General features: G+C 46.2%; 2 protein-coding genes and 1 long non-coding RNA gene across 5 annotated transcripts; 1 reads left to right on the forward strand and 2 right to left on the reverse strand.

Moving 5' to 3' along the window:
* Window positions 1-7181: 7181 nt before the first annotated feature.
* Window positions 7182-15925, reverse strand: LOC139582223 (uncharacterized). 2 transcript variants are annotated; one of them, XM_071412190.1, is made up of 6 exons: window positions 15729-15925; window positions 15092-15398; window positions 14531-14860; window positions 14147-14425; window positions 8077-8205; window positions 7182-7764 (listed from the first exon to the last, which is right to left on the reverse strand). In XM_071412190.1, exons 2-6 carry the CDS (start codon window positions 15348-15350, stop codon window positions 7727-7729), a joined length of 1035 nt encoding a protein of 344 aa, XP_071268291.1. In that variant the 5' UTR covers window positions 15351-15398; window positions 15729-15925; the 3' UTR covers window positions 7182-7726. The 2 variants fall into 2 exon arrangements, with proteins under 2 accessions (XP_071268291.1, XP_071268290.1); XM_071412189.1 differs by having other exon boundaries at window positions 7189-7767; window positions 15729-15916.
* Window positions 15926-21997: 6072 nt separating this feature from the next.
* LOC139582229 (uncharacterized) lies at window positions 21998-23712 on the forward strand. The gene is made up of 2 exons (XR_011676318.1): window positions 21998-22311; window positions 23125-23712. It is a non-coding gene; the product is annotated as an uncharacterized lncRNA (long non-coding RNA).
* A 48-nt stretch (window positions 23713-23760) lies between these two features.
* Window positions 23761-58235, reverse strand: LOC139582220 (uncharacterized). 2 transcript variants are annotated; one of them, XR_011676315.1, is made up of 9 exons: window positions 57864-58235; window positions 57303-57632; window positions 56919-57197; window positions 30223-30354; window positions 30078-30106; window positions 29905-29952; window positions 29697-29768; window positions 24060-29598; window positions 23761-23957 (listed from the first exon to the last, which is right to left on the reverse strand). XR_011676315.1 is itself a non-coding variant. In XM_071412186.1 (8 exons), the coding sequence occupies exons 1-8, from the start codon at window positions 57988-57990 to the stop codon at window positions 29488-29490; spliced, it is 1128 nt and encodes a 375-aa protein (XP_071268287.1). In that variant the 5' UTR covers window positions 57991-58235; the 3' UTR covers window positions 23761-29487. The 2 variants fall into 2 exon arrangements, 1 of the variants encoding a protein (XP_071268287.1); XM_071412186.1 differs by having other exon boundaries at window positions 23761-29598.
* Window positions 58236-69186: the final 10951 nt, after the last annotated feature.

Genomic DNA, 69186 nt, shown 5'->3' on the forward strand with positions numbered 1-69186 from the left:
GCTCAGGGTATAAAACTGTCACTAATCACTTCTCTCTCTCTCTCTCTGCTCCTCCAGGTATGCTCATGTTTTGTTTGTTCCTTTGTAGTTTTGCATAGTTTTCACTCAGTCATGTTCACACACACATATTCACGCATCCATGCACTTTACCTACACCTTACATTATGATACTTCCACACCTCATTCCTTTTTCTTAGTTTAAAGTTAATAGTTTGTTTATAATAAAGAACACTTTTAATTGGCCTATACCTGTTGTTTGTGTCCCCTCATTTTTGTCACAGGCTATGAGCCGGCTTGTGACAAGTGGGGACTCATCCGGGATAGTAGTTAACTTGGGTTCGTTTAGTTTGCCCAATTTTTTTTTTTGAGGGTATGTTTTGGTTGGGCCAATTTTGTTGAAGAGAGCGTTGAGAGCCATGTGTTCTTTTGGTTCAGTTAGCTTGGTAGCTAAGCAATTCACTCTGTGTTTTTCTGGGTTTTGTTCAGGTGGGAGTCCTCTCCTGTTCAGGCTTATCAGCGAGTGTCAATAGGAGGCTTGTGGTGTTTTTGTTTTAGGTGGCAGTGAACGTGGGTAGAGCATCCCTTTCCCTTTTCCCCTACATCGGCTCGGGAGCACCTCCGTGGTTATGGGAGGGCCGCCAGTTTCTGGTTGTCTTTTCCACTCCACTGGTTTTGTGTGCATAAAACCCCACCACATGTGACTGCACGAAGACCAGGGCCAGTTAGTTAGTAGTTTTTGGAGGTTAGTGGGGTGTGGCTCCTGTCCTTGAACCCAGACTGACAGCAGGTGAGTTGTGTGTTTTTTTGAGCATTTGTAAGAGTATTATTGGTTGAGGAAAATGTCTTCCATTTTGAGTAGTTTTGTTCAAGCTCCTTCAGAGTTAGCCTTAGAGTTGTGTACTAAGGATCAGTTAATTGAAATTGCTGAACATTATCAGATTGAGATTGTTGATAAAAAAATTAAAGAGACTGTTAAAACTAGCGTAAAGCAGGGTCTTAGGGAAATGGGTGTTTTTGACGGTCAGTCTGCTAGTAGTGAGGGTGCAAGTTTTCAGTCTAGTCCTTTAACTTTTGAGCAGCAGAGGGAACTGTTGCAAATGCAGTTAGAGATAGAGCGATTGAGAAATGCTAATAGACCAGAAAGACTACCACAGTTTGATGTTTCACAGAATCTTCGTTTGTTGCCTAAATTTGATGAGTCAGATCCAGACACATACTTTGCTTTATTTGAGCGTATTGCGGAGGCTAGAGCTTGGTCAGATTTGGACATGACTATGTTGTTGCAATGTGTACTTACAGGTAAAGCACTTGAGGCTTTTGCAGCACTGAGTATAGCTGACAGTAAAGTTTTTGCTAAAGTTAAATCAGCAGTTCTGAAGGTCTACGAGCTTGTACCAGAGGCATATTGTCAACGTTTTCGTTACAGGAAAAAGTTAGATTCACAAACCTATTCTGAGTTTGTTCGTGATTTGACTTCTGCATTTAATCGTTGGTGTACAGCTTCTGAAGTTAGTACTTTTGAGGGTCTGTCTAATTTGATTGTGTTAGAACAGTTCAAAAATTCTGTGTCTGACCAGGTTGCTACATATATGAATGAACGTAAAGTTAAGTCTCCAAGTGATGCAGCAATCCTTGCAGATGAGTACAGGCTAACACATAAAAGCCATTTTGAGTCAAACAGTGACATGTACCATAAAACTAACTTTACTCCTAGGAATAGTAAGTCACCTTTTTTGGGGGCTTCTTTCCAAAGGCCTCAGCAGACGTTTGGGTCTGGAGGACTTAAAGCACCGGTTAATGCTAATACCTGTCGCTACTGTTTAGTTGAAGGACATTGGAAGAAAAATTGTCCTCTGCTTAAATCAAAACAGTCAGGTCAAGTTAAACCTGCTGTGATGGCAAGTCCTGTTACAGCCTCTGACCACCAGGGTGAGCTGTTTCAGCCAGTAGTTGAGTTTGATTCTCAGTCTTCCCGTTGTGATTTTTCAGCCTTTATTTCAGATGGTGTAGTGTCCCTGGTAGATGGCAACCGTAATGTTAAAATCAAGATCCTAAGAGACACTGGAGCTTTAGATTCTTTTATTCTGGAATCTGTTTTGCCGTTCTCTAAAGAGTCTGATACTGGCCGTTGTGTAATGGTATGTGGTATGGGTTTAGTTCCATTCTCTTGTCCTTTACATGAAGTTACCCTAAAATGTGGTCTAGTAGAGGGTGATGTAGATGTTGGGGTTAGACCCCAGTTGCCAGTAGAGGGAGTCCACATGATTTTGGGGAATGACTTGGCAGGTAGTAAGGTGTGGGCAGATGGCAAACTAAACATCTGTAAGAAGCAACCTTCAGTGTCACCTGCAAGGGAATCTCCGGATCAAAATTGTGTGTCTCCTGAGATATTTCCAGTCTGTGCGGTTACCCGCGCAGCCTCTCGTAAGGAGATTGAGAGTAAGCCAGAAAGTCTTGAGTTGCCAGTCAAACTCCAGACAGAACAGTTGACTAGTTCTAGAGATTCATTGATGACTGAGCAAAAGGCCGATACTACTTTAGCTGATCTGTTTGATAAAGTGGTTCCTGATTCAGTGGTGAGGAATAGTGCTCAGTGTTATTTTCTTCTTGATGGGCTGTTGGTCAGGAAATGGGTTCCACACTATGATCAGGGTTTAGGAGAACCAGTCTTTCAAATAGTTGTACCTACTAGTTTGCGAAAGAAAGTGTTGCAAACTTCACATGGTGATGTGGCAGGTCATATGGGTGTTCGTAAAACTTATGATCGCATACTTCGTTATTTTTTCTGGCCACATTTAAAGCGGGATGTAGCTCAGTTTATTAAAACTTGTGATACGTGTCAGCGCACAAGCAAGCCAAATCAGGTTGTAAAGCCTGCACCGTTGTATCCAATACCAGCCGTAGGGCAACCTTTTGAGCATCTTATTATCGATTGTGTTGGGCCATTACCAAGGTCCAAGTCAGGTCATAGCTACTTATTAACTGTTATGTGTCAAGCAACCAGATATCCGGCAGCTTTTTCCTTGCGTACCATAACTTCAAAATCAGTAGTTAAAGCGTTAACTCAATTTATTTCAACATTTGGGATTCCAAAAACCATCCAGTCAGATCAGGGGTCTAACTTTACCTCCCATTTATTTGCTCAGGTTCTCAAACAGCTTAAAATCAAACACAACAAGTCTACTGCGTTCCATGCCCAGAGCCAGGGAGCTTTGGAACGTTTTCATCAAACATTAAAATCTTTGCTTCGTGCATACTGTCTGCAGATTGGGAGGAGGGGTTACCTTGGCTGTTACTAGCTGCTCGTGAAGTAGTGCAGGAAAGCACAGGGTTTAGCCCAAATGACTTAGTGTTTGGTCATAAGGTGCGTGGACCTTTAGCAGTGTTGCAGGATGGTTGTTTGCCTGAGGAACCACCTCGGAATCTTATTGACTATGTAAATGGTTTTAGGTTGAAGTTGTATAGGGCTGGTGAACTAGCGAAAGAGAAACTAAAATGTTCTCAACGGAAAATGAAACTGAAATATGACGGACAGGCTGAGCTGCGTGAGTTTAGTCCCGGTGATCGTGTACTTGCTCTTCTGCCTCTTGTAAGTTCACCTTTTCAGGCAAAATACTGTGGTCCTTTCACTGTGTTGCGTAAAGTGTCAGATTTGAACTATCTTATTGAAACCCCTAGTCATAGGAAGTCCTCTAAATTATGCCATGTGAACTTGTTAAAATCTTATCACTCCCGTGATCTAAGCACAGTTGAAGGCACTCCAGCGGTGAGGTCAGCGTTAACTGCTGCTCCAGTCACTGCATCTTATGGCTTTAATTTGGTGGAGGGGGGAGAAGAGGAGGAAGTTAAAGTTTCGGATGAGGTCTTACAAGGTCGGTTGAAAAACTCCCAGACTTTGCAAAACCTTGGGGTTTTGGTAGACCATTTAGACTCTGAGAAACGTGATGAATTGGTAGCTCTTATTAGAAACTATCCTGTTTTGTAATATCATTGCTGATGCTCTGTCCCGTGCTCCTTTAACCTAGCTTGTACCTTTTCTCTGCTGACCCTACGGGCTGTCTGCGCCTCTTTTCTCTTAAATTGCTCCCCAGGTACCAGGGCTGCTGAGTTTGAGGGGAGGACAGTCAGCTGGGGGACACGGGGCTACTGCTAGGAGCCGGGATTGGTATTATTATTATTTTTTTGTTTATTTGTTTTTGGGGAAATTTGAATTATTTTGAATATGTTGGAGGAAGTTGGGTTGAGGGTGGGACCCTCATTTTAAGGAGGGGGGTGTCACGGCTCCTCCTCTGCAGTGCAGGGGGCGGTTCCTCCTGCAGGCAGAGGAGGGTCGTTAGTGATTGGAGCCACCTGGGCTCAGGGTATAAAACTGTCACTAATCACTTCTCTCTCTCTCTCTGCTCCTCCAGGTATGCTCATGTTTTGTTTGTTCCTTTGTAGTTTTGCATAGTTTTCACTCAGTCATGTAAACACACACACATTCACGCATCCATGCACTTTACCTACACCTTACATTATGATACTTCCATACCTCATTCCTTTTTCTTAGTTTAAAGTTAATAGTTTGTTTATAATAAAGAACACTTTTAATTGGCCTATACCTGTTGTTTGTGTCCCCTCATTTTTGTCACAGGCTATGAGCCGGCTTGTGACAGAACTGAACGCGCTAACAAAAGGAGGTATTTGGACATAAAGATTAACTTTATCAAACAATTCAAACTTTTATTGTGGAACTGGGATTCCTAGGAATGTCATCTGATGAAGATCATCAAAGGTTAGTGATTAATTCTATCTCTATTTCAGGTTTTTGTGACTCGTCTCTGGCTGGAAAAATGGCTGTGTTTTTCTGTGACTTGGCTCTGACCTAACATAATCGTTTGTGGTGCTTTCGTCGTAAAGCCTATTTGAAATCGGACACTGTGGTGGGATTAAAAAGAAGTGTATCTTTAAAATGGTGTGAAATACTTGTATGCTTGAGGAATTTTATTTATGAGATTTCTGTTATTTGAATTTGGCGCCCTGCACTTTCACTGGCTGTCATATCGATCCCGTTAGCGGGATCTCAGCCCAAAGAGGTTTTTAACACCCGCCAGTTTAAGTCGGAAGCCAGCCACACCAATGTCTTGGAGGAAACACTGTTTAACGACCGGGGTCAGCCTGCAGGCACCCAGCCAGCCACAAACATTATAGATTTTTTAATCCATTTTGAATTCAGGCTTTATCACAACAAAATATGGAATAAGTCAAGGGGTATGAACACTTACTGAAGGCACTGTACATGTAGTCTACCATTCATGTTAACATTTTGTACTTCAGACTTCTCTCTTTCTTTGTACATTTCTGCTTGTCTGGGTAACGCTGACATATTTTCTGCTAAACAATGTGAGTAAACAAACACTCTGCATCCCCTCTCTGGTCCTGTCAGGTCCCCAACTAAACCAGATCCCATCCCATCTCTGGTCCTGTCAGGTCCCCAACTAAACCATCTCTCCATTTCCTGTCTGGTCCTGTCAGGATCACCACCAAACCAGATCATCCATCCCCTCTCTGGTCCTGGCTGGTTCTCCTCCACTAACCAGACCCCCATCCTCTCTCTGGTCCTGGCTGGTTCTCCTCCACTAACCAGACCCCATCCTCTCTCTGGTCCTGGCTGGTTCTCCTCCACTAATCAGACCCCCGTCCTCTATTTGGTCCTGGCTGGGTCTCCTCCACTAAACGAGACACCATCATCTCTCTGGTCCTGGCTGGTTCTCTTCCACTAAACTAGACCCCATCCTCTCTCTGGCCCTAGCTGGTTCCCCTCCACTAAACAAGCCCTCCATCCCCTCTCTGGTCCTGTCAGGTCCCCCACTAAACCAGATCCTCCATCCCTTCTCTGATCCTGTCAGGTCTCCCACTAAACCAGATCCTCCATCCCCTCTCTGGTCCCGTCAGGTCCCCCACTAAACCAGCTCTCCATCCCCTCTGGTCCTGTCAGGTCCCCCACTAAACCAGCCTCCATCCCCTCTCTGGTCCTGTCAGGTCCCCCACTAAACCAGCCCTCCATCCCCTCTGGTCCTGTCAAGGTTAGTGCATCAATATCCTAATGGAATTTGAAACATGTTTGAGTAGAGTCAACCTGCTGACAGAATCACCTATGCCTCCATTGACCACTTCAATCAAAATCCTCCTCAGAGAGTTGATGTAAGTGAAGCTATACTGAACATATTGTAATGGTATCACTCTCCCTCCTATACACTGTTTACAGCCTTTACTTTGGTGTGACCTTGTGCGTCTTGTCTCTGTTGGTCCAAGGTGAAGATGCGATGACCTATGCCTCTGTTATTTTCTTTTAGTATGTAGCACAATAGCAGCTTCTTAGAAAAACATATTTTAGCTTTGCTGATAACAGTTTTTTTCCTTCATTACTCATGTTGAAAATGATTTTGACTAAAGTAAGTCAGAACTGATTAACTCCTTTCAAAGAGGTCCATAACATTGTATTACCTGTTGGGGTTTAATTCAGTAATTTACTGTCTTCGCCAGTAGGAGGCAGTATAATTCTCAACTGTGAGATATACTCCCTGTGTCACGTTTACTCCCGCTCCCCCTCTCCGGCGCTCGTTGTTGCCAGTGTGGTGATTATTGCGCACACCTGTCACCATCGTTACTTCTTGCTTCTCGTCTCCCAGCGTCTGTGTTACACCCTGCTAGCTAAGCTATAGCCTAGTTCTCTCTTTCCGTATTGAATATCTTTTCATTTTGTTCCACTAAGAGGCAGCTGCCACAATGAAGCAGAATATTTATTCTGAAACTAAATGAAAATCAAAGATTGTGTTTCAATGTCTTGCCAAGGCTGCACTGTAGCATCTTCTCACAGACGCTAAACCACTGATGGACAGGGGCTTTGACCTGCTTCATTTCTGACCTGGGCCGGTGCACCCCTCCTTAGACAACCTGGTGGTCATACCGATACCAAACTTGATGTGGACACCTGTTTAACGTAGCGTGATACAGCCTCCAGATGTTTGGATTACAGGCAGCACCACTACGCCTGGCAAGAAACTCTGCTGCAGGTAAAGGTGATAAATGGAGTAGTCTGTGACTAGGCTAAAGTCATTTGCAACGTAGGCTAAAGTCATTTGCAATGTCAACGGGAAGAACTGGTGGCTATGGTAAGCAAGGCCTTCAAGTGCTTAAAATTCTTTATTTTGTCATATAAATTCTGAGTAGGCTTTCAGAAAGAGGACAGACACATCTATCTTTGCTGCTGACTAGAAGAAGGTTGTAAATGAAATAAGGTCAATGTATTCATGTTTTACCTGACATTGTGGAAGGGTAGCCTGAAAAACACCTGTAGCAGTTTGAAATACTGTATTTTTATCAGTTTATTTAAAAACAGGTTTAGTAATTAATATACATTTTAGAAGAAGCATTGTACTCATTTTAAGTCTGCTTAGGACACAAATGATTAATTAAACAATACCAAGGAATTTCTCCATGCTGATGTCATTAACAATGGACAGAAAAAATTAAACACATCAGCCAAGGTTTGCTGATATTTGAATCCCTACTACATAAAGGTGTATAAAAAGATACTATAAAAAAGATACATCTTCCACTCTATGCACTAAAATATATAAACATCAACTATAAAAACATGTATACTGTCCTCTGTTACTGAATCAATAAAGCTCCAGACAGTTTGAAAGTCTTAGTCCAGCACAGGGAGAAGAGGAACAAGGGATCATTCCTCCAGGACATGGACCTCAATACCAGAGGCTTCTTCTATACAGAGAACAAAACAACATGTGTCACCATTCATTCTATAGCAGACCATAAAGATGAACTAGTTAATAGGATTAGAGGAACAAGATGAGAATATTCAATGACTATTTATGACCTGATTCCGTTTCAGTTCACACATCTGAAGATCAGAATGTGAATGTAATGTGTTGTTTGTTCCATGTGTTCTATAGATTGATGGAACCATTCATAATGTTTAGGTCTATACAGTCCTATCAGATCTGTGAACTCTGATGTTGTGGGAGGAGTTAGGAACCTAAATGGAACTGGACCAATGCCTGTGAGTCTCACCTGTTTGTGGGGGCAGAGCCTTGGGTGGGCGGTTCCTCCTTGTGTGAATAGTGACTATGGCAGCCATGATGGTCAGTGTCACAAAGAGCATGATGTGACTGATGGGCAACTTAACAACATTACTGGTACCTGGACAATGAGACAGACAGTGATTAAAAGCCAAGTTATAAAATGTGTAGTAACCTGGTATATTTATGTTTACCAATAGATGGCAGTATTGACTCAAGACGGGTTTGCTTTCCGCTATCCGTAGCTATTTCCTATGTCTGCCTATATTACCATGATTAAGAAAGCTTCAGGTAGTTTAAGCCAGGTGCATAAGATAATGTAAAATCTAAGTTACAATTAAAGACTAAACCGTACGTAAGTCTCATGAGTCGTAATTCTAAGAAGCCTTTAAGGATACTACATATTTGGCGATGAGGATAACTATGGAGAACTGCGTTGGATTTTTTTTGCCACGAAGTTAACGGAGTGTTTGGCGTGCGACGCGGGAGGTGAGACTCAAGTGAACGGTGGAAGATTCTGAAGGCTTGATTCCCTGGATACGGGTAGGACAAATTATTGACTGTGTGAGGGGAGAAACAATCGGAAAAGATGGCTTTGGCAACAATAGGCTCGCTACCACCATTTGATCCTAAAAATCAGGAATGGGAGGAGTACTGTGAAATAATGGAACATTTCTTTGCTGCTAATGAAATAACTGATGCCGCTAAACAGAAATCCATACTCATAAGCGTTGTCGGTGCACAGACGTACAGCTTAATGAGAAACCTGTTGAGCCCAGATAAACCAGGAGAAAAGTCATTCATAGATTTAGTCGAACTATTAAAAAATCACTTCAACCCCAAACCCAGTGAGATAGTACAAAGATTCAAGTTTGATTCACGCATGAGAAAACCTACCGAATCAGTGGGGGAATATGTGGCTGAGTTGAGAAAACTAGCATTGGACTGTAACTATGGGAATACATTATCGCAAATGCTACGCGATCGGCTGGTGTGTGGGATTAATGATGACAGGATACAAATACGATTGTTATCAGAGCCTAATCTCACGTTTGAGAATGCACTCAAACTGGCCCAGGCCATGGAGTCCGCAAATAGAAATGCACTGGATTTGCAGACAAGGGGCGCAACTGCGTGCCATACAGTAAAAGAGAGCAGCGCTGAGCGCGTAGAATTTCAAAGAACAGAAAGCCGTGGTGCAGCAGCCAATAGAGACTGTTATCGTTGCAAAGGCAAACACGCAGCGTTTGACTGTAAATTCAAACACGAAAAGTGTTATGCATGTGGGATAATAGGCCACATTGCGAGGGCGTGCCGCAATAAAAAAAAGCCACGGGCTGCAGAAAAGAGGACGGACAGAAAACCGAATACCTCCAGACGCTCTAGCTACCGCTCTAATCAAGTGAGAGAAAGTGAAAGTGAGTGCGCAGACGCAGAGCAAGCATTCTCAATGTACAGTGTACAGGGGGCGAATATGAAGAAGGTGGAGCCTTTCATTGTGGAAATGGGAATAAATGGATTGAAGGTACCGTTTGAACTAGACACAGGATGTAGTGTCACTCTGATGAACAGGTCCCAATTCTATAGGAAGTGGAAAACCGTTGAAGTGCCTAAACTGAGAGACACCCCCATTAAACTCAAAACGTACACAGGGGAGAAGATCACTGTGATTGGAGTTGCGGATGTTCAAGTGGAATATCATGGACAAAAGAAAAATCTGCCTCTCTTAGTAGTGGAAGGTACTGGCCCCAGCTTACTAGGAAGAGGGTGGTTGGAGGAAATAAAATTGAACTGGGATGAAATCAAACATGTCACCACAGAGACATTGACACTACAGCAGGTGCTTTCAAAGCATGAGTGTGTTTTCAAAGAAGAGCTAGGGACATTAAAAGGGGTCCAAGCTACCATTCATGTTGCTGCTGATGCTACTCCCAGATTCTATAGGCCAAGATCAGTTCCATATGCCATGAAGCCTAAAGTGGATGTGGAAATTGACAGACTCTTAGCAGAGGATATAATTGTACCTGTCAAGTTTTCTGAGTGGGCAGCACCAGTTGTTCCCATACTAAAACCAGATGGTTCAATCAGATTATGCGGTGACTATAAGCTGACTGTAAATAGAGTTTCTTCTCTGGAGCAGTACCCAATACCCAAAGTGGAGGATTTGCTTTCAACGTTAACCGGAGGGCAACAGTTTACAAAACTGGACATGAGTCACGCATATCAGCAAGTGCTAATGGATAAAGCTTCACAGAAGTACCTGACCATAAACACCCACAGAGGGATGTTTACCTATAAACGCTTACCTTTCGGGGTGTCTTCTGCACCAGCTATCTTCCAAAGAACTATGGAGGGAATTCTGCAGGGGATACCCAAGGTAGCAGTTTACCTCGACGACATTCTTGTCACGGGAGTCACGAAGGAGGAACATCTCAGAAACTTAGGTGAAGTTTTGAGGAGGATGGAGGACGCCGGTCTCCGGCTGAAGAGGAGCAAGTGTACACTGTTAGCTGATGAAGTGCAGTACCTGGGTCACAAGGTGGATGCCAAGGGGGTACACACTGTCAAAGCTAAAGTGAGGGCTGTTGTGGAAGCTCCAGCTCCGACAAACGTTACAGAGCTGAAAGCCTATCTAGGCTTACTGAATTATTATAATCGCTTCCTCCCGAACCTCTCTACCCTCTTAGCTCCTCTACATCAACTGTTAAGGAAGGATGTGGCCTGGAAATGGTCAGAAAGACAGGAAGAAGCTTTTGCAAAGTCAAAGGTGTTACTGCAATCAGCTGAAGTGCTAGTCCACTACTCAGCAGACAGAGATCTTATCTTATCGTGTGATGCCTCAGCGTATGGTGTGGGGGCGGTGCTATCCCACCGGATGGAGAATGGTGCCGAGAAACCTATCGGGTTCATGTCAAGAACGTTGTCGCCAGCGGAGAAAAAGTACTCTCAGCTGGACAAGGAAGGACTGGCTGTCATATTCGGAATACAGAGATTCCACAAGTACTTGTACGGGAGAACATTCACTATTGTGACGGATCATAAACCTCTGATCTCTCTGTTCCATGAACAAAAGCCAGTACCACAAATGGTCTCTCCAAGAGTTCAACGTTGGAATGTGTGGCTCAGGGCCTACGAGTACAGAATAATTTACAAACCAGGTAGATACCATGGGAATGCTGATGCTCTGAGTAGGCTGCCTGTTCCAGAAATCATCAGTCAGGAAGAAGAAAATGACCAGGTTTTGATGATCGACGTGTTGGATGATGCACCAGTGAACACAGCACAAATCAGGCAATGGACTTCAAAGGATGTGACGTTATCACAAGTGCATGAATTTATCCTGAAAGGATGGCCTACAGTGACAGAGCCTCAGATCATGCCTTACTACACTCGCCGCTTGGCATTGAGTGTTCGAGATGGATGTGTTCTGTGGGGTTCAAGAGTAGTTATTCCACCACAAGGGCGGGGGTTGCTACTGAAGTTGTTGCATCAGTCGCATCCAGGTATGTCGAGAATGAAAGGCCTAGCGAGGTCATATGTCTGGTGGCCAAAGATGGACCACGATGTGGAAAATGAGGTTAGCCGGTGTGAAGATTGTCAGAGTAACAGGAAGTCACCACCCACCGCGCCATTACATCCATGGGAATGGCCAGAAAAACCATGGACACGACTACATGTGGACTACGCTGGACCTTTCCTAGGAAAAATGTTCCTTGTGCTGATTGATTCTCATTCAAAGTGGATGGATGTTTACCCCATGAACACGTCAACATCGTACGCTACGATTGAGAAGTTGAGACAAAGCTTCAGTGTTATGGGATTGCCTCAAATGTTGGTTAGTGACAATGCTACTTGTTTTACAAGCACTGATTTCACAAGTTTCATGAAACAAAATGGAATTCAGCATGTAACGTCGGCCCCTTTTCACCCATCTTCAAACGGATTAGCAGAACGTGCGGTTCAGACCTTGAAGGAGGGGATGAGGAAGATGCAAGGGCCCAGCATTGAAACAAAGGTGTCAAGATTCTTGTTTAGCTACAGGATTACTCCTCAAGCTACGACTGGGTTGTCACCTGCAGAGATGTTGATGTCAAGGAGGTTAAGGTCGACCTTGGATCTCATCAGACCAGACCTGAAAATGAAAATACAACAAAAGCAATGGAATCAAAAATGGAATCATGATACCCGAGCCAAACTCAGAAGTTTCTCAACTGGAGATGATGTCTATACAAGAAACTATGGGTTTGGTCCTAAATGGATTCCAGCTACCATTGAGGATTGCTCAGGACCAGTATCTTATACTGTGATCATCGGAAGTGGACAAAGACTAAGGAGACACGTGGATCAGATCCGAGCTCGAATTCCAGTTCCATCCGGAGATCTGGATCAATTCTTAAACGAGCAGGACAGGACATTGGAACGTTCCCCAGAGTTGCAGTTGGACAAACCACCTGAGACCAACAAGGCTCAACTTCCTGAGACCACCAGTCCGGGACGACCTCCTCCTGTGAAGTCTCCACAAAAGGACTTTGTTTCACCATCAAGGGGTGAAGATCTGGTGGCACCAGCTACACCACCTCTGAGACGCTCTATTAGAGAGAGACGTCCGCCAGACTTTTTCAGATCCTAAAGGAGATCATTTTTGAAAAAATGTAAATAAGAATATAGCATAGCTCAGAAAGGAATTAAATTGGGTTATTAGCTTTAAAGGGGGGGAATGTAGTAACCTGGTATATTTATGTTTACCAATAGATGGCAGTATTGACTCAAGACGGGTTTGCTTTCCGCTATCCGTAGCTATTTCCTATGTCTGCCTATATTACCATGATTAAGAAAGCTTCAGGTAGTTTAAGCCAGGTGCATAAGATAATGTAAAATCTAAGTTACAATTAAAGACTAAACCGTACGTAAGTCTCATGAGTCGTAATTCTAAGAAGCCTTTAAGGATACTACAAAATGGAACATGAAAGTTTAGTTTCATGTACAAATGCCTGCTTTGTGTTGACCAAGGTAGTACATCTGACTTTGTCCCCATGCTGTACCACTCATACTGTCTACCATAGAACTGAGAAGGGAAACAGTATTAAATACAATACCAGCAGAAGATGGGGTTGACAAGGCTGTACATCCTGGATAGTAGTGTGGTGGACAGACATATTTCAATAGTGTATATACAGTATATTATATATACATCAAACGCAACTTGTAATAAGACCATGAAATTAGCATATTAAAATGTATATCTGACTCCACATGATAAAAAGTAATATGCAAGAGAATATGGTTGAACCATGTGCAACAATTATTAGTCGTTTAGCTGACTAAGATGAAATAGTTGTCATGAGATTGGAATTCTAAATACAAGTAACGGTTTCACGAGAGAGAGAGAACTGTCACTTTGGGGTGTGGGTCGTCCTACAGTAGTGGAACACAGAGTGACCACTTGTCATTGGTGAATAATGGTGACATCACAGTACAGTATGGATCCACTGACTCTGTGTTGCCTATAGAGTTGTTTACTGCAATCTGTTACATCTTTCTCTACTCCATTCTCTAGAGCACTAGACAAGCAGTACTTCCTATCAATATGTTTGGGGCTGTTTTTACATGACCAGTCTTATACTGTTGTGGAGTACTGCTGGTTGTCTTGATGGGAATTAGAGTAGTTACATCAAAACTGTCTGGAAACATCAAATCAAGTGTCTTTCTGGACCCAGTCTCAAACCCTGACACAGCATGGGAAAACCAAGTACCCAGGACCCAGTTCACACATCATACAGATGGGACTATTTAACCTGGGACACTAGAGATGACATCATCACTATCAGTGCTCTTGTCTTTAATATCTAATTCAGTAGGAGAAGAACATCCTCTTTTAGTGTATTTAAATAACCCATCATCATCATCATCATCATCAGACACAGCAGTAGGTTTCATATCAAATTAATCATTAATCACTAATATTATATCAGGAGAATGAATCATGTTTAATATTCAACTTTAATATCATCACAGATCTTGTGAACTTATTCATATTTTAGGAGCATAACAAGAACACATACCTGAGAATGTGGAGGTGAAGTCAGTGGAGATCTTCACGTTTCCCTTTTCAGTCAGCGTGCACGTCCACTTCCTGTTGTTGTCCTCCCTCTTGAGTGTCACAGTCAGAGTGATGTCACAGGGAGAATGCTGTGTGACCTGGACATTAGTACCTGTTTCAGGCACCCAGCTGAGACTAACTCCTGAGTTGTACCTTTCATGTCCCATATAGGTGAGCAGAGAACACCGTAACGTCATATCTACATTAGGCTTCAGATCTGTCACTGGTGGGGTAGAGGAGACTGAGAAAGAGACAAAGGTATACAGTACTTGTTGGCTGTTTTCACATAGCATATGATTATTAACACCACACTTGTACACAGTGACATTTAAACAGTAATACTCACTAGTTAGAACAGACAGACGAACAGGAGCATCCTCTCTTTGTCGTGGTCCAGTCTCTGTAAGGAACTGTCGACAAGTGTAGAGTCCAGCATCCTCAGCTCTGACATCACTAACACGTAGAGAACAGTCAGACCCCAAACTCAGTCTGTCTGCTCTCTCTGTCTTCTCAACTTTGATCTTCCCAAATTCAACTACTTCAATAATACCAGTAGATACATCTCTGTTGTAGAGCCATGTAGTTGAGGAACAGTCTGGATTAACCACATTGTTACACGGCAGACTGACATCATCTCCCTCTCTGGAGAACATAGAGAGAGTTTCTCCACTGACACCTGACAAGAACATAATATCAGGTCATTATTTTGAATACAGATTAGAATAGAGATGGCGACCATTAATATACTTAAAAGGTATGCTTTTTACATAAATGGAGTCACCATATCCACCGAATGTCACAACTAAAATGTTTACTCAACCAAAGAAATTCTACAATATGAATATATATATTGTTTTCTGAGATGGATAGTTTGCATGTTATTCTCTAAATATCGCACTGATCTCACCTGTTAGCAGATATAAAAGGGACCCAAGCAGTCCCAAAACAGCCATTTTAACCATTGTCCTCTCCCTCACTCTCTCCTTTGCTTCTCTCTCTGTCAGAGTGTCTCTGCACAACAAGTTTCTCACCATACAGTACTCACTGGGCACATACGTCAATTCAATGTCTATTCCACATTGGTTCAACGCAATTTTGTTGAAATATTGTGGAAACAATGTTGATTCATCCAGTGTGTGCCAAGAGGGAAGTTTCTCTATCACCATAGCGTAATTTCCTTGTGGTGATGTGGGGGACAGTTTCTCCACTGACACCTGACAAGAACATAATATCAGGTCATTATTTTCACTCTGGAGAACATAGTTTCTCCACTGACACCTGGAAGGAGTATGACATCAGATAATTATTAACTGGTAATACAGATTACATTATATTTCATAGGTATTCTTATTGATATTCTTCAGTGTGAATAATAGTGTAATATACTGTTTATTATACAATAGTGAAGACAAGAGTAAACAGATACACAACAGAAATGTCATCATTATATTAGTAAAATGTAAACTGAACTAGTTTGGCCGTGTGAAATAAATGTGTTTTATGATCTCTAATGACATATTCTTACTCTCTCTCCTCTGTCTTACCTGTTAGCAGGTACAAAACGGTCACAAGCAGTCCCCAAAATGAATGATGGACGTCAGCCATGATCCTCTCTCTCTCTCTCTCCTCTGTTTCTGTCTCTCCTCTGTCAGAGTGTCTCAGCACTACAAGTTTCTCCTCTGTCAGAGTGTCTCAGCGCTACAAGTTTCTCCTCTGTCAGAGTGTCTCAGCACTACTAGTTTCTCCTCTGTCAGAGTGTCTCAGCACTACAAGTTTCTCCTCTGTCAGAGTGTCTCAGCACTACTAGTTTCTCCTCTGTCAGAGTGTCTCAGCACTACAAGTTTCTCCTCTGTCAGAGTGTCTCAGCACTACAAGTTTCTCCTCTGTCAGAGTGTCTCAGCACTATGAGTTTCTCACCATACAGCAGCATTTCTACTCACCACTAGAGCATCACTTCCTCAACGTGGTCATGTTCTTTATCTAGTTTCTGACACCTTGGTGAGAATCCTCCAGCTCACCAGCAGTTGAAGGCCTTCTTCACATGTATGAGAGTCTGTATTAGTGATGCAGGGATATGACATTAATGTGCTCATATTCAAGTGGTGATCGGTGCCGTTTACTTGGATGACTGTCATTCATATTCCAGTCACCCAGCTCAGTGTAACATTGATACGTTTAGGCTACTACATGATACTAGAATGAATAAACCCCTGATCGCATGCAAATACAGGTCAATTTCCTCGTAGCCATAAACAAACAGCATGATCACTTTGCTTGTTAATTCCTTCTCACATCAACACTCTCCTCCTCTCACCTTTTCCCTTCGCTTGTGGGATCCAGTGCAGAACACATCAGCTGTCTGTTACCAGGCAACTAAACCTTTCCAAGCCAAACCTTCATATCATAACCGCTAACCGCTACACACAGCCTACATCGTTGTCACCATATTAGCTAAGGTCAAACAATATAGCTACTAGAACTAACGCGCTAATAAACCCTCTACAATAATGCAGTAGAGTGTACAGTTAGCTTTTGCTTTCAGTACTAGATTCATTCTCTGATCCCCAATTGGCTATGTGTCCTATGAAACACAACCCTACCAAGCCACACTGCTTCTTGACACAATGTTCACCAATGTGTCGGAGAAATCACTGTACACATGGCGACCGTGTCAGCGTGCATTGCTCCCGGCTCGCCACAGGAGTAGCAAGAGTGAGATGAGACAAGGACAACCAGACAAACCAAACCCTCCCCTAACCCGGACGACGCTGGGCCAATTGTGTGCCGCCTCATGGGTCTCTCGGGTGTAGCCGGCTGCGACACAGCCTGGTATCGAACCGGGATCTGTAGTGACGCAGCTAGCACTTTGATGCAGTGCCTTAGACCGCTGCGCAACTCGGGAAGCCCCCATTTTCTGATCTTTTGATTGGGTGGACAATTTGTCAGTTAATGCTGCAAGAGTCCTCTGAACAAGTGTCTAACCCCGACACAGAGACCGTATGATCTGAGTTCAATGTAACAAGCTGTACCACAACCAGTCCTACAATGTGATTTTCTGGATTTTCTTTTCTCATTTTGTCTATGATGAAAATTACAGGCCTCTCTCATCTATTTAAGTGGGAGAACTTGCACAATTGGTGGCTGACTAAATACTTTTTTGCCCCACTGTATGTATGTCTGCAACTGGTTCTCTTTGTGGTTATTTCAGCTCAGACCACTTCTGTTTTTCTGTTGCTGAGCAGAGAGAGAAATAGAGAAGGAGAGAGGAGAAGAGAGCAGGGCAGATGAGAAGAGAGTACAGTAGAGAGGAGAGGAAAGAGGAGAGGAGAGAGGAGAGTAGAACAGAGTAGAGGAGAGAGGAGGAGAGAGGAGAAAATAGTAGAGGAGAGATAAGAGAAGAGGAGAGAGAAGAGTAGAGAGGAGAAGAGAAAAGAAGAGAAGAGGGGAGACAAAACGAGAGGAGAGAGAAGAGTAGAGCAGGAGGGAGGAGAGCAGAGGAGAATAGAGTAGAGGAGAGAGGAGCGTAGAGGAGAGAGGAGCGTAGAGGAGAGAGGAGCGTAGAGGAGAGAGGAGAGGAGAGTAGAGGGGAGGAGAGAGATGAGGAGAGTAGAGCAAAAAGGATAGGAGGAGAGGAGAGGAGAGGAGAGGAAAAGAGGGGAGAGAGGAGAGTAGGAGAGTGGAGGAAAGAGGAGTATATAGTAGAGGAGAGTAGAGGAGAGAGGAGAGGAGTGGAGAGTAGAGGAGAGAGGAGAGGAGATGGGCGAGTAGAGTGGAGAAGAGAGGAGAGAGGAGAGTGGAGAGGAGGAGAATAGAGGAGAGGAGAGGGGAGAGTAGAGGAGAGGAGAGGAGAGGAGAGAGGAGAGGAGAGTAGTGGAGAGGAAAGGAGAGGAAAGGAGAGTAGAGGAGAGGAGAGTGGTGAAGAGAGAAGAGGAGAGTGGAGAGTAGAGGAGACAGGAAAGAAGCGAAGAGGAGAGGAGAGGAGAGTAGAGGAGAGGAGAGGAGAGGAGAGGAGAGTTGAAGAGAGAGATGAGAGGAGAGTACAGGAGAGTACAGGAAAGTTGAGGAGAGAGATGAGGGGAGAGTAGAGGAGAGAGGAGAGTGAAGGAGAGAGGAGAGCAGAGGAGAGCAGAGGATAGGGGAGAGGAGAGAGGAGAGTAGAGGAAAGAGGAGGAGAGAGAGGAGAGTAGAGGAAAGCAGAGGAGAGGAGAGAAGAAGGGAGGGGAGAATAGAGAGGAGAATGGAGGAGAGTAGAGGAGAGGAGAGGAGAGGAGAGGAGAGGAGAGGAGAGGAGAGGAGAGGAGAGGAGAGGAGAGGAGAGGAGAGGAGAGGAGAGGAGAGTATGACTCCGGTAGTCCAGGCTGTACATGTGAAGTGAACCGCTGGATCTCACAGGCCACTGAGATGTGTTTTTAATGATGATTACTAGATGGATAAGGTAGTGTGTACATAGAGCACAATAGGAATATATTTTAGCTTTGCTCATAAAACATATTTGTTATTGACAGTTGTGGCTGCTTTGCGTGATGTATTGTTGTCTCTACCTTGCCCTTTGTGCTGTTGTCTGTGCACAAAAATGCTTATACCATGTTTTGTACTGCTACCATGTTGTGTTGCTACCATGTTGTCATGTTGTGTTGCCACCATGTTGTCATGTTGTGTTGCCACCATGTTGTCATGTTGTGTTGCCACCATGTTGTTTTGCTACCATGTTGTCATGTTGTGTTGCTACCATGTTGTCATGTTGTGTTGCTACCATGCCGTCTTGTCATATGTTGCTGCCTTGCTATGTAGTTTTGTCCTTATATATTTATTACTTATATATTTATTTCTTATATATTTATTTCTTAATTTTTTCATCCCAGCCCGTCCGCACAGGAGGTCTTCTGCCTTTTGGTAGGCCGTCATTGTAAGTAAGAATTTATTCCTAACTGACTTGCCTAGTTAAATAAAGGTTAAATAAAATAAATATTCCTATACCAGCTTATAGGAGCAGCACAGCTGTGTTTGTAGCTACAAGGTCTAAAAAGGAAAGATCTGAGAATGGTTGTCACGACTTCCACCGAAGTCGGCTCCTCTCCTTGATTCGGGCGACGTTCGGCGGTCGACTTCACCGGCCTTCTAGCCATCGCCGCTCCATTTTTCATTGTTCCATTTGTTTTGTCTTGTTCCCCGCACACCTGGTTTACATTCCCTAATTACATTGTGTATATATATTCCTCTGTTCCCCCCATGTTCTTGTGTGGAATTGTTTGTTTGTTACGTGTAGTTGGCATCAGGCTGGTTTGCGCCGGGTCTGTGTTTGGCCCGTGTGTTTTGTTTATTTGTACCGTTCGTGTACTTTGGCCGTTATTTGCTGTTTTCATTGGGTATGAATAAAGAGCACCTATTATCACCCATCTGTGCTCTCCTGCACCTGACTTGCCTTCAACCAGTAGCGCACATCGTGACAATGGTTATGCGTTTACAAACTAAATATGCACACCATTTCCTCTAAAGGCTGATATCCCACCTTGGTAATGGAGGGGATTTCAATTGTTAGAGAGGTCAATGTAACTGAAACCGAACATGTACAGTGGGGCAAAAAAGTATTTAGTCAGTCACCAATTGTGCAAGTTCTCCCACTTAAAAAGATGAGAGAGGCCTGTAATTTTCATCATAGGTACACTTCAACTATGACAGACAAAATGAGAAAAAAATATCCAGAAAATCACATTTGAGGATTTTTAATGAATTTATTGTCCCAGGTCGGAAACGAAGCAGGCCAAAGCCCTGGGGTCCTCCAGTAGTGGGATAGTGCCTATGAGTAGATGCTGAAATCCAGCCTTTGCAAGACATCGCAATCTATTTGTGAGCCATGACCAGCCTTTCAAAGTACTTCATGGCTACCGGCATGAGTGCTACAGGGCGGTAATCATTTAGGCAGTTACCTTTGCTTCCTTGGTCACAGGAACTATGGTGGTCTGCTTGAAACATGTTAGTATTACAGACTCAGTCAAGGAGAGGTTGAATATGTCAGTGAAGACACTTGCCAGACGGTCAGCGCATGCTTTGAGTACACGTCCTGGTAATATGTCTGGCCCCGCGGCTTTGTGAATGTTGACCTGTTTAAAGGGGTTGTTTACATCGGCTACCAAGAGTTGTTATCATACAGTTGTCCGGAATTCTGGTGCTCTTATGCATGCTTCAGTGTTGCTTGCCTCGAACTGAGCATAAAAGGCATTTGGCTCGTCTGCTAGGCTCACGTCATTAGACAGCTCACAGCTGGGTTTCCCTTCGTAGTCCGTAATAGTTTTCAGACGAGCGTCAGAGCCGGTGTAGTAGGATTCAATCTTAATCCTGTATGGATGCTTTTCCTGTTTGATGGTTCGTCTCAGGGCGTAGCGGGATTTCTTATAAGTGTCCGGATTGGTGTCCCGCTCCTTGAAAGCGACAGCTCTGGCCTTGAGCTCGATGCGGATTTTGCCTGTAATCCATGGCTTCTGGTTGGGATATGTACGCACGGTCACTGTGGGGACGACGTCGTCGATGCACTTATTGATGAAGACGATAACTGAAGTGGTATACTCCTCAATGCCATTGGATGAATCCCGGAACATATTCCAGTCTGTGCTAGCAAAACAGTCCTGTAGCATAGCATTCGCGTCATCTGACCACTTCCATATTGAGCGAATCACTGATAATTCCTGCTTTAGTTTAGCTTGTAAGTAGGAACCAGGAGGATAGAATTATGGTCAGATTTGCCAAATGGAGGACGAGGGAGAGCTTTGTATGCGTCTCTGTGTGTGGAGTAAAGGTGGTCTAGAGTTTATTTTCCTCTGGTTGCACATGTGACATGCTGCAAGAAATGAGGTAAAACAGATTTAAGTTTGTCTGCATTAAAGTCCCTGGCCACTAGAAGCGCCTTTTCTTGATTAGCATTTTCTTGTTTGTTTATAGCCTTATACAGCTGGTTGAGTGCCGTATTAGTAAAGCATCGGTTTGTGGTGCTAAATAGATGGCAATGAATAATCTTGGTAGATAGTGTGGTCTAGAGCTTATCATGAGTTACTCTACCTCAGGTGAGCAATACCTCGAGACTTCTTTAATATTAGACATCGCACACCAGCTGTTATTGACAAATAGACACACACCCCGCCCCTCGTCTTACCAGAAGTAGCTTCTCTGTCCTGCCGATGCATGGAAATCCCGCCAGCTGTATATTGTCCGTGTGGTCGTTCAGCCACGACTCGGTGAAACATAAAATATTAGTTTTTAATATCCCGTTGGTAGGATAATCTTGATCGTAGATCATCCATTTTGTTTTCCAATGATTACACGTTGGCCAATATAACGGATGGCAGTGGGGGTTTACTGACTCACCTATGAATTCTCAGAAGGCAGCCTGACCTCCGCCCCATTTTTCTCTGTCTTTTCTTCACGCAAATGACAAGTTTGGGCCCGTTCCCGATAAAGCAGTATATCCTTCGCGTCGGTCTCGTTAAAGAAAAAATCTTTGTCCTGTTCGAGTTGAGTAATCACTGCTCTGATGTCCAGAAGTTTTCGCTCATAAGAGACGGGACAAGCAACATTATGTACAAAATAAGGAAATAAAGAAGGTACAAACAAAGCGAAAAAAACAAACTAAATAACACAGTTGGTTAGGAGCACATAAAACAGCAGGCTTCCCCTCCGGCGACATTGTTCAAATATTGAGATGCATTTGCATTTTGCAACTCAACAACATAGAAAGTAGAATATATTAAGCTTGGTATATATGATGTATTTGTAACAGTAAAATTGAAATATCTCCTTGTCTTTCACAGTCTCCCTGTCCACAACAGTGACAGATCTAAAGCCTGATGGAACAGTGACAGATCTAAAGCCTGATGGAACAGTGACATTAAGGTGCTCTCTACTCACTTTTGACGGAAGGTGTAACTCACACATCATTAGTGGTGTTACACTGAGCTGGTGGATGAGACAAGTACTGATCTGCAGGAAGACTCCAGATATCAGGTCACACAACATTCTCTGTGTCATCACTGTGACAATCCAGAGGGAGGACAACAACAGGAAGTGGACACGTCAGCTGACTGAAGGAGGAAAAGTGAAGACCTCCATTGACTTCACCTCCATGTTCTCAGGAAGGTATGTATTCTTGTTATAATTTGGAAATAAAGTTAACAAGATTTGTAATGACATTAAAGTGAATGTCAAACCTGATCCTTTCTCCTGATATCAGTGATTAGTGAACAAACATACTGCTCTCTACTGTATGTGTCTGATGATGATGAGTTATTTAAAAATTACCTTAGAGAATATTCTTCTCCTAGTATCAGTCTACTCTTAGTATATGGCTACATTTCATTCCAATTTTTTTTCTTCCTTTCCTTCTTCCCTTATTCACTCCCCTTCATAGATCTCAGACGGGTGGTAGTAAGGAGTTGTTCCACATAGTTTTCAGCCATATTTCACATATCCAATCCTACCAGAGTTAAAGAGGCAAAAGGGAGGGAACATTCACATCCCACAGGAATGAAACACAGGCTTTACCTTTGTTGGAACTTCAAATGCTGTCAGCAGTAAACTGGTGATTTATCATGGGTGACTGAGGTGTAAAACCCTGCTTCATTTCTACCATAACCCCTGACCTCTGACCCCTGGGTTAACCCGACAGTACCCCATGCCAGAGAGCAGGATCCACAACTACATGTATCAGCTCTGCAGGTCTCTGGACCACATACACAAGTAATCACAGATGAGCATTAGGAGAGCAGGCTCCCTTCTGTGTGTGTGTGTGTGTGTGTGTGTGTGTGTGTGTGTGTGTGTGTGTGTGTGTGTGTGTGTGTGTGTGTGTGTGTGTGTGTGTGTGTGTGTGTGTGTGTGTGTGTGTGTGTGTGTGTGTCAAGGTCAAGGGTCAGTTCAGTACATTTTTCTGACATGTAACTTCTCTCCCCACAGTCATGGTCTCTTCCACCGGGACGTCAAACCAGAGAACATTCTGATTAAGGTGAGACAGATTCCCATAGACAGATGTATTGAGTTTGGAGGATAACTCTACTGAACCTACCATGGTGGCACTAAGAATGCCATGACAAACACTCACAGTGACATTACTACTATACTTTGTATTCAGTCACTGTTTTATGAAAATGGATGTTCAGTGAAATGTTTCTTTATCATTTAAAAGCCACACATTCCAGCCTTCATCAGCAAGCTGTCACATACTGTCTCAGGGAAGCTCATCTGCGTGCTCGTTGTCCTCACCAGCAAATGCTCACCTTCGATGGCCGCTGGCACACTGGAGAAGTGTGCTCTTCACGGATTAATCCCGGGTTCAACTGTACCGGGCAGATGGCAGACAGTGCATGTGGTGTCGTGTGGGCGGGTGGTTTGCTGACAGCAATGTTGTGAACCATGAGTTCCCCATGGTGGCGGTGGGATTATGGTATGGGCAAGCATAAGGTATGGACAATGAAAACAATTTCATTTTATCGACTGAAGAATGGAGTAAATTAAATAAATAAAACCCCAATGGGCATTACAATGTTTTTGATCTCGGTCAAATTCTGGAGTGAATCAAAATGAAACATTCAGTAAAGATTTATTTTTGTTTTATTAAGTATATCACTTTAGTCAATATAATTTGAAACAAGAGAAATGCAGGAAAACACTTCCATGAGTTTATCAGCAAAGCTAAATGTTTGGCAAAGAAGCTACTATCATCCTAACAGAAAACGTAACACCCGTGTTCCACCTCATCCATCTAGTAATTAGAAACATATTTTAGTGGCCTGTGAGGTCCAGTGGTTCACTTGTGTGGTCCACCTGTGTGGTCCAGTGGTTCACTTGTGTGGTCCACCTGTGTGGTCCAGTGGTTCACTTGTGTGGTCCACCTGTGTGGTCCAGTGGTTCACTTGTGTGGTCCACCTGTGTGGTCCAGTGGTTCACTTGTATACAGTGCATTTGGAAAGTATTCAGACCCCTTGAATTTTCTTATTTTGTTACGTTACAGGCTTATTTGAAAATGGATTCAATAAAACTTTTTCATCAATCTATACACAATACCTGTCACGCCCTGACCTTAGAGATCCTTTTTATGTCTCTATTTGGTTTGGTCAGAGTGTGATTTGAGGTGGGTATTCTATGTTCTTTCGTTCTATTATTTGTATTTCTATGTTTTGGCGGGGTAGGGTTCTCAATCAGGGACAGCTGTCTATCGTTGTCTCTGATTGAGAACCATACTTAGGTAGCCCTTTTCCCACCTGTGTTTGTGGGAAGTTGTCTTTGTTTGTTGGCACTATAGCCTTTAGCTTCACGGTTGTTTTGGATGGTTGTTTTTGTTGGCGTCATATGAAATAAAGGAATATGTACGCTCACCACGCTGCACCTTGGTCCAGTTCATTTGACGGCCATGACAATACCCCAAAATGACAAAGCAAAAATAGGTATTTCGATTTTTTTTCTCACATTTATTATTATTTTTTAACAGAAATACCTTATTCACATAACTATTCAGACCCTTTGCTATGCGACTCGAAATTGAGCTCAGGTGCATCCTGTTTCCATTGATCATCCTTGAGATGTTTCTACAACTTGATTGGAGTGCACCTGTGGGAAATTCAATTGATTGGACATCATTTGGAAAGGCACACACCTGTCTATAAAAGGTCTCACAGTTGACAGTGCATGTCAGAGCAAAAACCAAGCGATGAGGTTGAAGGAATTGTCCGTAGAGCTCAGACAGGATTGTGTCGAGGCACAGATCTGGGGAAGGGTACTAAAAAATGTCTGCAGCATTGAAGTGCCCCAAGAACAGTGGCCTCCATCATTCTTAAATGGAAGAAGTTTGGAACCACCAAGACTCTTCCTAGAGCTGGCTGCCCGGCCAAACTGAGCAATCGAGGGAGAAGGGCCTTGGTCAGGGAGGTGACCAAGAACCAGATAGTCACTGACTGAGCTCCAGAGTTCTTCTGTTCTTCTCAGGCCTTTATGGTAGAGTGGCCAGACGGAAGCCACTCCTCAGTAAAAGGCACATGACAGCCTGCTTGGAGTTTGCCAAAAGGCACCTGAAGGACTCTGAAAATGGGAAACAATATTCTCTTGTCTGATGAAACCAAGTTTGAACTATTAGGACTGAATTACAAGTGTCACGTCTGGAGGAAACCTGGCATAATCCCTTCCGTTGACACATGGTGGTGGCAGCAGCATGCTGTGGGGATGTTATTCAGCCCAGGGACTGGGAGACTAGTCAGGATCGAGAAAAGATGAACGTAGCAAGGTACAGAGAGATCCTTGATGAAAACCTGCTCCAGAGCGCTCAGGACCTCAGACTTGAGCGAAGGTTCTCCTTTCAACAGGACAACGACCTCAAGCACACAGCCAAGACAACTCAGGAGTGACTTCGGGACAAGTCTCTGAATGTCCTTGAGTGGCCCAGCCAGAGCCCAGACTTGAACCCGATCGAACATCTCTGAAGAGACCTGAAAATAGCATTGAAGCAATGCTCCCCATCCAACTTGACAGAGCTTGAGAGGATCTGCAGAGTAGAATGGGAGAAACAGGTGTGCCAAGCTTGTAGTGCCATACACAAGAAGACTGAAGGCTGTAAATGCTGCCAAAGGTGCTTCAACAAAGTACTGACTAAAGGGTCTGAATTTACTTATGTAAATGTGAATTTCCATACTTTTTTTATTCACTCAGCAAAAAATGAAACCTACCTTTTAAAAGGACCCTGTCTTTCAAAGATAATTCGTAAAAATCCAAATAACTTCACAGAACTTAAAACCTGTTATGGCTGCAAGCCCGACACCGGTACACTTATGACAACATCCAGCTCAAGTGCAGGGCGCGAAATTCAAAATCTTTTTTTTTTTTAATATTTAACTTTCACACATTAACAAGTCCAATACAGCATTTGAAAGATAAACATCTTGTGAATCCAGCCAACATGTCCGATTTTTAAAATGTTTTACAGCGAAAACACCACGTATATTTATGTTAGCTCACCACCAAATACAAAAGACAGACAGACATTTTTCACAGCAACGGTAGCATGCAGGTAGCATGCACAAAGCCAACCTAACTAACCTAGAACCAACCTAAATAACCTAGAAAAAACTCCCTCAGATGACAGTCCTATAACATGTTACACAATAAATCTATGTTTTGTTCGAAAAATGTGCATATTTGAGCTATAAATCAGTTTTACCTTACTGCTACCATCATAGCTACCATCATAGCTACAGTCAGAAATCGCACGGGAGTAGCCAGAGTAAATACAGACACCAACGTCAACTACCTAATTACTCATCATAAAACATTTCAGAAAAATATATGGTGGATAGCTAATGAAAGACAAAGATCTTGTGAATACAGCCAATATTTCTGATTTTTTAAGTGTTTTACAGCGAAAACACAATATATCGTTATATTAGCTTACTACAATAGCTAACACACAGCAGCATTGATTCAGGGCAAACGGTAGCGATAGCACAGTTCGACAGATATATGAAATAGCATCCCAAATTGGGTCCTTATCTTTGTTGATCTTCCATCAGAATGTTGTATAAGGGGTCCTTTGTTCAGAAACGTCTTTATTTCGATCCAGAACGAACAATTTCCTTCTTGAATTAGCAAGCACACTGGCCGTGCGGCGCTAACCTCTCCTTCTTGAACAAATTCTTGCAACGCATCACGTCTAAAGTCCCGAATAAATTTCAATAATATAATTAAACTATATTGAAAAAACATACTTTAGGATGATATTGTGACATGTATCAAATAAAATCGAAGCCGGAGATCATATTCACCTATAACGATGGTTTTCCAGGAGGCGATTCCAGATCCAACTTCGCGCCTTCGAAAAAAAAATAATGGCGGACCTCTCACTCCAAGAGGGTGTATTCAATCCCAGAACAAGATAATCAAGTCATTTCTGCTCTCACTTCCGCTTGACACCCAGGGGAAGGTGTATGACGTGTTTCTATAGTCCCAAGTGACATGCCCTTTTATAGACAAGCTCTTGAAGAGAGACCTCGCTTTTGGAAATCTCACTTCCGGATAGGAAATGGGCTGTAAAAAGAGTTCTGTTTCACTTAGAGAAATAATTCAAACGGTTTTAGAAACTAGAGAGTGTTTTCTATCCAATAGTAATAATAATATGCATATTGTACGAGCAAGAATTGAGTACGAGGCCGTTTGAAAATGGTCACCTCTTTCCAGTTACTCAATACGCCCCCTGCAGCCATAACAAGTTAATTGTAAAGGGTTGTAAAGGGTTTAAACACTGTTTCCCTTGCTTGTTCAATGGACCATAAACAATTAATGAACATGCACCTGTGGAATGGTCTAACAGCTTAGGCAATCAAGTTCACAGTTGTGAAAATGTAGGATACTAAAGAGGCCTTTCGACTGACTCTGAAAAACACCAAAAGAAAGATGCCCGAGTCCTTTCTTATCTGCGTGAACGTGCCTTAGGCATGCTGCAAGGAGGCATGAGGACTGCAAATGTGGCCAGGGCAATAAATTGCAATGGCCGTACTGTGAGACGCCTAAGACAGCGCTACAGGGAGACAGGACGGACAGCTGATTGTCCTTGCAGTGGCAGACCTTGTGTAACAACACCTGCACAGGATCGGTACATACGAACATCACACCTGCAGGACAGGTACAAGATGGCAACAACAACTGCCGGAGTTACACCAGGAATACACAATCCCTCCATCAGTGCTCAGACTGTCCGCAATAGGCTGAGAGGCGCTGGACTGAGGGCTTGTAGGCCTGTTGTAAGGCATGTCCTCACCAGACATCACCGGCAACAACGTCGCCTATGGGCACAAACTCACTGTTACTGGACCAGACAGGACTGGCAAAAAGTGCTCTTCACAGACGAGTCCCGGTTTTGTCTCACCAGGGGTGATGGTCGGATTCGTGTTTATCGTCGAAGGAATGAGCGTTACACCGAGGCCTGTACTCTGGAGCGGGATCGATTTGGAGGTGGAGGGTCTGTCATGATCTGGGGCGGTATGTCACAGCATCATCGGACTGAGCTTGTTGTCATTGCAGGCAATCTCAGCGCTGTGCGTTACAGGGAAGACATCCTCCTCCATCATGTGGTACCCTTCCTGTAGGTTCATCCTGACATGACCCTCCAGCATGACAATGCCACCAGAGATACTGCTCGTTCTGTGTGTGATTTCCTGCAAGACAGGAATGTTGGTGTTCTGCCATGGCCAGCGAAGAGCCCGGATCTGAATCGCATTGAGCAAGAACTGGCAAATCTGGTGCAGTCCATGAGGAGGAGATACACTGCAGTACTTAATGCAGCTGGTGGCCACACCAGATACTGACTGTTACTTTTGATTTTGACCTCCCCTTTGTTCAGGGACACATTATTCAATTTCTGTTAGTCACATGTCTGTGGAACTGGTTCAGTTTGTCTGTTGTTGAATCTTGTTATGTTCATACAAATATTTTACACATGTTAAGTTTGCTGAAAATAAACGCAGTTGACAGCTTTTCTATTTTTGCTGAGTTTATAAAAACCTGTTTCTTCTTCGTCATTATGGGGTATTGTGTGTGGATTGATGAGGAAAAAACTATTTAATATATTTTAGAATAAGGCTGTAACTTAACAAAATGTGGAACAGGTCAAGGGGTCTGAATACTTTCCCGAATAAACTTTACAGCCTAGGCTACCAGAGTCAGCATGAGTCTGAATCTGAAACATGCCCTTCTGACTCTCGAACTCTTCCACTTTTCCTGTCTCCTATCTCTCTGGTCTATATCAATAAAATATACACATCTTAAAGCGGCAATCAGCAGATGAAACAGTAATAAAGAACACTACCAGCCACTGTTTTGCTAAAAATCTGAGGAATGTTGCAGGAGAAATGTAACCACTCTTAAATTCATAGACATAGCTATGGATGCAAGGACTGGCCATCCATTATATCAACATTATAGTTTAAACCGTGTTTTGAGGCTTTACAGTGTGTTTGTTTACATTTCATTTGTTTACAAACATTGGAGTAAAACAAGCATATATTTTGGGTTCTGATGGGTTTTGACAGTTTAAGAATCAATGGGTGCATATCATTAATTAATAGGTCCAGAAATGGATGTAACTAGTGCAGATTGTCCCTTGTAATAGCACAAACATCTCTCTTCCTAGAACCAAATCAGGTCTGGAATTAGGGTGTGAATGAGTGAGTGTAGTCTTCATGTTGATGTCTTGGCTCCCTGAGGTTAGTTGACAGTGGAGTAGAGGGAGCTGGGGTCAGCAGGGTTCGCTGTCTCTCCTTATGTCTTGGCTCCCTGAGGTTAGTTGACAGTGGAGTAGAGGGAGCTGGAGTCAGCAGGGTTCGCTGTCTCTCTCCCTCTGGTAGTAGAGGGCATAACTGAGGCATACATCACTGCATCTTCACCTTGGACCTACAGAGACAACACAAACACACCAAAGTAAAGGCTGTAAACAGTGTATAGGAGGGAGAGTGATACCATTACAATATGTTCAGTATAGCTTCACTTACATCAACTCTCTGAGGAGGGTTTTGATTGAAGTGGTCAATGGAGGCATAGGTGATTCTGTCAGCAGGTTGACTCTACAAGGGTCAGAATTGTTATTGAAACGTGAATCATTGAAACTGGACATTAGTCTGATTGCAGGATAACAACTGGGTCAAATGATGTTTCATATGAATCATGTTTCAACTTCCATTAGGATATTGATGCACTAACCTTGTCCTCATTGGTTGGTGGGGTGGAGTGGTTTACTGCATTCAGACCCTTCATAAATTAATAACAAAGGTAATGGATTCAAAACAATATAATTATAATGCAAACTCTTAGTGTATTATAATATTGTTAAAGTAAAATAACTAACAGTGTTAATTAAGTCACAGTTCACTCACAATGCTGTTATCAGTTGGCACTTGATTCTCTGACAAGAACAAATAAAAGAAATCAGAAGAATTTCAATGAAACAACTGGCTGTCTCCATGTATTACTGTGTATTAATGCCCTCCATTAAACTCAGAGACAAATGTAAGTCCTTACTGTCTCTCCTCCTGCGTACTATGATGACAGCTATGATGACACACACTGATACTATGATGACAGCTATGATGACACACACCGCTGCTCCCACAGCCACTCCTACAGACACCATGAGGAAGACGTTCTGAGAACCTGAGACGACCAGAGAGGGGAGCAGGGTCTGGTTAGTGGGGGACCTTACAGCAGGGCCAGCTCTCACCTTTTGGGGGCCTCCCAACCAAATCTCACTTAGGGCCCCCAAAAGACTAGAGCCAGCCCTCCTCTCAAGGCTAAACACTTTAATTGCCCCCTCTTGATGGTGGAGAGCAACATTTACGTTTTAAAAGTACATTTCCTGCAATTCCTCACATTTTGCTGTGGGGTGTAGAGAAAATGTTTCAGTTTTAAAAGTCCAGTCAAAACGTGATTTCCTGTGTTGTATATATTTCCCCACTATGACGTTGGAATAATACTGTGAGGTTGTGAACATGATGATAATGCCCTTTTAGTGGAAGAGCAGTTTGAAAAGACCGCCTGATGATAGACAGCAAACGATAATGCAGGCACTAGGGATGGGGGTGTGAGCATGTGGGTCTGGGCAGATGAGATGTAGTCGTTGTTTGTTGTTGTTTATATGTGTATGTTGGATGTATCTTGCAGTAGAAGCTGTACTTTCTGGATAGTAGTGTAGCGGACAGACATATTTGAATAGTGTATATACAGTATATTATATATACATCAAACGCAACTTGTAATAAGACCATGAAATTAGCCTATTAAAATGTATATCTGACTCCACATGATAAAAAGTAATATGCAAGAGAATATGGTTGAACCATGTGCAACAATTATTAGAGAGTAGGAGTAGGAATTAGAGATTAGAGATTAAAATTCTAAATACAAGTATATTTACTGTAATTACTTTGTTAAATGAATGGAGTCACATACAAGTCCTAAAGCTTAAGTTACATTGCATTACAATACATTATTCTCAGCATGGAGAGAGAGAGAGATAAAACATAAAACATTTACTATATCTGCACACATCATACAGATGGGACTATTTAACCTGGGACAGTAGAGATGACATCATCACTATCAGTGGTCTTTTCTGTAATATCTAGTTCAGTAGAACATCCTCTTTTAGTTTATTTAAATAACCCATCATCAGTAAATATACCTGTAATACCAGGGTTTATTCCTCATTCCTGCTTATTGAAGCAGCACATCACTGTGTTTGTAGTGAAAAAGTATAAAAAATGACAGATTTGAGTGAATATAAAATGTTAGAGAGGTGAATGTAACTACAACCAATGATGTAGAAATACACAGAAGAATTAATATTAATGTCTATGTCTGCAACTGGTTCTTCTCTCATTGGTTATTTCAGCTCAGACCACTTGTTTTTCTGAGGCTGAGCAGAGAGAGAAGTCATGTTCATTGGTTGTCTTTTCATTTGACCACAGCATATTACCTCACCCTAAAATAACACAGCTGGTCATTTCACACCTTCAAAAGCAGAAGAAAACACAAAGAAACCATGGGAACAGGGGCCTGTACTGGTTCTATGGGAGTTGACATAGAGACACTGTTTTGGGGGTTTTACTAGATGGTATTACTAGATGGTATACAGCTATGGATGGAAATGACTTTTTCGTAGCAGGTCAGGAGAACTTACGTAGCAGGTTAGGAGAATCAGGATAAGGTTAGGAAAAGGGTTAGGGTTAGGCTCTAATGCTCTCCAAACCTGCTGAGAAAAGTCACTTCCATCCTCCTAGTTACAACCTGTTTTTGGCTGTTGGGTTTGATGAATATGTAAATATTTCCAATGTTATAAATGTAACTGCAGTTAATGATGCACATAAACAGAATAATAAGTATGTATGTCTGCAACTGGTCCTTCTTTCAGTTGTTATTTCAGCTCAGACCACTTCTGTTTTTCTGAGGCTGAGCAGAGAGAGAAATAGTGGAGGAGAGAGGAGAAGAGAGCAGGGCAGATGAGAAAGGAGTACAGTAGAGAGCAGAGAAGAGGAGAGAGAAGAGAGCAGGTGAGATGAGAAAGGAGAGGAGAGTAGAGGCGAGAGGTGAGAGGAGAGTAGAGCAGGAGAGAGGAGAGGACAGTAGAGGAGAGAGGAGAGTAGAGGAGAGTAGAGGAGAGAGGTGAGAGGAGAGTAGAGCAGGAGAGAGGAGAGGACAGTAGAGGAGAGAGGAGAGTAGAGGTGAGAGGAGAGTAGAGCAGGAGAGAGGAGAGGAGAGAGGAGAGTAGAGGAGATGAGAAAGGAGAGGAGAGTAGAGGCGAGAGGTGAGAGGAGAGTAGAGCAGGAGAGAGGAGAGGACAGTAGAGGAGAGAGGAGAGTAGAGGAGGGAGTAAAGGAGAGTAGAGGAGAAAGGAAAGTAGAGGAGAGAGGAGAGCAGAGTAGAGGAGAGAGCCGAGGAGAGAGAGAGAGAGAAGATATTAGAGCAAAAAAAGATAGCAGAGGAGAGATGAGTGTAGAGGAGAGGAGAACAGAGGAGACCAGAGGAGACCAGAGGAGAGGGGAGGAGAGGAGAGGAGAGGAGAAAGGAGTGTAGAACAGAGGAGAGTAGAGGAGAGTAGAGGAGAGTAGAGGAGAGTGGAGGAGAGTGGAGGAGAGAGGAGGAGAGAGGGGAGGAGAGGAGGAGAGTAGAGGAAAGGAGAGGAGGAGAGAGGAGAGTAGAGGAGACTAGAGTAGAGGAGGAGAGAGAGTAGGAGAGAGGAGGAGAGAGATGAGGAGAGGAGAGGAGAGAGTAGTATAGAGGGGAGAGTAGAGGAGAGAGTAGAGGATAGAGGAGAGTATAGGAGAGAGGATAGAGGAAAGCAGAGAAGAGAGCAAAGTAGAAGAGAGGAGAGTAGAGAGGCGAGAGGAGAATAGAGGCGAGAGGAGAATAGAGGGAAGAGGAGAATAGAGGAGAGAGGCGAGTAGATGAGAGTTGAGGAGAGAGGAGGAAAGTAGAGGAGAGAGGAGAGTGGTGGAGGAGAGCAGAGGAGAGGAGAGTAGAGGAGAGTAGAGGAGAGAGGAGAGAAGCGGAGAGAAGAAAGTAGAGGAGAGCGAAGGAGAGAGGAGACCAGAGGAGAGTTGAGGAAAGAGGATAGTAGAGGAGAGTAGATGAGAGAGGAGACAGGATGGAAGAGGAGAGAGGAGATGAAAGAGAGGAGGAGAGAGAATAGAGGTGAGAGGAGAATAGAGTGGGGGAGAAAGAGAAAGGAGGGGAGGAGAGTGGAGAGTTGAGTAGAGAGGAGAGGAGAGGAGAGTAGTGGATGAGAGAGGAGAGGAGAGTAAAGGAGAGTAGTTGAGAGAGGAGAGAAGGGGAGAGGAGAGATGAGAGTAAAGGAGAGAGGAGAGCAGAGGATAGAGGATAGAGGAGAGAGGAGAGTGGAGGAGAGAGATGAGGAGAGTTGAGGAGAGTGGTGAGGGAGAGGAGAGTGGTGAGGGAGAGAGGAGAGTGGTGAGAGTAGAGGAGAGGAGAGAGGAGAGTAGAGGAGAGCGAAAGGAGAGAGGAAAGGAGAGTAGAGGAGAGTGGAAGAAAAGAGAGGAGAAGTGTCGTGACATTCAATGAGATCCAGGGATATGGTGCAACGAAAATGTTTATTCTTCTTATATCTAACAAAAAACTGATTCTCCAATCAACTTAAAGTAGAGATTACTTGATATGGAAAATACAAAATATGACATGTCTGTATGTATGTATGTCTGTATGGTCAAAAAACTATACCGCTCCCGTGTCTAGCAAGGACACCCCCCCGAAGGCTCAACTTCCTGCCTTTATACTAACACAATTAACACAGTACAATGAATGGGCAAGAGGGGGAGGCCAAACCGAGTTACACTAACAACAAATGAATATATCTCATATAAATATAAATCATAAAGGTACGTACCTAATATTTCATCATATACATTAATATATTTACACAAATGTACATGGAGCTCAGTATGTTCAGTCTTTTATACAAATATGTCCAAATCGGCTCTAACAAGGAGAGAGGAGAGGAGAGGAGAGTAGAGGAGGAGAGAGATGAGGAGAGAGGAGAACAGAGGAGAGTAGAGGAGGAGAGAGAGGAGGAGAGGAGAGGATAGGAGAGAGGTGAGTAGTGGATGAGAGAGTAGAGAGGAGAGTAAAGGAGAGAAGAGAGCAGAGGCGAGAGGAGAGCAGAGGAGAGAGGAGAGCAGAGGAGAGAGGAGAACAGAGGAGAGAGGGAAGTAGAGGAGAGAGGGTAGTAGAGGAGAGTGGGAGAGAGTGGAGGAAAGGAGAGGAGAGTGGAAGAGAGTGGAGGAAAGGAGAGGAGAGTGGAGGAAACGAGAGGAGAGGAGAGGAGAGAGATGAGGAGATGAGAGAGGAGTGTAGAGGAGAGAGGAGAGGAGGAGAGGAGAGTAGATGAGAGTAGAGGAGAGAGGAGTAGTGAGATGAGGAGAGTTGAAGAGAGTGGTGGAGGAGAGAGAAGAGTAGAGGAATGTACTGGAGAGAGGAGGAGAGAGGAGAGGAGAGAGGAGAGTAGATGAGAGTACTGGAGAGAGGAGGAGAGAGGAGAGTAGAGGAGAGTACTGGAGAGAGGAGGAGAGAGGAGAGTAGATGAGAGTATAGGAGAGAGGATATAGGAAAGCAGAGAAGAGAGCAAAGTAGAGGAGAGGAGAGGAGAGGAGAGAGGAGAGGAGAGTAGAGGAGAGTGGAGAGAAGTGGAGGAAAGGAGAGGAGATGAGAGAGGAGAGAGTAGAGGAGAGTAGAGGAGAGGGGAGATCAGAGGAGAGAGTAGAACAGGGGAGAGAGGGGAGTAGAGTAGAGAGGAGAGTAGAGGAGAGAGGAGAGTAGAGGTGAGTGGAGGAAAGAGGATAGTAGAGGAGAGTAGATGAGAGAGGAGACAGGATGGAAGAGGAGAGGAGAAGAAAGAGGAGAGAGAGGAGGAGAGAGGAGAGTAGAGGTGAGAGGAGAATAAAGGAGAAAGGAGATGTGGAGAGTTGAGTAGAGAGGAGAGAGTAGAGATCAGAGGAGAGGAGAGAGTAGAGATCAGAGGAGAGGAGAGAGCAGAGGAGAGAGGAGAACAGAGGAGAGAGGGAAGTAGAGGAGAGAGGGTAGTAGAGGAGAGTGGGAGAGAGTGGAGGAAAGGAGAGGAGAATGGAAGAGAGTGGAGGAAAGGAGAGGAGAGGAGAGAGATGAGGAGACGAGAGAGGAGTGTAGAGGAGAGAGGAGAGGAGAAGAGGAGAGGAGAGTAGATGAGAGTAGAGGAGAGAGGAGTAGTGAGATGAGGAGAGTTGAAGAGAGTGGTGGAGGAGAGAGAAGAGTAGAGGAATGTACTGGAGAGAGGAGGAGAGAGGAGAGAGGAGAGTAGATGAGAGTACTGGAGAGAGGAGGAGAGAGGAGAGGAGAGAGGAGAGGAGAGGAGAGTACTGGAGAGAGGAGGAGAGAGGAGAGTAGAGGAGAGAGGAGAGTAGAGGAGAGTATAGGAGAGAGAGTATAGGAGAGAGGATATAGGAAAGCAGAGAAGAGGGCAAAGTAGAGGAGAGGAGAGAGGAGAGTAGAGGAGAGTGGAGAGAAGTGGAGGAAAGGAGAGGAGATGAGAGAGTAGAGGAGAGGAGATCAGAGGAGAGAGTAGAACAGGGGAGAGAGGGGAGTAGAGTAGAGAGGAGAGTAGAGGAGAGAGGAGAGTAGAGGTGAGTGGAGGAAAGAGGATAGTAGAGGAGAGTAGATGAGAGAGGAGACAGGATGGAAGAGGAGAGGAGAAGAAAGAGGAGAGAGAGGAGGAGAGAGGAGAGTAGAGGTGAGAGGAGAATAGAGGAGAAAGGAGATAGGAGGAGGGAGAGTGGAGAGTTGAGTAGAGAGGAGAGAGTAGAGATCAGAGGAGAGGAGAGAGTAGAGATCAGAGGAGAGGAGAGAGTAGGGATCAGAGGAGAGAGTAGAGATCAGAGGAGAGAGTAGAGATCAGAGAGAGGAGAGAGGAGAGTAGTGGATGAGAGAGGAGAGGAGAGAGAAAGAGAGGAGAGTAGAGTAGAGTAGGAGAGGGGAGAGAAGGGGAGAGGAGAGAGCAGAGGAGAGAGGAGAGCAGAGGAGAGAGGTGAGTAGAGGAGAGAGGAGAGTATAGAGTAGAGGAGAGGAGAGAGGAGAGTAGAGAGGAGAATAGAGAGGAGAATAGAGGGGAGAGGAGAGAGGAGGAGAGTAGAGGAGAGTGGAGGAAAGTGGAGGAAAGGAGAGAGGAGAGGAGGAGACTAGAGGAGCGGAGAGAGGAGAGTAGTGGAGAGAGGAGGAGAGTAGAGGAAAGGAGAGGAGGAGAGGAGAGAGGAGAGGGGAGGAGAGAGGAGAACAGAGGAGAGAGGAGAACAGAGGAGAGAGGAGAACAGAGGAGAACAGAGGAGAGAGGAGGAGAGAGGAGGATAGGGGAGACTAAAGTAGAGGAGGAGAGAGAGAGGATTGGAGAGTAGAGGAGAGAGGAGAGAAGAGGAGATGAGGAGAGTAGATGAGAGTAGAGGAGAGAGGAGTAGTGAGATGAGGAGAGTTGAAGAGAGGAGAGGAGAGGAGAGTAGAGGAGTGTACTGGAGAGAGGAGGAGAGAGGAGAGTAGAGGAGAGGAGAGTACTGGAGATAGGAGGAGAGAGGAGAGTAGAGGAGAGAGGAGCGTAGAGGAGAGAGGAGAGAAGAGGAGACTGAAGAGAGGAGAATAGAGGAGAGAGGAGAAAAGAGGAGAGAGGAGAGGAGAGGAGAGTGGAGGAAAGGAGAGGAGGAGAGAGGATGATAGAGGAGACTAAAGTAGAGGAGAGCAGAGGAGGACAGAGAGGAGGAGAGGATAGGAGAGGAAAGAGAAGGAGATAGGAGAGGAGAGGAGAGGAGAGGAGAGGAGAGGAGAGGAGAGTAGAGGAGAGAAGAGAAGAGAGTAGAGGAGAGAGGAGAAAAGATGGGAGAGGAGAGTAGAGAGGAGAATAGAGGGGAGAGGAGAGAGGAGAGAGGAGAATAGAAGGGAGAGGAGAGGAGAGAGTTGAGGAAAGGAGAGAGGAGACTAGAGGAGAGTGGAGAGGAGAGGAGTGGAGGAGAGAGGAGAGAAGCGGAGAGAAGAAAGTAGAGGAGAGCAAAGGAGAGAGGAGAGAGGAGAGCAGAGGAGAGAGGAGAGAAGCGGAGAGAGGAGGAGGAGAGGAGAGGAAAGGAGAGTTGAGTAGAGTAGAGAGTTGAGTAGAGAGGAGAGTAGAGAGGAAAGGAGATGAGAGAGAGGAGAGGAGAGGAGAGGAGAGGAGAGGAGAGGAGAGTAGTGGATGAGAGAGGAGAGTAGAGGAGAGAAGAGAGTCGAGGAGAGAGGAGAGCAGAGGAGAGAGGAGAACAGAGGAGAGAGGAGAACAGAGGAGAACAGAGGAGATGAGAGTGGAGGAAAGGAGAGGAGGAGAGAGGAGGAGAGAGGAGACTAGAGGAGAGGAGAGGAGGAGAGGAGAGAGGAGAGTGGAGAGAAGAGAGCAGAGGAGAGAGGAGAACAGAGGAGAGAGGAGAACAGAGGAGAGAGGAGAACAGAGGGGAATAGAGTGGAGGAAAGTGGAGGAAAGGAGAGGAGAGGAGACTAGAGGAGAGTAGAGGAGGAGAGATGAGGAGAGGAGAGGAGAGCAGAGAACAGAGGAGAACAGAGGAGAGAGGGGAGTAGAGTAGAGAGTAGAGTAGAGGAGAGAGGAGAGTAGAGGAGAGAGGAGATCAGAGGAGAGAGGAGAGTAGAGGAGAGAGGGGAGTAGAGTAGAGGAGAGTGGAGGAAAGTAGAGGAGGAGAGGAGGAGACTAGAGGAGAGGAGAGGAGAGTACTGGAGAGAGGAGAGTAGAGTAGAGGAGAGAGGATAGAGGAAAGCAGAGAAGAGCGCAAAGTAGAGGAGAGGAGAGGAGAGAGGAGAGGAGAGGAGAAAAGAAAAGAGGGGAGAGGAGAGGAGAGAGGAGAGTAGAGGAGAGAGTAGAATAGAGGAGAGTTGATGAGAGTGGAGGAGAGAGGGAGTGGAGGAGAGTGGAGAGAAGCGGAAGGAAGAAAGTAGAGGAGAGCAAAGGAGAGAGGAGAGAGGAGAGAAGCGGAGAGAGGAGGAGGAGAGGAGAGGAAAGGAGTAGAGTAGAGAGTTGAGTAGAGAGGAGAGTAGAGAGGAAAGTAGATGAGAGAGTAGAGAGGAGAGGAGAGGAGGGGAGAGGAGAGGAGAGGATGAGAGAGGAGAGTAGAGGAGAGAAGAGAGTCGAGGAGAGAGGAGAACAGAGGGAGAGAGGAGAAGAGAGGAGAACAGAGGAGAACAGAGGAGAACAGGGGAGTAGAGTAGAGGAAAGTGAGGAAAGGAGAGGAGGAGAGAGAGAGGAGACTAGAGGAGAGTAGAGGAGGAGAGGAGAGGATGAGAGAGGAGAGTGGAGAGAAGAGAGCAGAGGAGAGAGGAGAACAGAGGAGAGAGGAGAACAGAGGAGAACAGATGAGAGAGGAGAACAGAGGGGAGAAGAGTAGAGGAGAGTGGAGGAAAGTGGAGGAAAGGAGAGGAGAGGAGACTAGAGGAGGAGAGATGAGGAGAGGAGAGGAGAGCAGAGGAGAGAGGAGAACAGAGGAGAGAGGAGGAGAGAGATGAGGAGAATTGAGGAGAGAGGACAGTAGAGGACAGTAGAGGAGAGAGGAGACAGGATGGAAGAGGAGAGAGGAGAGGAGAGGAAAGAGAGGAGGAGAGTGGAGAGTTGAGTAGAGAGGAGAGGAGATCAGATGAGAGAGTAGAGGGGAGAGGAGAGAGTAGAGATCAGAGGAGAGGAGAGAGGAGAGTAATGGATGAGAGAGAGGAGAGGAGAGAGAAGAGAGGAGAGTAAAGGAGAGAAGTGGAGAGAGGAGAGATGAGAGTAAATGAGAGATGAGAGTAAAGGAGAGAAGAGAGTATAGGAGAGAGTAGAGGAGAGAGGAGAATAGAGGAGAGTAGATGAGAGTGGAGGAGAGTGAAGAGGAGAGAGGAGGAAAGTTGAGGAGAGTGGTGGAGGAGAGAGGAGAGTAGAGGAGAGGGAGAGAGGCGGAGACAAGAAAGTAGAGGAGAGCGGAGGAGAGAGGAGAGCAGAGGAGAGAGGAGAGAGGAGAGGAGGAGAGAGAGGAGAGAAGCGGAGAGAAGAAAGTAGAGGAGAGCAAAGGAGAGAGGAGAGAGGAGAGCAGAGGAGAGAGGAGACAAGCGGAGAGAGGAGAACAGAGGAGAACAGAGGAGAGAGGGGAGTAGAGTAGAGGAGAGTGGAGGAAAGGAGAGGAGGAGAGAGGAGACTAGAGGAGAGGAGAGGATGAGAGAGGAGAGTGGAGAGAAGAGAGCAGAGGAGAGAGGAGAACAGAGGAGAGAGGAGAACAGAGGAGAGAGGAGAACAGAGGATAGAGGAGAACAGAGGAGAGAGGAGAACAGAGGAGAGAGGAGAGAAGCGGAGAGAAGAAAGTAGAGGAGAGCGAAAGGAGAGAGGAGAGCAGAGGAGAGAGGAGAGATGAGGAGAGAGGAGAGCAGAGGAGAACAGAGGAGAGAGGAGGAGAGAGATGAGGAGAGTTGAGGAGAGAAGACAGTAGAGGAGAGTATATGAGAGAGAGACAGGATGGAAGAGGAGAGAGGAGAGTAGAGGTGAGAGGAGAATAGAGTGGAGGAGAAAGGAGGGGAGGAGAGGAGATGGAGAGAGGAGAGAAGCGGAGAGAAGAAAGTAGAGGAGAGCGAAAGGAGAGAGGAGAGCAGAGGAGAGAGGAGAGCAGAGGAGAGAGGAGAGCAGAGGAGAGCGGAGAGCAGAGGAGAGCAGAGGAGATAGGAGAGCAGAGGAGAGAGGAGAGAGTATAGAAGCGGAGAGAAGAGGAGAGAATAGGAGAGAGGAGAGCAGAGGAGAGAGGAGAGAGGATAGGAGCGGAGAGAAGAGGAGAGGAGGAGAGTAGATGAGAGAGGAGAGGAGATGAGAGAGGAGAGGAGAGGCGAGGGGAGAATAGAGTGGAGAAGAAAGGAGAACGGAGGGGAGGAGAGGAGATAGGAGGAGAGTGGAGAGTTGAGTAGAGAGGAGAGGAGATCAGATGAGAGAGTAGAGATCAGAGGATAGGAGAGGAGAGAGAAGAGTAGTGGATGAGAGAGGAGAGAGAGGAGAGGAGAGGAGAGAGGAGAGTAAAGGAGAGAGGAGAGTGAAGGAGAGAGGAGAGTAGAGGAGAGTAGAGGAGAGTAGAGGAGAGAAGTGAAAGAGGAGAGTAGTGGAGAGGAGAGATGAGAGTAAAGGAGAGAAGAGAGAAGGGGAGAGGAGAGATGAGAGTAAAGGAGAGAAGAGAGTAGAGGAGAGAGGAGAGGAGAAAAGAGGGGAGAGGAGATAGGTGAATAGAGAGGAGAGGAGAGAGGAGAGTAGAGAAGAGAAGAGAGGAGAATAGAGGAGAGTAGATGAGAGTGGAGGAGAGTGGAGAGGAGAGAGGAGGAGAGTAGAGGAGAGAGGAGAGAAGCGGAGACACGAAAGTAGAGGAGAGCGAAGGAGAGAGGAGAGAGGAGATCGAAGTAGAGAGGAGAGAGGAGAGCAGAGGAGAGAGGAGAGATGAGAGTCAAGGAGAGGAGGAGAGTAGAGAGAGGAGGAGAGGAGAGTGGAGGAGAAAGGAGGGGAGGAGAGGAGAGCGAAAGGAGAGAGGAGAGCGAAAGGAGAGAGGAGAGCAGAGGAGAGAAGAGAGCAGAGGAGAGAGGAGAGCAGAGGAGAGAGGAGAGCAGGGGAGAGAGGAGAGAGTATAGAAGCGGAGAGAGGAGAGAGGAGAGAGGATAGGAGCGGAGAGAAGAGGAGAGTAGATGAGAGAGGAGAGGAGAGGAGAGTAGATGAGAGGAGAGGAGAGGAGAGAGGAGAATAGAGTGGAGGAGAAAGGAGAAAGGAGGGGAGTAGAGGAGATAGGAGGAGAGTTGAGTAGAGAGGAGAGGAGATCAGATGAGAGGGTAGAGGAGAGAGGAGAGGAGAGGAGAGAGGAGAGTAGTAGGAGAGAGAGGAGAGTAAAGGAGAGAGGAGAGGAGAGGAGAAGGAGAGTAGAGGAGAGAAGTGAAGAGAGGAGAGAAGGGGAGAGGAGAGATGAGAGTAAAGGAGAGAGGAGAGGAGAAAAGAGGAGAGAGGAGAATAGAGAGGAGAGGAGAGGAGAGAGGAGAGTAGAGAAGAGAGTAGAATAGAGGAGAGTAGATGAGAGTGGAGGAGAGTGGAGAGGAGAGAGGAGGAAAGTTGAGGAGAGAGGAGAGTGGTGGAGGAGAGAGGAGAGTGGTGGAGGAGAGAGGAGAGTAGAGGAGAGTAGAGCAGAGAGGAGAGTAGAGGAGAGAGTAGAATAGAGGAGAGTTGATGAGAGTGGAGGAGAGAGGAGATCAAAGTAGAGAGGAGAGATGAGAGTAAAGGAGTGGAGCAGAGTAGAGGAGAGAGGTGAGCAGAGGAGAGAGGAGAGTAGAGGAGAGTGGAAGAAAGGAGAGGAGGATAGAGGAGACTAAAGTAGAGGTGAGCAGAGGAGGAGAGAGGAGAGAGATGAGGGAGAGGAGGAGAATAGAGGGGAGAGTAGAGGAGAGAGGATTACTGAGATGAGGAGAGTTGAAGAGAGTGGTGGAAGAGAGAGGAGAGTAGAGGAATGTACTGGAGAGAGGAGGAGAGAGGAGAGAGGAGAGTAGAGGAGAGAGGAGAGTACTGGAGAGAGGAGGAGAGAGGATAGAGGTAAGCAGAGAAGAGAGCAAAGTAGAGGAGAGGAGAGAGGAGAGGAGAAAATAGGGGAGAGGAGAGTAGATAGGAGAACAGAGGAGAGAGGAGAACAGAGGAGAAAAGAGGGGAGAGGAGAGAGGAGGAGAGGAGAGAGGAAGAGAGGAGGAGAGGGATGAGGAGAGTTGAGGAGAGTAGATGAGAGAAGAGACAGGATGGAAGAGGAGAGAGGAGAGGAGAGGAGAGGAAAGAGGAGAGAGAGGAGGAGAGAGGAGAGAGGAGAGTAGAGGAGAGAAGAAAGTAGAGGAGGGCGAAAGGAGAGAGGAGAGCAGAGGAGAGAGGAGAGAGGAGAGCACAGGAGAGAGGAGAGAGGATAGAAGCGGAGAGAAGAGGAGAGGAGGAGAGAGGAGAGTAGATGAGAGAAGAGAGAGGAGAGTAGAGTAGAGGAGAGGAGAGGAGAGAGGAGAGTAGAGGAGAGGAGAGGAGAGGAGAGAGGAGAGGAGAGGAGAGGAGAGGAGAGGAGAGGAGAGGAGAGGAGAGAATAGAGTGGAGGAGAGAGGAGAATAGAGTGGAGGAGAAAGGAGAAAGGAGGTTAGGAGAGGAGATAGGAGGAGAGAGTAGCGATCAGAGGAGAGGAGAATAGAGAGGAGAGTAGTGGATGAGAGAGGCGAGAGGAGAGTAGTGGATGAGAGAGGAGAGGATAGGAGAGAGAAGAGAGGAGAAAAAATGAGAGAAGTGGAGAGGAGAGATGAGAGTAAAGGAGAGAGGAGAAAAGAGGGGAGAGGAGAGTAGAGAGGAGAATAGAGGGGAGAGGAGAGGAGAGTAAAGGAGAGAAGTGGAGAGAGGAGAGGAGAGAGGAGAGCAGAGGAGAGAGGAGAGCATAGGAGAGAGGAGAGGAGAGTAGATGAGAGAGGAGAGGAGAGGAGAGAGGAGAGTAGTGGATGAGAGGAGAGAGAGGAGAGGAGAGGAGAGAGGAGAGTAAAGGAGAGAAGAGAGTAGAGGAGAGAGGAGAGGAGAAAAGAGGGGAGAGGAGAGAGGAGAATAGAGAGGAAAGGAGAGGAGAGGAGAGAAGAGAGGAGAATAGAGGAGAGTAGATGAGAGTGGAGGAGAGTGGAGAGGAGAGAGGAGGAAAGTTGAGGAGAGAGGAGAGTGGTGGAGGAGAGAGGAGAGTAGAGGAGAGTAGAGGAGAGAGGAGAGAAGCGGAGACACGAAAGTAGAGGAGAGCGAAGGAGAGAGGAGAGCAGAGGAGAGAGGAGAGATGAGAGTAAAGGAGAGGAGGAGAGTAGAGAGGAGAGGAGAGTAGAGGAGAGAGGAGAGTAGAGGAGAGAGGAGAACAGAGGAGAGAGGAGAGTAGAGGAGAGAGGAGAGTAGAGGAGAGAGGAGAGTAGAGGAGAGAGGAGAGTAGAGGAGAGAGGAGAACAGAGGAGAGAGGAGAGTAGAGGAGAGTGGAGGAAAGGAGAGGAGGAGAGAGGAGAGTAGAGGAGTGTCCTGGCGAGAGGAGGAGAGAGGAGAGTAGAGGAGAGAGGAGAGTAGAGGAGAGAGGAGAGTAGAGGAGAGAGGAGAGTAGAGGAGAGAGGAGAACAGAGGAGAGAGGAGAGTAGAGGAGAGTGGAGGAAAGGAGAGGAGGAGAGAGGAGGATAGAGGAGACTAAAGTAGAGGAGAGCAGAGGAGGAGAGAGATGAGGAGAAGAGGAGAATAGAGGGGAGAGTAGAGGAGAGAGGATTAGTGAGATGAAGAGAGTGGTGGAAGAGAGAGGAGAGTAGAGGAATGTACTGGAGAGAGGAGGAGAGAGGAGAGTAGAGGAGAGTAGAGGAGAGAGGAGAGTAGAGGAGAGCGAAAGGAGAGAGGAGTTAGAGGAGAGTAGAGGAGAGCGAAAGGAGAGAGGAGAGCAGAGGTGGAAGGAGAGCAGAGGAGAGAGGAGAGCAGAGGAGAGAGGAGAGCAGAGGAGAGAGGAGAGCAGAGGAGAGAGGAGAGCAGAGGAGAGAGGAGAGCAGAGGAGAGAGGAGAGTAGAGGAGAGAGGAGAGGAGAAAAGAGGGGAGAGGAGATAGGTGAATAGAGAGGAGAGGAGAGAGGAGAGTAGAGAAGAGAAGAGAGGAGAATAGAGGAGAGTAGATGAGAGTGGAGAGGAGAGAGGAGGAGAGTAGAGGAGAGAGGAGAGAAGCGGAGACACGAAAGTAGAGGAGAGCGAAGGAGAGAGGAGAGAGGAGATCGAAGTAGAGAGGAGAGAGGAGAGCGAAAGTAGAGAGGAGAGCAGAGGAGAGAGGAGAGCAGAGGAGAGAAGAGAGCAGAGGAGAGAAGAGAGCAGAGGAGAGAGGAGAGCAGAGGAGAGAGGAGAGCAGAGGAGAGAGGAGAGAGTATAGAAGCGGAGAGAGGAGGAGAGTAGATGAGAGGAGAGGAGAGGAGAGAGGAGAATAGAGTGGAGGAGAAAGGAGAAAGGAGGGGAGTAGAGGAGATAGGAGGAGAGTTGAGTAGAGAGGAGAGGAGATCAGATGAGAGAGTAGAGGAGAGGAGAGAGGAGAGTAGTAGGAGAGAGAGGAGAGTAAAGGAGAGAGGAGAGGAGAGTAAAGGAGAGTAGAGGAGAGAAGTGAAGAGAGGAGAGGAGAGAAGGGGAGAGGAGAGATGAGAGTAAAGGAGAGAGGAGAGGAGAAAAGAGGAGAGAGGAGAATAGAGAGGAGAGGAGAGGAGAGAGGAGAGTAGAGAAGAGAGTAGAATAGAGGAGAGTAGATGAGAGTGGAGGAGAGTGGAGAGGAGAGAGGAGGAAAGTTGAGGAGAGAGGAGAGTGGTGGAGGAGAGAGGAGAGTGGTGGAGGAGAGAGGAGAGTAGAGGAGAGTAGAGCAGAGAGGAGAGTAGAGGAGAGAGTAGAATAGAGGAGAGTTGATGAGAGTGGAGGAGAGAGGAGATCAAAGTAGAGAGGAGAGATGAGAGTAAAGGAGAGGAGCAGAGTAGAGGAGAGAGGTGAGCAGAGGAGAGAGGAGAACAGAGGAGAGAGGAGAGTAGAGGAGAGTGGAGGAAAGGAGAGGAGGATAGAGGAGACTAAAGTAGAGGAGAGCAGAGGAGGAGAGAGGAGAGAGATGAGGGAGAGGAGGAGAATAGAGGGGAGAGTAGAGGAGAGAGGATTACTGAGATGAGGAGAGTTGAAGAGAGTGGTGGAAGAGAGAGGAGAGTAGAGGAATGTACTGGAGAGAGGAGGGGAGAGGAGAGAGGAGAGGAGAGAGGAGAGGAGAGGAGAGTAGAGGAGAGAGGAGAGTACTGGAGAGAGGAGGAGAGAGGATAGAGGTAAGCAGAGAAGAGAGCAAAGTAGAGGAGAGGAGAGAGGAGAGGAGAAAATAGGGGAGAGGAGAGTAGATAGGAGAACAGAGGAGAGAGGAGAACAGAGGAGAAAAGAGGGGAGAGTAGAGAGGAGGAGAGGAGAGAGGAAGAGAGGAGGAGAGGGATGAGGAGAGTTGAGGAGAGTAGATGAGAGAAGAGACAGGATGGAAGAGGAGAGAGGAGAGGAGAGGAGAGGAAAGAGGAGAGAGAGGAGGAGAGAGGAGAGAGGAGAGTAGAGGAGAGAAGAAAGTAGAGGAGGGCGAAAGGAGAGAGGAGAGCAGAGGAGAGAGGAGAGCATAGGAGAGAGGAGAGAGGATAGAAGCGGAGAGAAGAGGAGAGGAGAGAGGAGAGTAGAGAAGAGAGTAGAATAGAGGAGAGTAGATGAGAGTGGAGGAGAGTGGAGAGGAGAGAGGAGGAAAGTTGAGGAGAGAGGAGAGTGGTGGAGGAGAGAGGAGAGTGGTGGAGGAGAGAGGAGAGTAGAGGAGAGTAGAGCAGAGAGGAGAGTAGAGGAGAGAGTAGAATAGAGGAGAGTTGATGAGAGTGGAGGAGAGAGGAGATCAAAGTAGAGAGGAGAGATGAGAGTAAAGGAGAGGAGCAGAGTAGAGGAGAGAGGTGAGCAGAGGAGAGAGGAGAACAGAGGAGAGAGGAGAGTAGAGGAGAGTGGAGGAAAGGAGAGGAGGATAGAGGAGACTAAAGTAGAGGAGAGCAGAGGAGGAGAGAGGAGAGAGATGAGGGAGAGGAGGAGAATAGAGGGGAGAGTAGAGGAGAGAGGATTACTGAGATGAGGAGAGTTGAAGAGAGTGGTGGAAGAGAGAGGAGAGTAGAGGAATGTACTGGAGAGAGGAGGGGAGAGGAGAGAGGAGAGGAGAGAGGAGAGGAGAGGAGAGTAGAGGAGAGAGGAGAGTACTGGAGAGAGGAGGAGAGAGGATAGAGGTAAGCAGAGAAGAGAGCAAAGTAGAGGAGAGGAGAGAGGAGAGGAGAAAATAGGGGAGAGGAGAGTAGATAGGAGAACAGAGGAGAGAGGAGAACAGAGGAGAAAAGAGGGGAGAGTAGAGAGGAGGAGAGGAGAGAGGAAGAGAGGAGGAGAGGGATGAGGAGAGTTGAGGAGAGTAGATGAGAGAAGAGACAGGATGGAAGAGGAGAGAGGAGAGGAGAGGAGAGGAAAGAGGAGAGAGAGGAGGAGAGAGGAGAGAGGAGAGTAGAGGAGAGAAGAAAGTAGAGGAGGGCGAAAGGAGAGAGGAGAGCAGAGGAGAGAGGATTGCACAGGAGAGAGGAGAGAGGATAGAAGCGGAGAGAAGAGGAGAGGAGGAGAGAGGAGAGTAGATGAGAGAAGAGAGAGGAGAGTAGAGTAGAGGAGAGGAGAGGAGAGAGGAGAGTAGAGGAGAGGAGAGGAGAGGAGAGGAGAGAGGAGAGGAGAGGAGAGGAGAGGAGAGGAGAGGAGAGGAGAGGAGAGGAGAGGAGAGGAGAGAATAGAGTGGAGGAGAGAGGAGAATAGAGTGGAGGAGAAAGGAGAAAGGAGGTTAGGAGAGGAGATAGGAGGAGAGAGTAGCGATCAGAGGAGAGGAGAATAGAGAGGAGAGTAGTGGATGAGAGAGGCGAGAGGAGAGTAGTGGATGAGAGAGGAGAGGATAGGAGAGAGAAGAGAGGAGAAAAAATGAGAGAAGTGGAGAGGAGAGATGAGAGTAAAGGAGAGAGGAGAAAAGAGGGGAGAGGAGAGTAGAGAGGAGAATAGAGGGGAGAGGAGAGGAGAGTAAAGGAGAGAAGTGGAGAGAGGAGAGGAGAGGAGAGGAGAGAGGAGAGATGAGAAGAGAGGAGAGAAGAGAACAAAGGAGAACAGAGGAGAGAGGGGAGAGGAGAGGAGAGTAGAGGAGAGAGGAGAATAGAGGAGAATTGATGAGAGTAGATGAGAGTGGAGGAGAGAGGAGAGTAGAGGAGAGCAAAGTAGAGGAGAGGAGAGAGGAGAGTAGAGAGGAGAATAGAGGAGAATAGAGGAGAGAGGTGAGTAGAGAGGAGTGGAGAGTAGAGGAGAGTAGAGGAGAGTACTGGAGAGAGGAGAGTATAGGAGAGAGGATAGAGGAAAGCAGAGAAGAAAGCAAAGTAGAGGAGAGGAGAGAGGAGAGGAGAACAGAGGAGAGTAGAGGAGAGTACTGAAGAGAGGAGGAGAGAGGAGAGTAGAGGAGAGAGGAGAGGAGAGGAGAAAAGAGGGGAGAGGAGAGTAGAGAGGAGAACATAGGAGAAAGGAGAACAGAGGAGAGAGGTGAGTAGAGAGGAGAACATAGGAGAAAGGAGAGTAGAGGAAAGGAGAGGAGGAGAGAGGAGAGTAGAGGAGACTAAAGTAGAGGAGAGTAGAGGTGGAGAGAGATGAGGAAAGTAAATTAGAGTAGAGGAGAGAGGAGAGGAGTAGTGAGATGAGGAGAGTTGAAGAGAGTGGTGGAGGAGAGAAGAGAGTAGAGGAGAGTAGAGGAAAGTACTGAAGAGAGCGAAGGAGAGAGGAGAGAGGAGAGCAGAGGAGAGAGGAGAGGAGAGTAGATGAGAGAGGAGAGGAGAGAGGAGAGTAGTGGATGAGAGGAGAGAGAGGAGAGGAGAGGAGAGGAGAGAGGAGAGTAAAGGAGAGAAGAGAGTAGAGGAGAGAGGAGAGGAGAAAAGAGGGGAGAGGAGAGAGGAGAATAGAGAGGAAAGGAGAGGAGAGGAGAGAAGAGAGGAGAATAGAGGAGAGTAGATGAGAGTGGAGGAGAGTGGAGAGGAGAGAGGAGGAAAGTTGAGGAGAGAGGAGAGTGGTGGAGGAGAGAGGAGAGTAGAGGAGAGTAGAGGAGAGAGGAGAGAAGCGGAGACACGAAAGTAGAGGAGAGCGAAGGAGAGAGGAGAGCAGAGGAGAGAGGAGAGATGAGAGTAAAGGAGAGGAGGAGAGAGGAGAGGAGAGTAGAGGAGAGAGGAGAGTAGAGGAGAGAGGAGAACAGAGGAGAGAGGAGAGTAGAGGAGAGAGGAGAGTAGAGGAGAGAGGAGAGTAGAGGAGAGAGGAGAACAGAGGAGAGAGGAGAGTAGAGGAGAGTGGAGGAAAGGAGAGGAGGAGAGAGGAGAGTAGAGGAGTGTCCTGGGCGAGAGGAGGAGAGAGGAGAGTAGAGGAGAGAGGAGAGTAGAGGAGAGAGGAGAGTAGAGGAGAGAGGAGAGTAGAGGAGAGAGGAGAACAGAGGAGAGAGGAGAGTAGAGGAGAGTGGAGGAAAGGAGAGGAGGAGAGAGGAGGATAGAGGAGACTAAAGTAGAGGAGAGCAGAGGAGGAGAGAGATGAGGAGAAGAGGAGAATAGAGGGGAGAGTAGAGGAGAGAGGATTAGTGAGATGAAGAGAGTGGTGGAAGAGAGAGGAGAGTAGAGGAATGTACTGGAGAGAGGAGGAGAGAGGAGAGTAGAGGAGAGTAGAGGAGAGAGGAGAGTAGAGGAGAGCGAAAGGAGAGAGGAGTTAGAGGAGAGTAGAGGAGAGCGAAAGGAGAGAGGAGAGCAGAGGTGGAAGGAGAGCAGAGGTGGAAGGAGAGCAGAGGAGAGAGGAGAGCAGAGGAGAGAGGAGAGCAGAGGAGAGAGGAGAGCAGAGGAGAGAGGAGAGTAGAGGAGAGAGGAGAGGAGAAAAGAGGGGAGAGGAGATAGGTGAATAGAGAGGAGAGGAGAGAGGAGAGTAGAGAAGAGAAGAGAGGAGAATAGAGGAGAGTAGATGAGAGTGGAGAGGAGAGAGGAGGAGAGTAGAGGAGAGAGGAGAGAAGCGGAGACACGAAAGTAGAGGAGAGCGAAGGAGAGAGGAGAGAGGAGATCGAAGTAGAGAGGAGAGAGGAGAGCGAAAGGAGAGAGGAGAGCAGAGGAGAGAGGAGAGCAGAGGAGAGAAGAGAGCAGAGGAGAGAAGAGAGCAGAGGGGAGAGGAGAGCAGAGGAGAGAGGAGAGCAGAGGAGAGAGGAGAGAGTATAGAAGCGGAGAGAGGAGGAGAGTAGATGAGAGAGGAGAGGAGAGGAGAGTAGATGAGAGGAGAGGAGAGGAGAGAGGAGAATAGAGTGGAGGAGAAAGGAGAAAGGAGGGGAGTAGAGGAGATAGGAGGAGAGTTGAGTAGAGAGGAGAGGAGATCAGATGAGAGAGTAGAGGAGAGGAGAGAGGAGAGTAGTAGGAGAGAGAGGAGAGTAAAGGAGAGAGGAGAGGAGAGTAAAGGAGAGTAGAGGAGAGAAGTGAAGAGAGGAGAGGAGAGAAGGGGAGAGGAGAGATGAGAGTAAAGGAGAGAGGAGAGGAGAAAAGAGGAGAGAGGAGAATAGAGAGGAGAGGAGAGGAGAGAGGAGAGTAGAGAAGAGAGTAGAATAGAGGAGAGTAGATGAGAGTGGAGGAGAGTGGAGAGGAGAGAGGAGGAAAGTTGAGGAGAGAGGAGAGTGGTGGAGGAGAGAGGAGAGTGGTGGAGGAGAGAGGAGAGTAGAGGAGAGTAGAGTAGAGGAGAGAGTAGAATAGAGGAGAGTTGATGAGAGTGGAGGAGAGAGGAGATCAAAGTAGAGAGGAGAGATGAGAGTAAAGGAGAGGAGCAGAGTAGAGGAGAGAGGTGAGCAGAGGAGAGAGGAGAACAGAGGAGAGAGGAGAGTAGAGGAGAGTGGAGGAAAGGAGAGGAGGATAGAGGAGACTAAAGTAGAGGAGAGCAGAGGAGGAGAGAGGAGAGAGATGAGGGAGAGGAGGAGAATAGAGGGGAGAGTAGAGGAGAGAGGATTACTGAGATGAGGAGAGTTGAAGAGAGTGGTGGAAGAGAGAGGAGAGTAGAGGAATGTACTGGAGAGAGGAGGGGAGAGGAGAGAGGAGAGGAGAGAGGAGAGGAGAGGAGAGTAGAGGAGAGAGGAGAGTACTGGAGAGAGGAGGAGAGAGGATAGAGGTAAGCAGAGAAGAGAGCAAAGTAGAGGAGAGGAGAGAGGAGAGGAGAAAATAGGGGAGAGGAGAGTAGATAGGAGAACAGAGGAGAGAGGAGAACAGAGGAGAAAAGAGGGGAGAGTAGAGAGGAGGAGAGGAGAGAGGAAGAGAGGAGGAGAGGGATGAGGAGAGTTGAGGAGAGTAGATGAGAGAAGAGACAGGATGGAAGAGGAGAGAGGAGAGGAGAGGAGAGGAAAGAGGAGAGAGAGGAGGAGAGAGGAGAGAGGAGAGTAGAGGAGAGAAGAAAGTAGAGGAGGGCGAAAGGAGAGAGGAGAGCAGAGGAGAGAGGAGAGCACAGGAGAGAGGAGAGAGGATAGAAGCGGAGAGAAGAGGAGAGGAGGAGAGAGGAGAGTAGATGAGAGAAGAGAGAGGAGAGTAGAGTAGAGGAGAGGAGAGGAGAGAGGAGAGTAGAGGAGAGGAGAGGAGAGGAGAGAGGAGAGGAGAGGAGAGGAGAGGAGAGGAGAGGAGAGGAGAGGAGAGGAGAGGAGAGGAGAGGAGAGAATAGAGTGGAGGAGAGAGGAGAATAGAGTGGAGGAGAAAGGAGAAAGGAGGTTAGGAGAGGAGATAGGAGGAGAGAGTAGCGATCAGAGGAGAGGAGAATAGAGAGGAGAGTAGTGGATGAGAGAGGCGAGAGGAGAGTAGTGGATGAGAGAGGAGAGGATAGGAGAGAGAAGAGAGGAGAAAAAATGAGAGAAGTGGAGAGGAGAGATGAGAGTAAAGGAGAGAGGAGAAAAGAGGGGAGAGGAGAGTAGAGAGGAGAATAGAGGGGAGAGGAGAGGAGAGTAAAGGAGAGAAGTGGAGAGAGGAGAGGAGAGGAGAGGAGAGAGGAGAGATGAGAAGAGAGGAGAGAAGAGAACAAAGGAGAACAGAGGAGAGAGGGGAGAGGAGAGGAGAGAGGAGAGTAGAGGAGAGAGGAGAATAGAGGAGAATTGATGAGAGTAGATGAGAGTGGAGGAGAGAGGAGAGTAGAGGAGAGCAAAGTAGAGGAGAGGAGAGAGGAGAGTAGAGAGGAGAATAGAGGAGAATAGAGGAGAGAGGTGAGTAGAGAGGAGTGGAGAGTAGAGGAGAGTAGAGGAGAGTACTGGAGAGAGGAGAGTATAGGAGAGAGGATAGAGGAAAGCAGAGAAGAGAGCAAAGTAGAGGAGAGGAGAGAGGAGAGGAGAACAGAGGAGAGTAGAGGAGAGTACTGAAGAGAGGAGGAGAGAGGAGAGTAGAGGAGAGAGGAGAGGAGAGGAGAAAAGAGGGGAGAGGAGAGTAGAGAGGAGAACATAGGAGAAAGGAGAACAGAGGAGAGAGGTGAGTAGAGAGGAGAACATAGGAGAAAGGAGAGTAGAGGAAAGGAGAGGAGGAGAGAGGAGAGTAGAGGAGACTAAAGTAGAGGAGAGTAGAGGTGGAGAGAGATGAGGAAAGGAAATTAGAGTAGAGGAGAGAGGAGAGGAGTAGTGAGATGAGGAGAGTTGAAGAGAGTGGTGGAGGAGAGAAGAGAGTAGAGGAGAGTAGAGGAAAGTACTGAAGAGAGCGAAGGAGAGAGGAGAGAGGAGAGCAGAGGAGAGAGGAGAGGAGAGTAGATGAGAGAGGAGAGGAGAGAGGAGAGTAGTGGATGAGAGGAGAGAGAGGAGAGGAGAGGAGAGGAGAGAGGAGAGTAAAAGAGAGAAGAGTGTAGAGGAGAGAGGAGAGGAGAAAAGAGGGGAGAGGAGAGAGGAGAATAGAGAGGAAAGGAGAGGAGAGGAGAGAAGAGAGGAGAATAGAGGAGAGTAGATGAGAGTGGAGGAGAGTGGAGAGGAGAGAGGAGGAAAGTTGAGGAGAGAGGAGAGTGGTGGAGGAGAGAGGAGAGTAGAGGAGAGGAGAGAAGCGGAGACACGAAAGTGGAGGAGAGCGAAGGAGAGAGGAGAGCAGAGGAGAGAGGAGAGATGAGAGTAAAGGAGAGGAGGAGAGTAGAGAGGAGAGGAGGTAGAGGAGAGTAAAGGAGAGCGAAAGGAGAGAGGAGTTAGAGGAGAGTAGAGGAGAGCGAAAGGAGAGAGGAGAGCAGAGGTGGAAGGAGAGCAGAGGAGAGCAGAGGAGAGAGGAGAGCAGAGGAGAGAGGAGAGCAGAGGAGAGAGGAGAGAGTATAGAAGCGGAGAGAAGAGGAGAGAGGAGAGAGGAGAGGAGAGAGGAGAGAGGATAGGAGCGGAGAGAAGAGGAGAGTAGATGAGAGAGGAGAGGAGGAGAGGAGAGGAGAGGAGAGGAGAGGAGAGGAGAGGAGAATAGAGTGGAGGAGAAAGGAGGGGAGGAGAGGAGATAGGAGGAGAGGAGGAGAGTAGTAGGAGAGAGAGGAGAGGAGAGTAAAGGAGAGAGGAGAGTAAAGGAGAGAGGAGAGTAGAGGAGAGAAGTGGAGAGAGGAGAGAAGGGGAGAGGAGAGATGAGAGTAAAGGAGAGAAGAGAGTAGAGGAGAGAGGAGAGGAGAAAAGAGGGGAGAGGAGAATAGAGAGGAGAGGAGAGGAGAGAGGAGAGTAGAGAAGAGAGTAGAATAGAGGAGAGTAGATGAGAGTGGAGGAGAGTGGAGAGGAGAGAGGAGGAAAGTTGAGGAGAGAAGCAGAGACACGAAAGTAGAGGGGAGCGAAGGAGAGAGGAGAGCAGAGGAGAGAGGAGAGAGGAGAGATGAGAGTAAAGGAGAGGAGGAGAGTAGAGGAGAGAGGTGAGCAGAGGAGAGAGGAGAACAGAGGAGAGAGGAGAGTAGAGGAGAGTGGAGGAAAGGAGAGGAGGAGAGAGGAGGATAGAGGAGACTATAGTAGAGGAGAGCAGAGGAGGAGAGAGAAGAGGAGAGGAGAAGAATAGAGGGGAGAGTAGAGGAGAGAGGATTAGTGAGATGAAGAGAGTGGTGGAAGAGAGAAGAGAGTAGAGGAATGTACTGGAGAGAGGAGGAGAGTAGAGGAGAGTAGAGGAGAGTAGAGGAGAGTAGAGGAGAGTAGAGGAGAGTAGAGGAGAGAGGAGGAGAGAGGAGGAGAGAGGATAGAGGTAAGCAGAGAAGAGAGCAAAGTAGAGGAGAGGAGAGGAGAGAGGAGGAGAAAAGAGGGGAGAGGAGAGTAGAGAGGAGAACAGAGGAGAAAAGAGGGGAGAGGAGAGAGGAGAGTATAGGAGAGAGGAAAGCAGAGAAGAGAGCAAAGTAGAGGAGAGGAGAGAGGAGAACAGAGGAGAGAGGAGAACAGAGGAGAGAGGAGAACAGAGGAGAGAGGTGAGTAGAGGAAAGAGGAGAGTAGAGGAGAGTGGAGGAAAGGAGAGGAGGAGAGAGGAGAGTAGAGGAGTGTCTGGGCGAGAGGAGGAGAGAGGAGAGTAGAGGAGAGAGGAGAGTAGAGGAGAGAGGAGAGTAGAGGAGAGAGGAGAACAGAGGAGAGAGGAGAGTAGAGGAGAGTGGAGGAAAGGAGAGGAGGAGAGAGGAGGATAGAGGAGACTAAAGTAGAGGAGAGCAGAGGAGGAGAGAGATGAGGAGAAGAGGAGAATAGAGGGGAGAGTAGAGGAGAGAGGATTAGTGAGATGAAGAGAGTGGTGGAAGAGAGAGGAGAGTAGAGGAATGTACTGGAGAGAGGAGGAGAGAGGAGAGTAGAGGAGAGAGGAGAGTAGAGGAGAGTACTGGAGAGAGGAGGAGAGAGGATAGAGGTAAGCAGAGAAGAGAGCAAAGTAGAGGAGAGGAGAGGATAGAGGAGGAGAAAATAGGGGAGAGGAGAGAGGAGAGCAGAGGAGAGAGGAGAGTATAGGAGAGAGGAAAGCAGAGAAGAGAGCAAAGTAGAGGAGAGGAGAGAGGAGAACAGAGGACAACAGAGGAGAACAGAGGAGAGAGGTGAGTAGAGAGGAGAGTAGAGGAGAGAGGAGAGTAGAGGAGAAAAGAGGGGAGAGGAGAAAAGAGGGGAGAGGAGAGAGGAGAACAGAGGAGAGAGGAGAACAGAGGAGGAGAGAGGTGAGTAGAGAGGAGAGGAGGAGAGAGGAGAGTAGAGGAGTGTACTGGAGAGAGGAGGAGAGAGGAGAGTAGAGGAGAGAGGAGAGTAGAGGAGAGAGGAGTAGTGAGATGAGGAGAGTTGAAGAGAGTGTTGGAGGAGAGAGGAGAGTAGAGGAGTGTACTGTAGAGAGGAGAGTAGAGGAGAGAGGAGAGTAGAGGAGAAATAGAGTAGAGGAGAGAGGAGGAGAGAGGAGGAGAGTAGATGAGAGAGGAGAGGAGAGAGGAGAGTGGTGGAGGAGAGAGGATAGTAGAGGAGAGGAGAGTAGAGGAGAGTAGAGGAGAGAAGCGGAGAGAAGAAAGTAGAGGAGAGAGGAGACAGGATGGAAGAGGAGAGAGGAGAGTAGAGGAGAGAGGAGAGAGAGGAGGAGAGAGGAGAGAGCAGAGGAGAATAGAGTGGAGGAGAAAGGAGAAGGGAGGGGAAGAGAGTAGAGTAGATGAGAGAGTAAAGGGGAGAGGAGAGGAGAGGAGAGAGGAGAGGAGAGAGGAGAGGAGAGTAGAGGGGAGAGGAGAGAGTCTAGATCCCAAGACAGGAGAGGAGAGAGGAGAGGAGGGAGGAGAGGAGAGTGGTGGAGGAGAGGAGAGTAGAGGAGAGTAGAGGAGAGTAGAGGAGAGTAGAGGAGAGAAGCGGAGAGAAGAAAGTAGAGGAGAGTGAAGGAGAGAGGAGAGAGGAGAGCAGAGGAGAGAGGAGAGGGGAGAGAGGAGAGCAGAGGAGAGAGGATAGAAGCGGAGAGGAGAGGGGAGAGGAGAGTTGAGGAAAGAGGGGAGTAGAGGAGAGAGGAGACAGGATGGAAGAGGAGAGAGGAGAGTAGAGGAAAGAGGAGAGAGATGAGGAGAGAGGAGAGAGGAGAGAGCAGAGGAGAATAGAGTGGAGGAGAAAGGAGAAGGGAGGGGAGGAGATAGAGGAGAGAGGTGGAGAGGAGAGGAAAGTAGAGTAGATGAGAGAGTAGAGGGGAGAGGAGAGAGTATAGATCAGAGGAGAGGAGAGGAGAGGAGAGGAGAGGAGAGGAGAGGAGAGGAGAGGAGAGCAGAGGAGAGGAGAGGAGAGGAGAGTAGGGGAGAGTGGAGGAAAGGAGGAGAGAGGAGAGTAGAGGAGAGTAGAAGAGGGTAGAGGAGATAGGAGAGAGGACAGAAGAGGAGAGAGGTGAGTAGAGGAGGTGAGAGAGGAGAGTAGATGAGAGTAGAGGAGAGGAGAATAGAGAGGAGAGAGGAACAGAGTTGTGGAGATAGGAGTGATTAGGAGAGAGGAGGGTAGAGGAGAAAGGAGAGTAGTGAAGAGAGGAGTGGAGAGTAGAGGAGAGAGGAGAGAGGAGATGAGGGAAGAGAGTAGATTATTGGAAAGAGGAGAAAAGAGGAGAGGAGAGGAGAGAGTAGAGTAGAGGAGAGTGGAGGAGAGTAGATGAGAGTGGAGGAGAGAGGAGAGGAGAGTGGTAGAGGAGAGGAGAGGAGAGGAGAGAAGCGGAGAGAAGAAAGTAGAGGAGAGCGAAGGAGAGAGGAGAGCAGAGGAGAGGGGAGAGAGGAGAGCAGAGGAGAGAGGATAGAAGCGGAGAGGAGAGGAGAGGAGAGGAGAGGAGAGGAGAGGAGAGGAGAGGAGAGGAGAGGAGAGGAGAGTTGAGGAAAGAGGGGAGTAGAGGAGAGTAGATGAGAGAGGAGACGGGATGGAAGAGGAGAGAGGAGAGTAGAGGAGAGAGGAGGAGAGAGGAGAGAGCAGAGGAGAATAGAGTGGAGGAGAAAGGAGAGGAGATAGAGGAGGAGAGTGGAGAGAGGAGAGGAGAGAGGAGAGGAGAGAGTAGAGGGGAGAGGAGAGGAGAGTAGGGGAGAGGAGAGTAGGGGAGAGTGGAGAGAGAGGTGAGAGTAGAGGAGACGAGAGTAGAGGAGAGTATAGGAGGAGGGGGAGAGGAGAGGATAGGAGAGGAGAGAGGAGGAGAGAGATGAGGAGAGAGGAGAGTTGAGGAGAGTAGAAGAGGGTAGAGGAGATAGGAGAGAGGACAGAAGAGGAGAGAGGCGAGTAGAGGAAAGAGGAGGAGAGAGGAGAGTAGAGGAGAGGAGAATAGAGAGGAGAGAGGAACAGAGTTGTGGAGAGAGGAGAGAGGAGGGTAGAGGAGAAAGGAGAGTAGTGAAGAGAGTAGAGGAGAGAGTAGAGGAGAGAGTAGAGGAGAGAGGAGAGGAGAGGAGAGGAGAGGAGAGGAGAGAGGATAGCAGAGGGGAGGAGAGAGGAGAGATGAGAGGAGAGAGGAGAGTAGAGTAGGAGAGAGGAGATGAGAAGAGAGTAGATTAGTGGCTAGAGGAGAAAAGAGGAGAGTAGAGGAGAGAGGAGTGATGAGGAGAGAGGAGGGTAGAGGAGAAAGGAGAGTAGTGAAGAGAGGAGTGGAGAGTAGAGGAGAGAGGAGAGGAGAGAGGAGAGGAGAGGAGAGGAGAGGGGAGGAGAGAGGAGAGGAGAGAGGAGAGGAGAATAGAGGAGAGGAGAGAGGATTAGAGAGAAGTAGAGAAGAGAGTAGAGGGGAGAAAAGCGTAGAGGGAGAGGAGAGGAGAGAGGAGAGTACATGAAAGTTGAGGAGAGAGAGGAGAGTAGAGGAGAGGAGAGAGGGTAGAGGAGAGGAGAGTAGAGGAGAGGAAGAGGGAGAGGAGAGGAGAGAGGAGAGAAGAGGAGAGAGGAAGAGGGAGAGGAGAGTAGAGGAGAGGAGATGAGAGAGGAGACAGGATGGAAGAGGAGAGAGGAGTGTAGAGGAAAGAGGAGGAGAGAGAATAGAGGAGAAAGGAGAGAGAAGAGTAGGAGAGTAGAGAGGAGATTTCATATCAAATTAATCATTAATCACTAATATCAGGAGAATGAATCAGGTTTGATATTCAACTTTAATATCATCACAGATCTTGTGAACTTATTCATATTCTAGGAGCATAACAAGAACACAAACCTGAGAATGTGGAGGTGAAGTCGGTGGAGATCTTCACGTTTCCCTTGTCAGTCAGCGTGCACGTCCACTTCCTGTTGTTGTCCTCCCTCTGGAGTGTCACAGTCAGAGTGATGTCACAGGGAGAATGTTGTGTGACCTGGACATTAGTACCTGTTTCAGGCACCCAGCTGAGACTAACTCCTGAGTTGTACCTTTCATATCCCATAAAGGTGAGCAGAGAACACCGTAACGTCATATGTACATTAGACTTCAGATCTGTCACTGGTGGTGTAGAGGAGACTGAGAAAGAGACAAAGGTATACAGTACTTGTTGGCTGTTTTCACATAGCATATGATAATTAACAACACACTTGTACACAGTGACATTTAAACAGTAATACTCACTAGTTAGAACAGACAGAAGAACAGGAGCATCATATCCATGTTGTAGTCCAGTCTCTGTAAGGAACTGTCGACAGATGTAGAGTCCAGCATCCTCAGCTCTGACATCACTAACATGTAGAGAACATTCAGACCCTAAACTCAGTCTGTCTGCTCTCTCTGTCTTCTCAACTTTGATCTTCCCAAATTCAACTACTTCAATAGTACCAGTAGATACATCTCTGTCATAGGTCCATATAGTTGAGGAACAGTCTGGATAAACCACATTGTTACACGGCAGACTGACATCATCTCCCTCTCTGGAGAACATAGAGAGAGTTTCTCCACTGACACCTGACAAGAACATAATATCAGGTCATTATTTTGAATACAGATTAGAATAAAGATGGCGACCATTAATATACTTAAAAGGTATGCTTTTTACATAAATGGAGTCACCATATCCACCGAATGTCACAACAAAAATGTTTACTCAACCAAAGAAATTCTACAATATGAATATATATATTGTTTTCTGAGATGGATAGTTTGCATGTTATTCTCTAAATATCGCACTGGTCTCACCTGTTAGCAGATATAAAAGGGACCCAAGCAGTCCCAAAACAGCCATTTTAACCATTGTCCTCTCCCTCACTCTCTCCTTTGCTTCTCTCTCTGTCAGAGTGTCTCTGCACAACAAGTTTCTCACCATACACTACTCACTGGGCACATACGTCAATTCAATGTCTATTCCACATTGGTTCAACGCAATTTTGTTGAAATATTGTGGAAACAATGTTGATTCATCCAGTGTGTGCCAAGAGGGAAGTTTCTCTATCACCATAGCGTAATTTCCTTGTGGTGATGTGGGGGACAGTTTCTCCACTGACACCTGACAAGAACATAATATCAGGTCATTATTTTCACTCTGGAGAACATAGTTTCCCCACTGACACCTGGAAGGAGTATGACATCAGATAATTATTAACTGGTAATACAGATTACATTATATTTCATAGGTATTCTTATTGATTTTCTTCAGTGTGAATAATAGTGTAATATACTGTCTAATATACAATAGTGAAGATAAGAGTAAACAGATACACAACAGAAATGTCATCATTATATTAGTAAAATGTAAACTGAACTAGTTTGGCCGTGTGAAATAAATGTGTTTTATGATCTCTAATGACATATTCTTACTCTCTCTCCTCTGTCTTACCTGTTAGCAGGTACAAAACGGTCACGAGCAGTCCCCAAAATGAATGATGGATGTCAGCCATGATCTCTCTCTCTCTCTCCTCTATTTCTGTCTCTCCTCTGTCAGAGTGTCTCAGCACTACAAGTTTCTCCTCTGTCAGAGTGTCTCAGCACTACAAGTTTCTCCTCTGTCAGAGTGTCTCAGCACTACAAGTTTCTCCTCTGTCAGAGTGTCTCAGCACTACAAGTTTCTCCTCTGTCAGAGTGTCTCAGCACTACAAGTTTCTCCTCTGTCAGAGTGTCTCAGCACTACAAGTTTCTCCTCTGTCAGAGTGTCTCAGCACTACAAGTTTCTCCTCTGTCAGAGTGTCTCAGCACTACAAGTTTCTCCTCTGTCAGAGTGTCTCAGCACTACAAGTTTCTCCTCTGTCAGAGTGTCTCAGCGCTACAAGTTTCTCCTCTGTCAGAGTGTCTCAGCGCTACAAGTTTCTCCTCTGTCAGAGTGTCTCAGCGCTACAAGTTTCTCCTCTGTCAGAGTGTCTCAGCACTATGAGTTTCTCCTCTGTCAGAGTGTCTCAGCACTATGAGTTTCTCCTCTGTCAGAGTGTCTCAGCACTATGAGTTTCTCCTCTGTCAGAGGGTCTCAGCACTACAAGTTTCTCCTCTGTCAGAGTGTCTCAGCACTACAAGTTTCTCCTCTGTCAGAGTGTCTCAGCACTACAAGTTTCTCCTCTGTCAGAGTGTCTCAGCACTATGAGTCTCTCCTCTGTCAGAGTGTCTCAGCACTACAAGTCTCTCCTCTGTCAGAGTGTCTCAGCGCTACAAGTTTCTCCTCTGTCAGAGTGTCTCAGCACTATGAGTTTCTCACCATACAGCAGCATCTCTACTCACCACTATAGCATCACTTCCTCAACGTGGTCATGTTTTTTATCTAGTTTCTGACACCTTGGTGAGAATCCTCCAGCTCACCAGCAGTTGAAGGCCTTCTTCACATGTATGAGAGTCTGTATTAGTGATGCAGGGATATGGCATTAATGTGCTCATATTCAAGTGGTGATCGGTGCCGTTTACTTGGATGACTGTCATTCATGTTCCAGTCACCCAGCTCAGTGTAACATTGATACGTTTAGGCTACTACATGATACTAGAATGAATAAACCCTTGATCACATGCAAATACAGGTCAATTTCCTCGTAGCCATAAACAAACAGCATGATCACTTTGCTTGTTAATTCCTTCTCACATCAACACTCTCCTCCTCTCACCTTTTCCCTTCGCTTGTGGGATCCAGTGCAGAACACATCAGCTGTCTGTGACCAGGCAACTAAACCTTTCCAAGCCAAACCTTCATATCATAACCGCTAACCGCTACACACAGCCTACATCATTGTCATTATATTAGCTAAGGTCAGTCAATATAGCTACTAGAACTAACGTGTTAATAAACCCTCTACAATAATGCAGTAGAGTGTACAGTTACCAAGCTGGCCCCAGTGGCAATAAATTAATAAAATAAAAAGCTTACCTTGACTTGGAAAAGTTGGACAGCCATAGCCTGCTAGCTAACATAGAATCCCTCTTTTTGAGCCAGGTGTTTGAGTAGAGCTACACTAGCCTACTCAAACATACAACTAAACACAACCCTGCCAAGAGGCACTGCTTCTTGACACAATGTGCACCAATGTGTCGGAGGAATCACTGTACACATGGCGACGGTGTCAGCGTGCATTGCTCCCGGCTCGCCACAGGAGTTGCTAGAGTGCGATGAGACAAGGACAACCAGACAAACCAAACCCTCCCCTAACTATCTAAATAGTTTACAGGACGGAAATATGTCAAGTGACAAAGTCAAGTGACATAGTCAACACGTCAACATGACATATCAATGGAATCAAGTCTCTTGTCTCTTCAGGATTGGAAGTCATTCAGAGACTCTGCTGCCACATCATTGGCACTTCCTACAACTTCCTCCCAAGACCTTCAGAGTGCTCCTGTACCACCACCAGTCCTCTGAACAAGTGTCTAACCCCGACACAGAGACAGTATGATCTGAGTTCAATGTAACAAGCTGTAACACCACCAGTCCCCTTTTCCACCATAATTTGCAATTAAATTCATTAAAAATAAAAAATGTGATTTTCTGGATTTTTTTCTTTCTAATTTTGTCTGTTGAAGTGCACCTATGATGAAAATTACAGGCCTCTCATCTCTTTAAGTGGGAGAACTTGCACAATTGGTGGCTGACTAAATACTTTTTTGCCCCACTGTATTTATGTCTGCAACTGGTTCTCTTTGTGGTTATTTCAGCTCAGACCACTTCTGTTTTTCTGTTGCTGAGCAGAGAAAGAAATAGAGAAGGAGAGAGGAGAGAGGAGAAGAGAGCAGGGCAGATGAGAAGAGAGTACAGTAGAGAGCAGAGGAGAGCAGAGGAGAGGAGAGGAGAGGAGAGGAGAGGAGAGGAGAGGAGAGGAGAGGAGAGAGGAGAGCAAAGGAGAGAGGAGAGCAAAGGAGAGAGGAGAGCAGAGGAGAGAGGAGAGTAGAGGAGAGGAGAGTAGAGGAGAGAAGAGGAGAGTTGAAGAGAGAGATGAGGAGAGTTGAGGAGAGAGGAGAGTAGAGGAGAGTACAGGAAAGTTGAGGAGAGGAGGAGAGAGGAGAGTAGAGGAGAGAGAAGAGTAGAGAGAGGAGAGAGCAGGAGGGAGAGAAAGAGAGAGAGGAGAGGAGAGGAGAGGAGAGGAGAGGAGAGGAGAGGAGAGGAGAGGAGAGGAGAGGAGAGGAGAGGAGAGGAGAGAGGAGATAAAAGAGAAGGAGAGAGGAGAACAGAGGAGAGAGGAGAGCAAAGAGTAGAGGAGAGAGGAGAGCAAAGGAAAGGAGAGAGAGGAGAGAGGAGAGGAGAGCAGAGGAGAGCAGAGAGGAGAGCAGAGGAGAGAGGACAGTAGAGGAAAGAGGAGGAGAGAGAGGAGAGGGGAGGGGAGAGGGGAATAGAGAGGAGAATGGAGGAGAGGAGAGGAGAGGAGAGGGGAGAGGAGAGGAGAGGAGAGGAGAGGAGAGGAGAGGAGAGCGGAGAGTAGAGGAGAGAGGAAAGCAGAGAAGATAGGAAAGAAGAGGAGAATTGAGGGGAGAGGAGAGTAGAGAGGAGAGAGGAGAGCATAGGAGAGTATAGGGGTGAGGCGAATGGATAGTAGAGGAGAGTAGAGGAGAGTGGTGAAAAGAGGGGAGAAGAGAGGAGAGAGTAGAGGAGAGAGGAGAGTAGAGGAGAGAGGAGAGTAGAGGAGAGAGGAGAGTAGAGGAGAGAGGAGAGTAGAGGAGAGCAAAGGAGAGAGGAGAGCAGAGGAGAGAGGAGAGCAGAGGAGAGAGGAGGAGTGAGGAGAGAAGCGTAGAGAGAGGAGAGAAGAGGAGAGAGAGGAGAGGAGGAGAGAGATGAGGAGAGAGGAGAGAAGAGGAGAGTAGAGGAGAGTTGAAGAGAGAGTTGAGGAGCGTAGAGGAGAGCGGAGAGTAGAGAAGAGTAGAGGAGAGAGAAGAGTAGAGAGAGGAGAGAAGAGTAGAGAGAGGAGAGGAGAGAAGAGGAGAGAGAGGAGAGGAGAGGGGAGATTTGAGGAGAGAGGAGAGTAGAGGAGAGAGGAGAGCAGAGGAGAGAGGAGAGACAAGAGTAGAGGAGAGAGGAGAGGAGAGGAGAGAGGTGAGTGAAGGAGAGAGGAGAGAGGAGAGCAGAGGATAGGGGAGAGACAAGAGTAGAGGAGAGAGGAGAGAGGTGAGTGAAGGAGAGAGGAGAGAGGAGAGCAGAGGATAGGGGAGAGGAGAGAGGAGAGTAGAGGAAAGAGGAGGAGAGAGAGGAGAGAAGAACGGAGGGGAGAATAGAGAGGAGAATGGAGGAGAGGGGAGGGGAGGAGAGGAGAGGACAGAGGAGAGGAGAGGAGAGAGAGGAGAGGAGAGGAGAGAGGAGACTAGAGGACAGAGGAGAGTAGAGGAGAGTAGAGGAGAGAGGAAAGAAGAGGAGATAGGAGAATAGAGGGGAGGAGAGAGAGTAGAGGGGAGGAGGAGAGAGGAGAGAAGAGAGAGTAGAGGAGAGGAGAGGAGTGTATGACTCCGGTAGTCCAGGCTGTACATGTGAAGTGAGCCGCTGGATCTCACAGGCCACTGAGATGTGTGTTTAATGATGATTACTAGATGGATAAGGTAGTGTGTACATAGAGCACAATAGCAACATATTTTAGCTTTGCTCATAAAACATATTTGTTACTGACAGTTGTGGCTGCTTTGCGTGATGTATTGTTGTCTCTACCTTCTTGCCCTTTGTGCTGTTGTCTGTGCACAAAAATGCTTATACCATGTTTTGTGCTGCTACCATGTTGTGTTGCTACCATGTTGTCATGTTGTGTTGCTACCATGTTGTTTTGCCACCATGTTGTCATGTTGTGTTGCTACCATGTTGTCATGTTGTGTTGCTACCATGTTGTGTTTCTACCATGTTGTCATGTTGTTTTGCCACCATGTTGTCATGTTGTGTTGCTACCATGTTGTCATGTTGTGTTGCTAACATGTTGTTTTGCCACCATGTTGTCATGTTGTGTTGCTACCATGTTGTCATGTTGTGTTGCTACCATGTTGTGTTGCTACCATGTTGTCATGTTGTTTTGCCACCATGTTGTTTTGCCACCATGTTGTCATGTTGTGTTGCTACCATGTTGTCATGTTGTGTTGCTACCATGTTGTGTTGCTACCATGTTGTCATGTTGTTTTGCCACCATGTTGTCATGTTGTTTTGCCACCATGTTGTCATGTTGTGTTGCTACCATGTTGTCATGTTGTGTTGCTACCATGTTGTCATGTTGTGTTGCTACCATGTTGTCATGTTGTGTTGCTACCATGTTGTCATGTTGTTTTGCCACCATGTTGTCATGTTGTGTTGCTACCATGTTGTCATGTTGTTTTGCCACCATGTTGTCATGTTGTTTTGCCACCATGTTGTCATGTTGTGTTGCTACCATGTTGTCATGTTGTTTTGCCACCATGTTGTCATGTTGTGTTGCTACCATGTTGTTTTGCCACCATGTTGTCATGTTGTTTTGCCACCATGTTGTCATGTTGTGTTGCTACCATGTTGCATGTTGTGTTGCTACCATGTTGTGTTGCTACCATGTTGTCATGTTGTGTTGCTACCATGTTGTTTTGCCACCATGTTGTCACGTTGTTTTGCCACCATGTTGTCATGTTGTGTTGCTACCATGTTGTCATGTTGTGTTGCTACCATGTTGTGTTGCTACCATGTTGTGTTGCCACCATGTTGTCATGTTGTTTTGCCACCATGTTGTCATGTTGTTTTGCCACCATGTTGTCATGTTGTTTTGCCACCAACCATGTTGTCATGTTGTGTTGCTACCATGTTGTCATGTTGTGTTGCTACCATGTTGTTTTACCACCATGTTGTCATGTTGTGTTGCTACCATGTTGTCATGTTGTGTTGCTACCATGTTGTCATGTTGTGTTGCCACCATGTTGTCATGTTGTGTTGCCACCATGTTGTCATGTTGTGTTGCTACCATGTTGTCATGTTGTGTTGCTACCATGTTGTCATGTTGTGTTGCTACCATGTTATTTTACCACCATGTTGTCATGTTGTTTTGCCCCCATGTTGTCATGTATTGCTACCATGTTGTGTTGCTACCATGTTGTCATGTTGTGTTGCCACCATGTTGTCATGTTGTGTTGCTACCATGTTGTCATGTTGTGTTGCTACCATGTTGTTTTGCCACCATGTTGTCATGTTTTGTTGGTACCATGTTGTGTTGCTACCATGTTGTCATGTTGTGTTGCTACCATGTTGTCATGTTGTGTTGCTACTATGTTGTCATGTTGTGTTGCCACCATGTTGTCATGTTGTGTTGCTACCATGTTGTCATGTTGTGTTGCTACCATGTTGCTTTGCCACCATGTTGTCATGTTGTGTTGCCACCATGTTGTGTTGCTACCATGTTGTCATGTTGTGTTGCTACCATGTTGTCATGTTGTGTTGCTACCATGTTGTTTTGCCACCATGTTGTCATGTTGTGTTGCTACCATGTTGTGTTGCCACCATGTTGTCATGTTGTGTTGCCACCATGTTGTCATGCTGTGTTGCTACCATGTTGTCATGTTGTGTTGCTACCATGTTGTTTTGCCACCATGTTGTCATGTTGTGTTGCCACCATGTTGTCATGTTGTGTTGCTACCATGTTGTCATGTTGTGTTGCTACCATGTTGTCATGTTGTGTTGCTACCATGTTGTGTTGCTACCATGTTGTCATGTTGTGTTGCTACCATGCCGTCTTGTCATGTGTTGCTGCCTTGCTATGTTGTTGTCTTAGGTCTCTCTTTATGTAGTGTTGTCTCTTGTCGTGATGAGTGTTTTGTCCTTATATATTTATTACTTATATATTTATTTCTTATATATTTATTACTTATGTATTACCGTCCGCACAGGAGGTCTACTGCCTTTTGGTAGGCCGTCATTGTAAATAAGAATTTATTCCTAACTGACTTGCCTTGTTATATAAAGGTTAAATAAAATAAATATTCCTATACCAGCTTATAGAAGCAGCACAACTGTGTTTGTAGCTACAAGGTCTAAAAAGGATAGATCTGAGAATGGTTGTCACGACTTCCACCGAAGTCGGCTCCTCTCCTTGTTCGGGCGACGTTCGGCGGTCGACTTCACCGGCCTTCTAGCCATCGCCGCTCCATTTTTCATTGTTCCATTTGTTTTGTCTTGTTCCCCGCACACCTGGTTTACATTCCCTAATTACATTGTGTATATATTCCTCTGTTCCCCCCCATGTTCTTGTGTGGAATTGTTTGTTTGTTACGTGTAGTTGGCATCAGGCTGGTTTGCGCCGGGTCTGTGTTTGGCCCGTGTGTTTTGTTTATTTGTACCGTTCGTGTACTTTGGCCGTTATTTGCTGTTTTCATTGGGTATGAATAAAGTGCGCCTATTATCACCCATCTCTGCTCTCCTGCACCTGACTTGCCTTCAACCAGTAGCGCACATCGTGACAATGGTTATGCGTTTACAAACTAAATATGCAAACCATTTCCTCTAAAGGCTGATATCCCACCTTGGTAATGGAGGGGATTTCAATTGTTAGAGAGGTGAATGTAACTGCAACCGAACATGTACAGTGGGGCAAAAAAGTATTTAGTCAGCCACCAATTGTGCAAGTTCTCCCACTTAAAAAGATGAGAGAGGCCTGTAATGGCCAAGACCAAAGAGCTGTCAAAGGACACCAGAAACAAAATTGTAGACCTGCACCAGGCTGGGAAGACTGAATCTGCAATAAGTAAGCAGCTTGGTTTGAAGAAATCAACTGTGGGAGCAATTATTAGGAAATGGAAGACATACAAGACCACTGATAATCTCCCTCGATCTGGGGCTCCACGCAAGATCTCACCCCTTGGGGTCAAAATGATCACAAGAACGGTGAGCAAAAATCCCAGAACCACACGGGGGGACCTAGTGAATGACCTGCAGAGAGCTGGGACCAAAGTAACAAAGCCTACCATCAGTAACACACTACGCCGCCAGGGACTCAAATCCTGCAGTGCCAGACGTGTCCCCCTGCTTAAGCCAGTACATGTCCAGGCCCGTCTGAAGTTTGCTAGAGAGCATTTGGATGATCCAGAAGAAGATTGGGAGAATGGCATATGGTCAGATGAAACCAAAATAGAACTTTTTGGTAAAAACTCAACTCGTCGTGTTTGGAGGACAAAGAATGCTGAGTTGCATCCAAAGAACACCATACCTACGGTGAAGCATGGGGGTGGAAACATCATGCTTTGGGGCTGTTTTTCTGCAAAGGGACCAGGACGACTGATCCGTGTAAAGGAAAGAATGAATGGGGCCATGTATCGTGAGATTTTGAGTGAAAACCTCCTTCCATCAGCAAGGGCATTGAAGATTAAACGTGGCTGGGTCTTTCAGCATGACAATGATCCCAAACACACCGCCCGGGCAACGAAGGAGTGGCTTCGTAAGAAGCATTTCAAGATCCTGGAGTGGCCTAGCCAGTCTCCAGATCTCAACCCCATAGAAAATCTTTGGAGGGAGTTGAAAGTCCGTGTTGCCCAGCAACAGCCCCAAAACATCACTGCTCTAGAGGAGATCTGCATGGAGGAATGGGCCAAAATACCAGCAACAGTGTGTGAAAACCTTGTGAAGACTTACAGAAAACGTTTGACCTCTGTCATTGCCAACAAAGGGTATATAACAAAGTATTGAGATAAACTTTTGTTATTGACCAAATACTTATTTTCCACCATAATTTGCAAATAAATTCATTAAAAATCCTACAATGTGATTTTCTGTTTTTTTCTTTCTCATTTTGTCTGTCATAGTTGAAGTGTACCTATGATGAAAATTACAGGCCTCTCTCATCTTTTTAAGTGGGAGAACTTGCACAATTGGTGGCTGACTAAATACATTTTTGCTCCACTGTAGCTATATAAACAGAAGAATTAATATTAATGTCGATGTCTGCAACTGGTTCTCTTTCAGTGGTTATTTCAGCTCAGACCACTTCTGTTTTCTGAGGCTGAGCAGAGTGAGAAAAAGAAGTCATGTTCATTGGTTGTCTTTTGACCACAACATCTTATCTCACCCTAAAATAACATATTGTGGGAACAGTGGCCTGTACTGGTTCTATGGGAGTTGACATAGAGACACTGTTTTGGGGTTTTTACTAGATGGTATACAGCTATGGATGGAAATGACTTTTTCGTAGCAGGTTAGGAGAGCGTACATAGCAGGTTAGGAGAATTAGGATACGTTTTGGAAAAGGGTTAGCTTAAATGATCTCCTAATCTGCTAAGAAAAGTCACTTCCGTCCATTGCTGTACTCTTTCTAGTTACAACCTGTTTTTGTCCCCATCAGAACCCAAAATATAAGGTTTATTACCCTGATGTTAGTAAACAAACAGGCTATATAGCCTCAAAACATGGTTAAAGTCCCAGTGCAGTCAGAAACGTAAATTCTGGTGCTTTATCTATTTCCACACGATAAGGTTGACATCACAAGGCAGTGAAGGAGTTAACAGACCAATAAGAAAGAGAGTTCCAAACCTCTCTGCCAATAACAGACCATTTTTAGATCTCTGGATTGAACCTTTTTCTAATGTGACCAACAGGCCCAAACCCTGCTTCTTCTTTAATGGCAAATATCTCTCCTCCATGTGCACTTGGTAAGCTGTTATAATATATTATATAACCTTATTCACATGATTTGGATGCGCTACTTTAAATAACCAAAGTTGTCTTTCACAAATGTAAATGCTAGGGATTGGTGTTCCTGAGGTGACGTTTTTCGTCAGGTCCAGACCACTAACCTCTTCCTCAGGTTGAATTTGTAGCAGGCTGTTGGACTAGATTACCAGAACAGAATTCAAATGTTATAAGATGTTGGTCTTCACCAGCCTCTAGTGCAGGGATCACCAACTAGATTCAGCCACGGGACAATTCTTTCTGGAGTGGATGGTCAGGGGACATAATTACAAATCCTTTGTAGACTGCAAATTGACTGCAAGAAGCCCAAAAATATTTACTATTTGACTAAAACATAATCATTTCAAACCTTGCTTACATTTATATATGATTACACATATCTCCCTAACATGTGTGGGAATACATTGGATTTCCAAAATTAAAATCACTTGGCACTAATGTCTGGTGTTTTTAAAGTCTTTTATGTCCCAAAATATGAAGTAAAATGTTTTTGTTTCTCAGAAGACTTGGGGGCCAAATAAAATCAGCCAAATCCAGCCCATGGGCCACCAGCTGGGAAACACACCTCTAGTGGCAGTTTGAGACACAATCTGTACATTCACATTCTGATCTTCAGATGTGTGAACTGAAACGGAATCAGGTCATAAATAGTCATTGAATATTCTCATCTTGTTCCTCTAATCCTATGAACTAGTTCGTCTTTATGGTCTGCTATAGAATGAATGGTGAGACATGTTGTTTTGTTCTCTGTATAGAAGAAGCCTCTGGTATTGAGGTTCATGTCCTGGGGGAGACCGGGGCCACCAGGTTGTCTAAGGAGGGGTGTGCTGGCCCATGTTGGAAACGAAGCAGGCCAAAGCCCTGGTGCCCTCTTGTAGTGGGAATGTGCCTATGAGTATACGCTGCAATCCAGCCTTGGCAAGACATCGCAATTTTTTATTTATTTTTATTTATTTAACCTTTATTTAACCAGGTAGGCAAGTTGAGAACACGTTCTCATTTACAATTGCGACCTGGCCAAGATAAAGCAAAGCAGTTCGACACATACAACAACACATAGTAACACATGGAGTAAAACAAACATACAGTCAATAATACAGTGAAAAATAAGTCTATATACAATGTGAGCAAGTGAGGTGAGATAAGGGAGGTGAAGGCAAACAAAATATATATATAAATAAATAAAAATATAAAAAAGGCCATGGTGGCGAAGTAAATACAATATAGCAAGTAAAAACACTGGAATGGTTGGTTTGCAGTGGAAGAATGTGCAAAGTAGAGATAGAAATAATGGGGTGCAAAGGAGCAAAATAAATAAATAAATACAGTAGGTAAAGAGGTAGTTGTTTGTGTAACGGATGTGAAATGCTAGTAGCATTTCAATCAGTTACGTCACTTGCTCTGAGACCTATAAGTAGTGTTGCCCCTTGCTCTGCAAGGGCCGCGGCTTTTGTGGAGCGA

The sequence above is a fragment of the Salvelinus alpinus genome, chromosome 8, assembly GCF_045679555.1.
Source record: "Salvelinus alpinus chromosome 8, SLU_Salpinus.1, whole genome shotgun sequence".
Lineage (NCBI taxonomy): Eukaryota > Metazoa > Chordata > Actinopteri > Salmoniformes > Salmonidae > Salvelinus > Salvelinus alpinus.

Coding starts and splice junctions, on each gene's coding strand:
- LOC139582220 (XM_071412186.1), bottom strand. CDS start 57,990: ATGGTGAGAAACTTGTTGTGCAGAGACACTCTGACAGAGAGAGAAGCA. Junction 29,953..30,077: donor TGCCAACTGATAACAGCATT/GTGAGTGAACTG, acceptor TAATTTATGAAG/GGTCTGAATGCAGTAAACCA. Junction 29,599..29,696: donor ACCCTCCTCAGAGAGTTGAT/GTAAGTGAAGCT, acceptor TTGTCTCTGTAG/GTCCAAGGTGAAGATGCAGT.
- LOC139582223 (XM_071412189.1), bottom strand. CDS start 15,350: ATGGTGATAGAGAAACTTCCCTCTTGGCACACACTGGATGAATCAACA. Junction 14,861..15,091: donor CCTTTTATATCTGCTAACAG/GTGAGATCAGTG, acceptor TGTTCTTGTCAG/GTGTCAGTGGAGAAACTCTC. Junction 8,206..14,146: donor CTTCACCTCCACATTCTCAG/GTATGTGTTCTT, acceptor CTCATTGTCCAG/GTACCAGTAATGTTGTTAAG.